Raw genomic sequence first — 72,089 nt, forward strand, 5'->3', positions numbered from 1 at the left:
AACATTCTTTTTGTTGCATCTGTAAGTGGATATTTGTTGTTATTAGAGGCCTTTTTTGAAAAAGGAAATATCTTCATATAAAAACTAGACAGAAGCATTCTGAGAAACTTCTTAGTGATGTGTGTATTCATCTCACAGAGTTAAACCACACTTTTGATTGAGCAGTTTGGAAACAGACTTTTTGTAGTATCTGCATGTAGATATTTAGAGCACTTTGATGCATATGGTGGAAAAGGAAATACCTTAACATAGAAATTAGAAAGAAGGATTCTGAGAAACTTCTTTCTGTTGTTTGCATTCATCTCATAGAGTTGAACCTTTCCTTTGATTGAATATTTTTGAAACACACTTTTTGTAGAATCTGCAAGTGGATATTTGGAGTGCTGTGAGGCCTATGGTGGAAAAGGACATATCTTCACATAAGACCTGTAAAGCAGGTTTCCTAAAAACAGCCTTGTGATGTGTGCATTCATCTCACAGAGGTAAGGGTTTATTTTCTCTGTTCAGTCTGGAAAATCTGCTCTTGTACAATCTGAAAAGGGGTATTTTTGAGCACTTTGAGGCCTATGTTGACAAAGGAAATATTTTCACATACAAAGTAAAAAGAAAGTTTCTCAGATACTTCTTTGAGATATGTGCATTCATCTCACAGAGTTGAACCTCTCTTTTGATTGAGCAGTTTGGAAATGGTATTTTTACAGAATCTGCAAATGGATATTTTTGAGCACTTTGAGGCCTATGCAGAAAAAGAAGTATCTTCAAAGAAAACTATAAAGAAGGTTTCTGAGAAACTATTTTGTGATGTCTTCGTTCATCTCACAGAGGTAAATGATTCTTTTCTTTTATCAGTTGGGAAACTCTGTTTTTTTAGAATCTGCTAAGGGATATTTGTGAGTGCATAGAGCCTTATGGTGAAAAAGGAATTGTCTTCACATAAAAACTAGACAGAAGCCTACTGAGAAACTTCTTAGTGATGTGTGCATTCATTTCACAGAATCAAAACTTTCTTTTGATTGAGCAGTTTGGAAACATCTTTTTGTGGAATCTGCAAAGGGATATTTCTGAGCACTTTGAGGCCTATGGTGAAAGAGAAAATATGTCCACATAAAAACTAGACTAAAGAATTCTGAGAAACTGCCTTGTGATGTATGCATTCATCTCACAGATTTCAACAATTCTTTTGATTGAGCAGTTGGGAAACCGTCTGTTTGTAGAATCTGCAAAGGTATATTTGTGAGCGCTTTGAGGTCTATGGTTAAAAGGAAATATCTTCACATAAAAACTATAAAGAAGGTTTGTGAACAACCTCTTTGTGATGTGTGCATTCATCTCACAGAGTTGAACCATTCCTTTGACTCAGCAATTTGGAAACAGTCTTTTTTTAGGATCTGCAAAGGGATACTTTTGAGCACTTTGAGGCCCGTGGTGAAAAAGGAAACACGTTCACATAAAAACAAGATAGAAGCTTTCTGAGAAACATCTTTTTGATATATGTATTCATCCCAGAGAAGTGAACCTTTCTTTTGATGAGCAGTTTGGAAACACTATTTTGTAGAATTTCCGAATGGTTATTAGTTAGCACTTTGTGTCCTATGTTGAAAAAGGAATTATCTTTACATAAATACTAGACAGAATATTTCAGAGAAACTGCTTTGTGATGTGTGATTTCATCCCACAGAGTTAACCATTTCTCTTCATTGAGCAGATTGGAAATTCTGTTCTTGTAAAATCTGCAAAGGGATATTTGTCAGCGCTTTGAGGCCTATGGTGAAAAAGGAATTATCTTCATGTAAAAACTGGACAGAAGCTTTCCGTGAAACATCTTGGAGATGCGAGAATTCATCTCACAGAATTGAAACATTCTTTTGATTGAGCAGTTTGTAAACAGTATTTTGATAGAATCTGCAAAGGGATATTTGTGATGTTTTGATGCCTATGGTGAAAAAGGAAATATTTTCACATGAAAACTAGAGAGAAGCTTTCTCAGAAAACTCTTTGTGATGTGTGCATTCATCTCACAGATTTGAACCTTTCATTGGATTGAGCAATTTGGATACAGTATTTTTGCAGAATCTGTAAAGGTATATTTTTGAGAGCTTTGAGGCTTATGATGAAATAGGAAATATCTTCACATAAAAACTAGACAGAAGCTTCCCAAGAAACCTCTTTGTGATGTGTGCATTCATCTCATAGAGCTCAACCATTCTTTTGATTGAACAGTTTGGAAACAGTCTTTTTGTAGAATCTACAAAGGGATATTTATGAGTGCTTTGAGGCCTATGGTGAAAAAGGAATTATATTCACATAAAAAGTATAAACAAGGTTTCTCAGAAGCAGCTTTGTGATGTAAGCATTCATCTCACAGAGGTAAAATTTTCTTTTCTCTGGTCAGTCTGGAAACTGTTCTTGTAGAGTCAGCAAAGGGATATTTAAGAGTCCTTTGAGGCCTATGGTGTAAAAAGAAATACCTTCACATAAAAGTTAGAGAGAGACTTTCTGAGAAACCTCCTTGTGATGTGTGCATTCATCTCACAGATTTGAACCTTTAATTGGATTGAGCAATTTGGATACAGTATTTTTGAAGAATCTGTAAAGGCATATTTTTGACAGCTTTGAGGCTTATAAGGAAATAGGAAATATCTTCACATAAAAACTAGACAGAAGCTTCCCAAGAAACCTCTTTGCGATGTGTGCATTCATCTCATAGAGCTCAACCATTCTTTTGATTGAACAGTTTGAAAACAGTCTTTTTGTAGAATCTGCAAAGGGATATTTATGAGTGCATTGAAGCCTATGGTGAAAAAGGAAACATAGTCATATAAAAAGGATAAACAAGATTTCTCAGAAACAGCTTTGTGACGTAAGCATTCATCTCACAGAGGTAAACTTTTCTTTTCTCTGGTCAGTCTGGAAACTGTTCTTGTAGAGTCTGCAAAGGGATATGTATGAGTCCTTTGAAGCCTGTGGTGAAAAAAGAAATATCTTCACATAAAAATTAGAGAGAGGCTTTCTGAGAAACGTCTTTGTGATGTGGGAATTCATCTCACAAAGATGAAACTTACTTTTGATTGAGCAGTATGGAAACTATCTGTTTGTGGAATCTGCAAAAGGATATTTATGAGCATTTTGAGGCCAATGGTAAAAAAGGAAATGTATTCATATAAAAGGTAAAAAGAAGGTTTCTTAGAAACAGCTTTGTGATGTGTGCATTGATCTCACAGAGGTAAATGTTTATTTTCTCTGATTAGTCTGGAAACTCTGTTCTTGTAGAATCTGCAAAGGGATATTTGTGAGTGCTTTGAGGCCTATGGTGAAAAAGAAAATATCTTCACATAAAAACTAGACAGTAGCTTTCTTAGTGGCTTCTTTGTGATGTGTGCAATCATCTCACAGAGTTCAACCATTATTTTGATTGAGCAGTCTGGAAACTGCCTTTTTGTAGAATCTGCAAGGGATATTTTTCAGGACTTTGAGTGCTATGGTGAAAAAGGAAATATCTTCACATAAACAATGGACAGAAGATTTCTGAGAAATCTCTTTGTGATGTGTGCATCCATCTCACAGAGTTCAAACATTTATTTGGTTGAGCAGTTGGGAAGACGCCTTTTTGCAGAATCTGCAAAGGGATATTGCTGAGCACTTTGAGGCTTATGGTGAAAAAGGAAATACCTTCACATAAAAACTATAAAGAAGGTTTCTGATAAAATTCTTTGTGATGTATGCATTCATTTCATGGAGTTGAACTATTTTTTTGATTGAGCAGTTTGGAAACAATCTTTTTGTAGAATCTGCAAAGGGATATTTTTGAGCGCTTTGAGTCCTAGGGAGAAAAAAGATATATCACATAAAAAGTATAAAGAAGGTTTCTGAGAAAGAGTTTTGTGATGTGTGCATTCATCTCACAGAGGAAAACATTTGTTTTCTTTGATCAGTCTGGAAATTCTGTTCTTGTAAAATCTGCTAAGGGATATTTGTGAGCAGATGGAGGCCTATGGTGAAAAAGGAAATGTCTTCATATAAAAATTAGACAGAAGCCTCCTGTGAAACTTCTTACTGATGTGTGCATTCATCTCACAGATTTGAAACTTTCTTTTCTTTGATCCGTTTGGAAACAGTCTTTTTGTAGAACCTGCAAAAGGCTATTTGGAGCACTTTGAGGCCTATGGTGAAAAAGGAATTATATTCACATAAAAACTAGACTGAAGGTTTCTGAGAAATTTCTTTGAGGTGTGTGCATTCATCTCACAAAGTTCAATAATTATTTTTATTGAGCAGCTTGGAAACAGTCTTTTTGCAGAATCTGCAGAGATATTTGTGAGGGCATTGAGGCCTATGGTTAAAAAGGAAACATTCAAATAAAAACTTAATAGAAGCTTTCAGAGAAACTTCTTTTTGACATGTGCATTCATCTCACAGAGTTGAAACTTTCTTTTGAGGAGCAGTGTGGAAACAGACTTTTTGTAGAATCTGCAAAGGAACAATTTTGAGCACTTTGCATCCAGTGGTGAAAAAGGAAATACCTTCACATGAAAACTAGACAGAATGTTTCTGAGAAACTGCTTTGTGATATGTGCACTCATCTCCCAGATGTTTCTGTTTCTTTTCATTGAGAAGATTTGAAACTCTTTTCTTGTAAAATCTCCAAAGTGATATTTACGAGCCCTTTGAAGCGTATGGTGAAAAAGGAAATATCTTCACATAAAAACTACACAGAAGCTTTCTGAGAAACATTCTGGTGATGTGAGCATTCATCTCACAGAGTTGAAACATTCTTTTGATTGAGCAGTGTGTGAAGAGTCTTTTTGTAGAATCTGCAAAGGGATATTTGTGAACCTTTTGAGGCCTATGGTGAAAAAGGAAATATCTTCACATAAAAACTAGAGAGAAGCTTTCTGAGAAACCTCTTTGTGGTGTGCATATATCTCACAGAGTTGAACCTTTCTTTTGATTGAGCAATTTGGTAAAAGTATTTTTGTAGAATCTGTAAAGGGATATTTGTGAGCACTTTGAGGCCAGCGGTGAAAAAAGCAAGTATCTTCACTTAAAATCTAGACAGAAGCATTCTGAGAAACTTCCTTGTGATGTGTGCATTCATCACACAGAGTTAAACCTTTGTTTTGGTTGAGCAGTTTGGAAACAGTCTTTTTGTAGAATCTGCAAATGGATATTTGGAGCACTTTGAGGCCTATGGTGAAAAAGGAAATATATTCACATAAAAACTAGACTGAAGGTTTCTGAGAAACTTCTTTGAGATGTGTGCATTCATCTCACTGTGTTCAATAATTCTTTTTATTGAGTGGTTTGGAAACAGTCTTTTTGTAGAATCTGCAAAGGGACATTTGTAAGAGCTTTGAGGTGAGGCCTATGGTGAAAAAGGAAATATCTTCACAGAAAAACTATAAAGAAAGTTTCAGAGAAACTTCTTCATGATGTGTGCATTCATCTCACAGAATTGAAACATTCTTCAGATTGAGCAGTTTGAAAACAATCCTTTTGGTACAAACTGCAAAGGGATATTTAGGAGCGCATTGAGGCCTATGCTGAAAAAAGAAATATCTTCACATAAAAACTAGAAAGAAGCATTCTGAGAAGCTGCTTTAAGATATGTGTATTCATCTCACAGAGGTAAATATTTCTTTTCATTGGGCAGTTTGTAAACTCTGTTATTCTAGAATCTACAAACGGTTATTTTTGAGTGCTTTGAGGCCCACATTGAAAAAGGGATTATCTTCACATAAAAACTAGTGAGAAGCTTGCTGAGAAACTACTTTCTGATGTGTGCATTCATCTAACAGAGTTGAAACTTTCTTTTGATTGAGCAGTTTGGAAAGTCTTTTTGTAGATTCTGCAAAGGCATATGTGGGAGTGCATTGAGGACTATGTTCAAAAAGGGAATATCTTCACATAAAAACAAGAAGGAGATTTTCTGAGAAACTTCTTTGTGATGTGCACATTCGTCTCACAGTGTTGAACCACTCTGTTTATTGAGCAGTTTGGAAACATTCTTTTCATAGAATTTGCAAAGGGATATCTGGGAGCACGTTGAGGCATACGGTGAAAAAGGAAATATCTTCACATAAAAAGTATAAAGAAATTTTCTGAGTAACTCCTTTCTGACATGTGCATTCATCACACAGAAGTAAAAGTTTCCTCCCATTGAGCAGTCAGTTTTTATGTGAAGATGTTTCCCTTTTCACCATAGACCTCAAACTGCCTATATATATCCCTTTGCAGATTCTACAAAAAGACTGTTTCCAAACGGCTCAAAGAAAGTTTCCACTCTGTGAGATGAATGCACACATCACAGAGAAGTTTCTCAGAAAATTTCTGTCTACTTTTTATTTGTTGATACTCCCTTTTTCACCATAGGCCTCATACCACTCATAAATAACCCTTTGCAGATTCTACAAAAAGACTGTTTCCAAACTATTCAATCAAAAGAAACGTTCAACTCTGTGAGGTGAATGCACCCATCACAAAGAAGTTTCTCAGAAAGCTTCTGTCTAGTTTTTATTTGACAATGTTTCCTTTTTCAATATAGGCCTCAAAGTGCTCACAAGTGTTCCTTTACAGAATTTATAAAAAGACTGTTCCCAAACTGTCCAGCCAAAACGAAGCTTCAACTCTTTGAGATGAATGCACACATCACAAAGAAGTTTCTCAGAAAGCTTCTGTCCAGTTTTTATTTGAAGGTATTTCCTTTTTCACCATAAGTCTCAAAGCATTCAAATTATCACTTTGCAGTTCTAGAAAAACATTTTCCAACCTGCTCTATCTAAAGAAAGGTTCAAAGCTGTGAGAAGAAAGCACACATCAAAAAGAAGTTTCATAGAATGCTTCTGTCTAGTTTTTATGTGTAGACATTTCCTTTTTCACCATAGGCCAAAAAGGGATCCCAATTATCCCTTTGTACATTCTACAAAAGGACTGTTTCAAAACTGCTCAATCCAAAGACAGTTTCAACTCTTCGAGATGAATGCACACATCACAACGAAGTATCTCAGAAAGCTTCTGTCTAGTTTTTGTGTGAAGATATTTCTTTTTTCACCATAGGCTTCAAAGAGCTCACAAATATCACAAAGCAGGTTCTACAAAAAGACTCTACCCAAACTGGTCAATGAAAAGAACACTTCAAATCTGTGAAATGAATGAGCACATCACAAAGAATTTTCTCAGAAAGCTTCTGTGTAGTTTCTTTGTGAAGATATTTCCATTTTCACCATAGACCTGAAATCACCTACATACGTCCCTTTGCAGATTCTACAAAAAGATTGTTTCCAAACTGCTTAATCAAAGAAAGATTTCTACTCTGTGAGATGAATGCACACATCAAAGAGTAGTTTCTCAGAAAGTTTCTGTCTAGTTCTTGTTTCTCGATATTCCTTTTTTCACCATAGACTTCAAACTGCTCATAAATAACCCTTTGTAGATTCTACAAAAGGACTGTTTCCAAACTGCTCAATCAAAAGAAAGGTTCAACTCTGTGTGATGAATGCACACATCACAAAGAATTTTCTCAGAAGGCTTCTGTCTAGATTTTATTTGTGGATATTTCTTTTTCACAACAGGCCTCAAAAAGCTCACAAATATCCCTTTGCATATTCTACAAAAAGACTGCTTCCAAACTACTCAATGAAAGAAAATTCAACTCTGTGAGATGAATGCACACATCACAAAATGGTTTCTCAGAATACTTCTGTCTAGTTTTTATATGAAGATATTTCCTTTTTCACCACATGCCTCAAACCACTCAAAATCATCCCTTTGCAGATTCTCCAAAAACACTGTTTCCAAACTGCTCAATCAAAAGAAAGATTCAACTCTTTGAGATGCATACACCCATCACAAAGAAGTTTCTCAGAAAACATGAGTCTAGTTTTTATGTGAAGATATTTCCTTTTTCACCATAAGCCTCAAAGCCTTCACAAATATCACTTTGCAGGTTCTATGAAAAGACTGTTTCCAAACTGCTCAATCAAAAGAAAGTTTCAACCCTGTGAGACTAATGCACGCATCACAAAGAAGTTTTTCAGAAAGCTGCTGTCTACCTTTCATTTTTCAATATTTCCGTTTTCACCATAGGACTCAAACCACTGAAACATATCACTTTGCAGATTCTACAAAAAGACGGTTTCCAAACTGCCCAAATGAAAAGAGAGGTTCAACTCTCTGAGACGAATGTGCACATCATGAAGAAGTTTCTCAGAATGCTTCTTTCTAGGTTTTATGTGAAAATATTTCCTTTTTCACTGCAGACCTCAAACCACTCATAAATATCCCTCTGCACATTCTACAAAAATACTGTTTCCAACCTGATAAGTCAAAAGAAAGTTTCAACTCTGTGAGATGAATGCACACATCACAAGGAAGTTTCTCAGATAGCTTCTGTCTACTTTTTATGTGAAGGTATTTCCTTTTTCACCATATGCCTCAAGACGCCTTCAAATATCCCTTTACAGATTATACAAAAAGACTCCTCCCAAACTGCTCAATCAAAACAAAGGTTCAACTCTGTGAGATGTATGCACACATCTCAGAGAAGTTTCTTTGAAAACTTCTGTATAGTTTTTATGTAAAGACATTTCCTTTTACACTATAGGCCTCAAAGAGCTCAAAAATATCTCCTTACAGATTCTACAAAAATACTGCTTTTGAACTGGTGAATCAAAACAAATGTTCAACTCTGTGAGATGAATGCACACATCCTAAAGAAGTCTCTCAGAAAGCTTTTTTATAGGTTTAGGTGAAGATATTTCCTTTTCCACCATAAGCCTGAAAGCATTCACAGATATCTCTTTGCAGATTGTACAAAAAGACTATTTGAAAACTTCTCAGTCAAAACAAAAGGCCAACTATGTGAGATGAATGCACACATCACAAAGAAGTTTCTCAGAAAGCTTCTGTTTAGATTTTATTTGTAGATAACTCGTTTTTCACCATGGTTTCAAATTTCTCACAATTATTCCTTGCAGTTTCTAAAAAAGACTGTTTCCAAACTATTCAATCAAAAGAGCGTTTCAACTCTGTGAGATGAACACACACATCACAAAGAAGTTTCTCAAAAAGCTTCTGTCTAGTTTTCATGTGAAGATAATTCCTTTTTCAACAAAGGCCTCAATGGGCTCACAAATATCCCTATGCAGATTCTACAAAAAGACTGTTTCCAAACTACTCAATCAAAAGGAAGATTCAACTCTGTGAGATGAATGCACACATCACAAAGAAGTTTCTTAGAATAGTTTTGTCTAGTTTTTATGTGAAGTCATTTCCTCTTTCACTGTAGGCCAAAAATGGATCGCAAATATCCCTTTGCAGATCCTACAAAAAGATTGATTCAAAACTTCTCAATCAAAAGAAAGGTTCAACTCTGTGAGACAAATGCACACATCACAAAAAAGTTTCTCAGAAAGCTTCTATCTAGTTTTTATGTGAAGATATTTCCTTTTTCACCATAGACCTCAAAGCTCTCTCAAATGTCTCTTTGCAGATTCTACAAGAAGACGGTTTCCAAACTTCTCAATCAACAGGCAGGTTCATATCTGTGAGGTAAATGCACACATCACAAAGAAGTTTCTCAGAAAGCTTCTGTCTAGTTGTTATGGGCTGATATTTCCTTTTTCACCATAAGCTTCAAAGCCTTCAGAAATATCAGTTTTCAGATTCTACAAAAAGTGTGTTTCCAAACTGCTCACTGAAAAGAAAGGTTCAACTCTGAGAGATGAATGCACACATCACGAAGAGGTTTCTCAGAAATCTTCTGTCTGGTTTTTATGTGAAGATATTTCCTTTGTCACCATAGGCCTCCTATCACTCACAAATATCCCTTTGCAGATTCTACAAAAAGACTGTTTCCAAACTGCTCAATCAAGAGAATGGTTCAACTCTGTGACATGAAGGCACACATCATAAAGTAGTTTCTCAGAAATATTCTGTCTAGCTTTTATATGAATATATTTACTTTCTCACCATATGCCTTAAGACACTCACAAATATCCCTTTGGAGATGCTCCAAAAAGATGGTTTCCAAACTGCTCAATCAAAAGAAAAGTTCAACTCTGTGAAATGAATGCACACATGACAAAGAAGTTTCTCAGAAAGTTTCTGTGTAGATTTTATTTGTAGATATTTCCTTTTTCACCATAAGCCTCAAACTGCTCACAAATATCCCTTTGCAGAATCTACAAAAAGACCGTTTCCAAACTGCTCAATCAACAGCAATGTTGAAATCTGTGAGATGAATGCACACATCACAAAAAAGCTTCTCAGAAAGTTTCTGTCTATTTTTTATGTGAAGATATTTCCTTTTTCAACATAAGCCTCAAATCGTTCACAAATATCATTTTGAAGATTGTACAAAAAGACTGTTTCCAAACTGATCAATCAAAAGAAAGGTTCAACTCGATGAGATGAATGCAGACATCACAAAGAAGTTTCTCAGGAAGATTCTTTCCAGTATGTATTTGTAGACATTTCCCTTCTCACCATAGGGCTCAAACCGCTCACAAATATCCATTTATAGATCTACAAAAGACTCTTTCCAAACAGCTCAATTAAAAGAAAGGTTCAACTCTTGAGATGAATGCACACATCAAATAGAGGTTTCTCAGAAAGCTTCTGTCAAGTTTTTATGTGAATGTATTTCCTTTTTCACTATTAGCCTCAAAGCTTTCACAAATGTCTCTTTGCAGATTTTACAAAAAGACTGTAGCCTAACTGCTCAATCAAAAGATCAGTTCCAAACTGTGAGATGCATGCTGACATCACAAAGAAGTTTCTCAGAAAGATTCTGTCTAGTTTTTACCTGAATATATTTACTTTCTCACCTTAGGCCTCAAACTGCTCACAAATATCCCTTTGCAGATTTTCCAAAAAGACACTTTACAAACTGCTCAATCAAAAGAAAGTTTCAACACTGTGATATGAATGTTCACATCAAAAAAAAAGTATCTCAGAAATCTTCTGTCTAGATTTTATTTGTGGATATTTCCTTTTTCACCATAAGCCATAAACTGCTTAAAATTATCCCTTTGCAGATTCTACAGAAAGACAATTTACAAACTCCTCAATCAAAAGAAAGTTTCAACCCTGTGAGATGAATGCTCACATCACAAAAAAAGTCTCAGTAAGCTTCTGTCTAGATTTTATATGTTGATATTCCCTTTTTCACTTTAAGCCATAAATCACTTAAAATATCCCGTTGGAGATTCTACAAAAAGACTGTTTCCAAACTGCTCAATGAAAATAATGGTTCAACTCTGTGAGTTGAATGTGCTCATCACAAAGAAGTGTCACAGAAAGATTCTGTCCAGATTTTATTAGTGGATATTTCCATTTTCACCATAAGCCTGAAAGGGCTCACAAATATCCTTTGGCAGAATCTCTAAAAAGACTGTTTACAAACTGCTCAATCAAAAGAAACATTCAGCTCTGTGTGATGAATGCACACATCATAAACAAGGTTCTCAGAAAGATTCTGTCTAGTTTCTATGTGAAGATATTTCCTTGTTCATCATAGGCCTCAAAGCGCACCAAATATCCAATTGCATATTCTACTAAAAGACTTTTTCCAAACTGCTCAATCAAAAAAAAGGTTCAACTCTATGAGATGAAAGTGCACATCACAAAGAAGTTTCTCAGATGGTTTCTTTCTAGTTTTAATGTGAACACTTTTCCTTTTTCACCGTACGCTTCAGTGGTCTCAAAAATATCTCTTTGCAGATCCTACAAAAGGCCTCTTTCCAAACTGCTCTAACAAAGGAAAGTTTCAACTCTGTGAAGCGAAATCACATATCATAAATAAATTTCTCAGAAAGCTTCTGTCTAGTTTTGATGGGAAGATATTTCCTATTTCACCTTAGGCCATAAAGGGATAACAAGTATCCCTTTACAGAATCTACAAAAAGACTCTTTCCAAACTGCTCCATCAAAAGAAAATTTCAACTGTATGAGATTAATGGATGCATCACAAAGCAGTTTCTCAGAAAGCTTCTGTCTAGTTTTTATGTGAAGATATTTCTGTTTCACCATAGGCCTCAAACGTCTAAGAAATATCCCTTTGCAGATTGGACATAAAGACTGTTTCCAAACTTCTCAACCAAAAGAAATTTTCAACTCTGTGTTATGAATGTGCACATCACAAAGAACTTTCTCAGAATGCTTCTGTCTAGTTTTAATGTGAAGATATTTACTTTTTCACCATAGGCCTTAAACCACTCCCAAATATCCCTCTGCATATAATACAAAAAGACTGCTTCCAAACTGCTCAATGAAAAGAAAGTTCAACTCTGTGGGATAAAAGCACACATCACACAGACGTTCTTCAGAAAGCTTCTCAGTCGATTTTATGTGAAGATATTTAATTTTTCACCACAAGACACAAAGCGCTCCAAATATCCATTTGCAGATTCTTCAAAAAGACTGTTTCCAAACGGATCAATCAAAAGAAAGTTTCAACTCTGTGAGATGAATGCAAACATCACAAAGAAATTTCTCAGAATGCTTCTGTCTAGTTTTTCTCTGAAGATATTTCCTATTTCACCATATCCCTCAATGGACTCACATATATCATTTTGCAGATTCTACAGAAAGACTGTTTCTGAACTTCTCAAAGAAAAGAAATGTTCAACTCTGGGAGATGAATGCACACATGAAAAAGAAGTTTCTCAGAATGCCTCTGTGTAGTTTTTATGCTAAGATATTTCTTTTTCACCATAGACCTCAAACCACTCAGAAACATCCCATTGCAGATTGTACGAAAAGATGGTTTCCAAACTGCTCAATGAAAAGAAAGGTTCAACTCTGTGACATGAATATGCACATCACAAAGAAGTTTTTCAGAAAGCTTCTGTTTAGTTTTTAAGTGAAAATATTTCCTTTTTCACCATAGGCCTCAAAGCCCTCCAAATACCCTTTTGCAGAATCTACAAAAAGAGAGTTTCCACACTGTTCAATGAAAAGAAAGATTCAAATCTGAAAGATGAAAGCACACGTCACAAAGAAGTTTCCCATAATGTTTCTGTCTACTTGTTTTGTGAAGATGTTTTCTATTTCAATATAAGCCTCAAAGGGCTCACAAATATCCCTTTGCAGACTCTACAAAAAGACAGTTTTCGAACTGCTCCATGAAAAGAAAGTTTCAACTCTGTGAGACGAATGCACAAATAATAAATTAATTTCTCATAATGCTTCTGTCTAGTTTTTATGTGAAGATATTTCTTTTTCACCATAGGCATAAAACCGTTCAGAAATATCCCTTTGTAGATTCTACAAAAAGACTGTTTCCAAACTGCTCAATCAAAAGAAAGATTCAACCCTGTGAGATGAATGCACATATAACAAAGGAGGTTCTCAGAAATCTTCTGTCTTGTTTTTATGTGAAGATATTTCCTTTCTCAACGTAGGCCTCAAAGTGATACAAATAACCATTTGCAGATTCTACAAAAAGACTGTTTCCAAACTGATCAATCAAAACAAATTTTTAACTCTCTGAGATGAAAGCACACATGACAAAGAAGTTACTCAGCTTTTCTCTAGTTTGTATGTGTAGATATTTCCATTTCACCTGAGGCCATAAAGGGCTCACAAATATTCCTTTGAAGGTTCTACAAAAAGACTGTTTCCAAAGTGCTCAATCAAAAGAAAGGTTCAACTCTGTGAGATGAATGCACACATCACAAAGAAGTTTCTCAGAATACTTCTGTCTGGTTATTATGTGAAGATATTTCCTTTTTCACCATAGTCTTTAAACCGCTCAAAAATATCCCTCTGCAGATACTACAAAAAGACTATTTCCAAACCGGTCCATCAAAGAAAGTTTCAACTCTGTGAGATGAATGGACTCATCACAAAGAAGTTTCTCAGAATTCTTCTGTCTAGTTTTTATGTGAACATATTTCCTTTTTCACCGTAGGACTCAAATTGCTCCAAATATCCATTTGCAGATCCTACAAAAAGAATGTTTCCAAACTGCTCAATCAAAAGTTAGGTGCAACTCTGTGAGACGAAAGCACACATCACAAAGAAGTTTCTCAGAAAGCTTCTGTCTACTTTTTATATGAAGGTATTTCCTTTGGCACCATAGGACTCAAACTGCTCACAAATATAACTCCGCTTATACTTCCAAGAGACTTTATCCAAATTGCTAAATCAAAAGAAACGTTCAACATTGTGAGATGAATGCACACATCACAAAGCAGTTTCCCAAAATGCTTCTGTCTAGTTATTTTGTGAAGATATTTCCTTTTTCACTATTTAAACCACTCAAAATTATCCCTCTGCAGATACCACAAAAAGACTGTTTCCAAACTGATCCATCAAAGAAAGTTTCAATTCTGTGAGATGAATGGACTCATCACAAAGAAGTTTCTCAGAATTCTTCTGTCTAGTTTTTATGTGAACATATTCCCTTTTTCACCATAGGACTCAAATTGTTCCAAATATCCATTTGCAGATTCTACAAAAAGAATGTTTCCAAACTTTGCAATCAAAAGAAAGGTGAAACTTTGTGAGACGAAAGCACACATCACAAAGAAGTTTCTCAGAAAGCTTCTGATTACTTTTTATATGAAGGTATTTCCTTTTGCACAATAGGCCTTAAACTGCTCACAAATATAACTCCGCTTATACTTCCAAGAGACTTTCTCCAAATTGCTAAATCAAAAGAAACGTTCAAATTTGTGAGATGAATGCACACATCACAAAGAAGTTTCTCAAAATGCTTCTGTCTAGTTTTCATGTGAAGATATTTATTTTTCACCATTGGCCTCAAACCACTCTGAAATATCCCTTTGCAGTTTGTACAAAAAGACTGTTTCCAAACTGCTCAATGAAAAGAAATGGTCAACTATTAGAGATGAATGGAAATGTCACAAATAGTTTTCTCAAAAAGCTACTGTCTAGTTTTTATGTGAAGATATTTCCTTTTCCACTATAGGCCTCAAAACGCTCCAAATATCCATTTGCAGATTCTACAAAAAGACTGTTTCCAAACCACCCCATAAAAAGAAAGGTTCAACTCTGTGAGAGGAAAGTGCACATCACAAAGAAGTTTCTCAGAAAGCTTCTATCTAGTTTTTATGTGAAGATATTTCATATTTCAAAATAGGCCATAAGGGGCTCACAAATATCCATTTGCAGATTCTAAGAAAATACATGTTCCAAACTGCTAAATCAAAAGAAAAGTTTAACTCTGTGACATGAATGGGCACATCACAAAGAAGTTTCTCAGAAAGCTTCTGTCTAGTTTTTACGTGTAGATATTTCTTTTTCACCATAAGCCACAAAAGGCTAAGAAATTTCCCTTTGCAGCTTCTACAAAAGACTGTTTCCAAACTGCTCAATTGAAAGAAAGGTTGAATTCTGTGACATGAATTGACACATCACAAAGAAGTTTCTCAGAAATCTTCTGTCTAGTTTTTATGTGAAGATTCTTCCTTTTTCACCATGGGCCTCAAATAGCTCCAAATACCCATTAGCAGATTCTGCAAAAAGACTTTCCAAACTGCTCAATCAAAAGAAAGGTTCAGTACTGTGAGAAGAAAGCACACATCACAAAGAAGTTTCTCAGAAATCTTCTGTCTAGTTTTTATGTGGAGATATTTCGTATTTCATCACAGGCCATAAAGAGCTCACAAATACCTCTTTGCAGATTCTACAAAACGACTGTTTCCAAACTGCTCAATCAAAAGAAAGGTTCGAATCTGCGACATGAATGGACACATCTCAAAGAAGTTTTTCAGAATGCTTCTGTCTACTTTTTATGTACAGGTATTTCGTTTTCACCATAGACCTCAATTGGCTCAGAAATATCCCTTTGCACATTTTACAAAAAGACTATTTCCAAACTGCTCAAACAAAAGGAAGATTCAACTCTCTGAAATGAAAGCCCACATCACAAAGAAGTTTCTCAAAGTCCTTCTGTCTAGTTTTTATGTGAATATATTTCCTTTTTGACCTTAGGCCTCAAAGCTCCCCAAATATCCATTTGTAGACTCTTCAAAAAGACTGTTTCCAAAGTGATCAATCAAAAGAAAGGTTCAACTGTGTAGGATGAAAGCACACATCACAAAGAAGTTTCTCAGAAAGATTCTGTCTAGTATTTATGTGAAGATATTTCCTATTTCTCCATAGGCCTAAAGGGGATCACAAATATCAATTTGCAGATACTACAAGAAGACTGTTTCCAAACTGCTCAATGAAAAGAAAGGATCAACTCTGTGAGGTGAATGCACAGATGAAAAAGAAGTTTCTCAGAATGCTTCTGTCTAGTTTTTATGTGAAGATATTTCTTTTTCACCACAGGCCTGAAACCACTCAGAAATATTCCTTTGCAGATTGCACAAAAAGAATGTTTCCAAACTCTTCAATGAACAGAAAGGTTCAACTCTTTGATATGAATGCAGACATCACAAAAAGTTATCTCTAAAACCTTCTGTCTGGTTTTTATGTGAATATTTACTTTTTCAGCATAGGCATCAAACCGCTCACAAATATACATTTGCAGATTCTATACAATGACTTGTTCCCAAACTGCTCAACGAAAAGAAATGTTCAATTCTGTGAGATGAAAGCACACATCACAAAGAAGTTTCTCACAAGGTTTCTGTCTACTTTTTAGGTACAAATACTTCCTTTTTCACCTTATGCCTCAAAGTGCTCCAAATATCCATTTACCGATTCTACAAAAAGAGTGTTTCCAAATTGCTCAATCAAAGGAAACGTTCAACTCTGTGAAATGAAAGCACACATCACAAAGAAGTTTCTCAGAATGCTTCTATCTAGTTATTATGTGAAGACATTTTCTATTTCACTATAGGACTCAAAGGGCTCAGAAATATCCCTTTGCAGATTCTACAAAAGGACTGTTTCCAAACTGCTCAATCAAAAAGAAGGTTCGCAAGCATCACAAAGAAGTTTCTCAAAAATCTTCTGTCTAGTTTTTATGTGAAGATATTTCCTATTTCATAATAGGTCTCAAAGGGCTCAGAAATATCCCTTTGCAGATTCTATGAAAAGACTCTTTCCAAACTACTGAATGAAATGAAAGTTTCAAATCTCTGTGATGAATGCACACATCACAGAGAAGTTTCCCGGAATGCTTCTATCTGATTTTTATGTGAAGATATTTCTTTTTCACCATAGGCCTCAAACCACTCAGAAATATCCCTTTACAGATTGTGCAAAAAGACTGTTTCTAAACAGCTCAATGAAAAGGAAGATTCAACTCTGGGAGATGAATGCAAACATCACAAAGACGTTTCTCAAAAAGCTTCTGTCTGGTTTTTATGTGAAGGTATTTCCTTTTTCACCATAGGCCTCAAACTGCTCACAAACATCCCTTTGCAGATTCTACAAAAAGACTGTTTCCAAACTGCACAATGAAAAGAAAGGTTAAACTCTGTGAGATGAAAGCACACATCACAAAGAAGTTTCTCAGAATGCTTTTGTATAGTTTTATGTGAAGAAGTTTCCTTTTTAACCATAGCAATCAAAAGAAGGGTTCAAATGTGTGGGATGAATGCACACATCCCAAAGAAGTTTCTCAGAAAACTTCTGTTTAGTTTTTTGTGAAGATATTTCCTTTTTCACCATGGGCCTCAAAGCACTCCAAATATCCACTTGCAGATTCTACAAAAAGAGTGTTTCCAATCTGCTCAATCAAAAGAAAGTTTCAACTCTGTGAGGTGAAAGCACACGTCACAAAGAAGTTTCTTAGAAACCTTCTGTCTAGTTTATATGTGAAGATATTTCATATTTCAAAATAGGCCTCAAAGGGCTCAGAAGTATACCCTTGCAGATGCTACAAAAAAGCGTGTTTCCAAACAGCTCAATCAAAAGAAAGATTTAACTTGGTGAGATCAATGCACACATTACATTGAAGTCTCTCATAATGCTTCTGTCTAGTATTTTGAGAAGCCATTTCCTTTTTCACTATAGGCCTCAGTCTGCTCATTAATAGCCCTCTGCAGATACTAGAAAAAGAGTCTTTCCAAACTGCTCAATCAAAATAAAGGTTCAAATCTTTGAGATGAAAGCCCACGTCACAAAGAAGTTTCTCAGAAAGTTTCTGTCTAGTTTTTATGTGAAGATATTTCCTATTTCACCTTAGGCCTCAAAGGGATCACAACTATCCCTTTTCAGATTCTACAAAAAACTCTTTCCGAACTGCTTCATCAAAGGAAAGGTTCAATTCTGTGAGAAGAATGCACACATAAAAAATTAGTTTCTCAGAATGCTTCTGTCTTGTTTTTATGTGAAGATATTACTTTTTCACCATAGGTCTCAAACTGCAAACAGATATTCCTTTGCAGATTGCACAAAAAGTATGTTTCCACAATGCTCAATGAACAGAATGTTTCAACTCAGTGACATGAATGCAAACATCACAAAGAGTTTTCTCAAAATACTTCTGTTCATGTATTATGTGAAGGAATTTAGTTTCTCACCATAGGCATCAAACTGCTCACAAATATCCCTTTGCAGATTCTACAAAATGACTTGTTGCCAAACTGCTCAATGAAAAGGAAGGTCCAAATCTGAGATGAAAGCACGCATCACAAAGAAGTTTCTCAGAAGTTTCTGTCTAGTTTTTATGTGCAGATATTTCCTTTTTCACCATAGGCCTCAAAGCACTCCAAATATCCCTTTGCAGATTCTACAAAAGGAGTGTTTCCAAACTGCTCAATCAAAAGAGAGGTTCAACTCTTTGAGATAAAAGCACACAGTACAAAGAAGATTTTCAGAAAGCTTTTGTCTAGTTTTTATGTGAAGACATTTCCTATTTCACCGTAGGCCTCAATGGGCTCACAAATATCCCTTTGCAGATTCTACAAAAGGACTCTTTCCAAACTGCCTAATCCAAGGAAAGTTTCAACCCTGTGACATGAATGCACACATCACAAAGAAGTTTCTCAGAATGCTTCTGTCTAGTTTTTATGTGAAAATATTTCCTGTTCACCATAGGCATAAAATGTTGCAAATATCCATTTGCAGATTCTACAAAAAGACTGTTTCCAACCTACTCAATCATAAGAAAAGTTCAACTCTGTGAGATGAAGGCACACATGACAAATAAGTTTCTCAGAAAGCTTCTGTCCAGTTTTAATTTGAAGATTTTCCCTATTTCACCATAGGCCTGAAAAGGCTCACAAATATCCTTTTGCATATTCTAAAAAAAGACTGTTTCCAAACTTCTCAATCAAAAGAGAGGTTCAAATATGTGTGATGAATGCACACATTCACAAAGAAATTTCTCAGAATGTTTCTGTCTAGTTTTTATGTGAAGATATTTCTCTTTCACCATAGGCCTCAAATGGCTCAGAAATATCCCTTTGCAGCTTGTACAAAAAGACTGTTTCCAAACTGCTCAATCAAAAGAAAGTTTCAACACTGTGAGATGAATGCACACATCACAAAGAAGTTTCTCAGAAAGCTTCTGTTTAGCATTCATGTGAAGATATATCGTTTTTCACCATAGGCCTCAATGGGCTAAGAAATATCCCTTTGCAGATTCTACAAAAGGACAGTTTAGAAAACTGCTTAATCCAAAGAAAGTTTCAACTCTGTGAGTTGAATGCATACATCTCAAAGAAGTTTCTCACAACGGATCTGTCGAGTTTTTTTTGTGAAGATATAACCTTTTTAACCATTGGTCATAAACTGCTCATGAATATCCCTCTGCAGATACTACAAAAAGACTGTTTCCAAACTGCTGCATCCAAAGAAATGTTCAACTCTGTGAGATGAATACACCCATCACAAAGAAGTTTCTCAGAATGCTCCTGTCTGGTTTTTATGTGAAGATATTTCCTTTTTCACCATGGGTCTCAAAGTGCTTCAAATATCCATTTACAGACTCTACAAAAAGAGTGTTTCCAAACTGCTCATTCAAGAGAAAGGTTCAACTCTGTGAGATGAAAGCACGCATCACAAAGTAGTTTCTGAGAAAGCTTCTGTCTAGTTTTTATGTGAAGATATTTCCTATTTCACCGTAGGCCATAAAGAGCTCACAAATATTTTTTGCAGATCCTTCAAAAAGACTGTTTCCAAACTGCTCAATCCAAAGAAAGGTTCAACTCTGTGAGATGAATGGACACATCACAAAGAAGTTTCTCAGAATGCATCTATCCAGTTTTATGTGAAGATATTTCTTTTTCATCCTAGGCCTCAATGGGCTCAGAAATATCCCTTTGCAGATTGTAAAAAAGAACTGTTTCCAAACTGTTCAATCTAAAGAAAGTTTCACCTCTGTGAGTTGAATGCACACATCACAGAGAAGTTTCCAAGAATGCTTCTGTCTACTTTGTATGTGAAGGTATTTCCTTTTTCACCATAGGCCTCAAACCGTTCACAAATATCCCTCTGTAGATACAACAAAAGGACTGTTTCCAGTCTGCTAAATCAAAAGATAGGCTCAACTCTGTGAGATGAAAGCACACATCACAAAGAAGTTTCTCAGAAAGCTTCTGTCTAGTTTTTATGTAACGATATTTCCTATTTCACCACAGGCCTCAATGGACTCAAAAATATCCCTTTCAGATTCTACAAAAAGAGTGTTTCTGAACTTCTCAATGAAATGAAAGTTTCAACCCTGTGAGGTGAATGCACACATAAAAAAGAAGTTTCTCAGAATGCTTCTGTCTAGTTTTTATGTGAAGATATTACTTTTTCACCATAGGCCTCAAACTGCTCAGAAATATCCCTTTGCAGATTGAACCAAAAGACTCTTTCCATGCTGCTCAATGAAAAGAAAGATTCATCTGTGTGAGATGAATGCACACATAAAAAAGAAGTTTCTCAGAATGCTTCTGTCTAGTTTTTTTGTGAAGATATTTCCTTTTTCACCATAGTCCTTAAAGCATTCAAAATTATCCCTCTGCAGATACTACAAAAAGACTGTTTCCAAACTGCTCCATGAAAAGAAAGGTTCAACTCTGTGAGATGAATGCACTCATCAGGAAGAAGTTTCTCGGAATGATTCTGTCTAGTTTTTATGTGAAGATAATTCTTTTTCACTACAGGCATCAAACGGCTCAGAAATATCCATTTGCAGATTGTACAAAAATACTGTTTCCAATCTGCTCAATCAAAAGAAAGGTTCTGCTCTGTGATATGAATCCAGGCATCACAAAGAAGATTCTCAGAAAGCTGCTTTTTAGTGTTTTTGTAAAAATATTTCCGTTTTCACCATAGGCCTAAAAGCGCTGCAAATATCCATTTGTGTATTCTACAAAAAGACTGTTTAGAAACTGCTCAATCAAAACAAAAGTTCAACTCTGTGAGATGAAAGCACACATTGCAAAGCATTTTCTCAGAAAGATTCTGTCTAGTTTTTATGTCAAGGTATTTCCCGTTTCATCATAGGCTGTGAAGGGCTCACAAATATCCATTTGCATATTTTAAAAAAAGACTGTTTCCAAACTGCTCAAACGAAAGAAAGGTTCAACTCTGTGAGATGAATGCACACATCAGGAAGAACTTTCTCAGAATGCTTCTGTCTAGTTTTTATGGGAAGATATCTCTTTTTCACCTTAGGTCTCAAATGGCTAAGAAATATCCCTTTGCAGATTTTACAAAAAGACTGTTTCCAAACTGCTCAATAAAAGAAGTTTCAACACTGTGAGATGAATACACACATCAAAAAGAAGTTTCTCAGAAAGCTTCTGTTTTCTTTTTATTTGAAAATATTTCCCTTTTCACCATAGGCCTCAATGGGCTCAGAAATAGCTCTTTGCAGATTCTACAAAATGAATGTTTAGAAAACGGCTGGATCCAAATTACACCATTATGGCTCACACACTGCAGCCTCAACCTCCCCAGGGTTAGGCTATTCCTCAAGGGATCCTACAGCCTCGGCCTCCCAAAGTGTTGGGGTTACAGGCGTGAGCCACCAGCACCCGGCCTGGGTTAATACATCTGGTCTCACTACATCTTAACTACACACCCATGAAGAACTCAAGTCAAGAGAGAGTTGGCAAGAGACTCTCAGCATTCTCTCCCGAAAGCAGTTAGGTGGATGGCAGACGTGTGTCCCGAGCTCCTGGGGTTTTAGGTGACCATGTGTAGAGGAGAGATTTCCAATGTTTCCAGAGAGGCGTGAGCCACAGTTATTCGGGGCATCCGAACACGAGATGGGGTTTCTGACAGCAATTTAAGGCCAGGAAGGGCCAGAATCTGCCAAGGCCCATGTCCCAGGGTGGGGCCAATGGAACCCAAGGTAGAGGGAGTCAGCCGTCCTCACAGAGAGGACTCCAGCCCTAGGCCCCGCTGTGCAGACCAAATCAGAAGGAAGAGAGTCCTAAGGTCCTACATGCCACATCCCTCCACTGAACATGGGAGTGGATCTGTTTCCCAAACATGAGGTGACTTTCGCTTTGCAATGGATCACAAGGGGCCGGGCTTTCCAGAGTCGGCAGGATAAAGAAGTCATTCTGGCTCAGCCACACCCATCCCCCGATAACTGGTGAATTTAAAGGAGTCGAGGCTGGCCGGGCCGGAGCCGCTACAGGGGGGAGGGTGGTGGGTGGGGTGGGGGTTTCCTGAGGCCCTGCAGAAATTGGGCCTTTGCCTCGAGGATGACAGTGCTGCAGGAACCTTTCCAGGCTGCTATATGGCAAGCACTAAACCACTATGCTTACCGAGATGGGGTTTTCCTCACAGAAGGCCTTTATGCAGAAGTACACTCAGAAGAAGCCTTGTTTTTAATGGCGACCTGTTCTTACCTCCCAGGAAAGGCCTATAAAGCATATAGACTCTTTAAAAGACACAGTTGTCCTACACCACAATGCAAATACCTGCTTGCAAAATGTTGTGTTGATCTCAGTAAGCTTGCAGACTGGGAACAAATCTTATCTGGTGGAGTGTTTAATAAGCAGAAAAGCCATGATGATATTGTTACTGAGTATGGTGATTCAGTTTGCTTTCCCCTTCCATTGTTGGGACGTGTATATTGCAAGACAGATCGGCTTGCCAAAGGATAAGAATGTTACCCAAAGAGACTTAGTTTAAATCCTTTCCTCTGATATCCCTTTGAATCATTATGTGAAATAGGTGAAAAGCCAGATCCTGACCAAACATTTAAATTCACATCTTTACAGAACTTTAGCAACTGTCTGCCCAACTCTTCAACAACACAAGTACCTAATCACAGTTTATGTCACAGACAGCCTGAGACCATTCTTATGGAAACACCCCAGGACACAATTGAATTAAACAGAGTCAATTTAGAATCTTCCAATTCAAAGTACTCCTTGAATACGGATTCCCCAGTGTCTTTTATTGATTCAGCTGTAATTTCACCTGAAACTATCCCACTGGGAACAGGAACTTCCATATTATCTAAACAGGTTCAAAATAAACCAAAAACTGGTCAAAGTTTATTAACAGGACCAGCAGCTCTTAGTCCATTTACCCCAAGTTTTGGGATTTTGCCATTAGAAACCCCAAGTCCTGGAGATAGATCTTATTTACAAAACTACACTAATACACCTTCTGTAATTGATGTGCCATCCACTGGAGCCCCTTCAAAAAAGTCTGTTGCCAGAATTGGCCAAAATGGAGCAAAGTCTGTCTTCTCACAGAGTGGAAATAGCCGAGAGGTAACTCCAATTCTTTCACTAACAGAAAGTTCTGGTCCATAAATAACTACAACACCTCAGGTAATGAGCCCCACTATGACATCTCCCCCAAATGCACGGCATCGAAGAAGTTCATGACTCTTTACTAGTGACAGTTCCACAACCAAGGAGAATAGGAAGAAATTAAAAATGAAGTTTCCACCTAAAATCCCAAACAGAAAAACAAAAAGTAAAGCTAATAAAGGAGGAATAACTCAATCTAATATAAATGACAACCTGGAAATTACAAAATTGGACTCTTCCAACAATTCAGAAGAGGAAATATCCACAATCACACCTCAGATTCAGGCTTTTAATCTACAAAAAGCAGCAGCAGAAGGCTTGATGAGCCTTCTTCGTGAAAGGGGGAAAGGTTATTTAGCTTTATGTTCATACCACTGCAAAGAAGCTATAAATATTTTGAGCCATCTACCTTCTCACCACTTCAATACTGGTTGGGTACTGTGCCAAATTGGAAGGTCCTATTTTGAACTTTCAGAGTACATGCAAGCTGAAAGAATATTCTCAGAGGTTAGAAGGATTGAGAATTATAGAGTCGAAGGCATGGAAATCTACTCTACAACACTTTGGCATCTTCAAAAAGATGTCACTCTTTCATTTCTGTCAAAAGACTTAACAGACACGGATAAAAATTCGCCAGAGGCCTGGTGTGCTGCAGGGAACTGTTTCAGTCTGCAACAGGAACACGATATTGCAATTAAATTCTTCCAGAGAGCTATCCAAGTGGATCCAAATTATGCTTATGCCTATACTTTATTAGGGCGAGAGTTTGTCTTAACTGAAGAATTGGACAAAGCATTAGCTTGTATTCGAAATGCTATCAGAGTCAGTCCTAGACATTACAATACATGGTAAGTGGTAATGAATTGTAAAGACAAAGTCTTGTTGATGGTGCTGGTAGTCACTAATTTTTCATGTTACATAGCTCTTTACTGTCATGAATTTGGTTACTAATACTTAGGAATGGTACATACTGGTCAATAACTTCAAACTAACTTTTTTTATGAAATGTATGTCTTTAACAAACTCTTCAGTTAATTAATGATAATAGAATACGAGATGCTTATACTCAACAGTTTCAGTCTTCTACAAAACTTTTGCAGATACTGTAGTTGTGTTTTGTTTGTTTGCTTGTTTAGTTTTGTTACTTGATTTGTTACTTTTTCTTCGAATACAAAAATGGTGATTGGGACAAAAAGTGCTTGGGAAATTGGAAAGGAATAGCATAATTCACTTATTGGATAATAGAAAAAAACACTGAAAAAGTTCACTAGCTGCTTTTTGACAATGTTCCGGTTTATTGAGTTACTATTAAGAACTTAATGTATCCTTTATTTAGCAGTATCTCTGTTTTACTTTTTTGTATTTGTGTATAAGTAGACACATAGGAAATTACTACCTAGGTCATATTGTTATCAACTGAATAACATATGAAAAAGTTTGGTCCTACTTCTGCCTCAATACCATACTTACTGTTGACATTTATTGTATTTCTCTGGACTGACTTAAAAGTTTAAATATCAAGAGAAGGCAAGGCATGGTGGTTCATGCCTGTCATCCCAGCACTTTGGGAGGCCAAGGCAGGCAGATCACAACGTCAAGATATCGAGACCATATTGTGAAACCCCGCCTATATTAAAAGTATAAAAATTAGTTGGGCTTGGTGGCAGGCGCCTGTAGTCCCAGCTACTCAGGAGGCTGAGGAAGGATAATCGCTTGAACCTGGGAAGTGGAGGTTGCAGTGAGCCAAGATTATGCCACTGCACTCCAGCCTGGGTGACAGAGTGAGATGCCGTCTCAAGAAAAAATAAAATAAAAATAAAATAAAATAAAATAAAAGTATCAAGAGAAAGTATAATTCTGAAGTAGTAACTCTGAGGAAGCTTTTTTGTCAGATACGGTTATCTTTGGGGTTAGTTACTATAGCAGTTGAGTTTTAACACTTGATTTGCTTCTAAATCTGAAGCATTATATTACTAAAATATTTTTTGATTTGTAATTATGTTGTTTAAAGGATTATATATCATTTTGCAGTAGTAGTTGCAGTGCCTGAAAGATTGCCAAAAAAATAGTGCTAGCTATTGCTGACCAACGTAACAATCAACTTGCCAATATTGCCATCTCTTCCAATAGCTGTGTTCTCCATAATATTTTAAGAACTCAGTTCTTCATAAGGCTTGTGTTGTTTTTGATTTTTTCCCAAGTCTGGTGGATCCTTGTGCTGTTCTTTTTTAAATGTGTATTGTCGGTCCAGCTATTCCGCAGGAGACACATTCTTAAAAACCTTAACCATATCAAAAATTGTGTTTAAAGGAGGATTATTCAGACTGGCAAGCTTTTAGTAGGAGGAGTTTAAATGCTGACTTATTTAGGTAACTGTAAATACTGAGCAACTTTATTCTATCTACAAAATAGATAGCCTTGCTTTTCTTTTCACTTTCACTATAATTAGCACCATGTTTAATACCTTTTCTTCATCTATAACACAATTATAATGATATACAAACCACTCAAATAAAGCAGATATATTGTGCTTTAAAAAAAGTCATTATATGGCACACAATGAGGTGTGACTCAAATCTAGAATCTCCAGTGAAAACCAATGAAACAGGGTCAAATCCCGTGACTACTAAAAATAAAAAAATGAGCCAGGCGTGGTGGCGCTGAGGCATGAGAATCACTCTAACCCCGGAGACAGAGGTTGCAGTGAGCTGAGATCACGCCACTGTACTCCAGCCATGGGGGGACAGAGCAAGACTCCATCTCAGAAGCAAACAAACCCAGAAAGCCAATAAAGGTGTTTAACTCAACATGTCAGGCTCAGGTCTCTTGACAGGGTACATCCAGCACCCGGGGAAATGTTGATGGGTGGGGTGGAATCTATTTTGTGGCCTCAAGGAAGGGTTTGAGAGACAGTCCCGCAAACGTGATGGCCTAATGAAGCCCCTCTGCCCAAGAAGCGATATTCATTTGTATCCTGTAGCCACCCATGAGGGAGAATTGGGCTATCTAAAGACACCCAAACCCCACCCCACCCCACCCCAACCCACCCCCCTGCTTCGTGAAATGAGCTCTCGCTCCGTTAGGCTCTATTCAGGCCATGTGGTTTTGTAACTTCCAGCGTGTGTGCCTGGGTTGCAGGGTGGTGTTGGGGCGGCTGTGGATAGAGGAGGGGATAAAGCGGTGGTGTCCCGTGGGTGCCCAGTACGTGGGATGTGAGTGGGGTGGCCAGAGCCTAGGAAACTCATTGACTCTCAGTACGTCTCCCTTCCTGGTCCCCTCTCTGACCTACGCTCCACATCTTTGCAGTTCAGTGGGGACCTTGTGGGTGGAAGTCACCATCCCTTTGGACTTTAGCAGAGGAAGGCTGGGCTCCCAAGAGTCTCCCTGGAGTTGGGGCCTTGGGCAGGCTCACAAGGATGCTGAAGGTAATGGTTGGTGACAGTGATGTAAGTTGGAGGCCTCGGGCCAATGCAGAGGTATCCATTTGACCTCGGTGGGACAGGTCAGCTTTGTGGAGTCCCGTGCATCCTTCCAGAGACTCATCCAGTGCTAGCAAACATGGTCCCGAGGATCCCAGCTCCCAGCAGAAGCACTTTTGTTCACACAGAATCCTGGGCAGGAAAGTTCTCAGCAGGTTTAGACCTCCTAGCCAAAAAGCCAAAGCCACTTCTGGGATTTTTTTTCAAAGAGCCAGTGGTTCCACAATGGGCCGTGGGTAGTTGTGGAAATGGAGAGAAGTGTTTGCAGATACATATTTTAGACAGAACGGACAGGGCTGGGTCATAGGTCATGAAGGACATGAGCAGATGCACATTGAGAAAACCCTCCCAGCATCCTAGGTGAACAGAGGTATGATTTTTTGAGACAGTCGAGCTAGATGCAACCCCAGATTTTAGGGTTGGATCTTTATTAATATGTAGTATCTATGAGGTATCCAAGTCCAGAAATCAACTCTCCAGTTCTGTACAGCATTTTGTAGGGAGATCAAATCCGGGATGTCTAAAGTTAATAATTCAGGCCGTGGTAATGGATTAGATTAGATGTACTTGAACTTATTTTGCCAAGAAAGAGAGGGCGGGAGATAGAGAGAGCCAGAGAGTGAGCAAGCAAGAGAGAGAGAGAGACACAGAGACAGAGACAGAGACACAGACAGAGAGACACAAAGATACACAAAGAGAGAAAGACAGAGAGAGACATAGAGAGAAAGACACAGAGAAAGACAAAGATGGAAAGAGACAGAGAGAAACTGAAAGAGAGACAGAGACAGAAAGAGAGAGAGATAGACAGAGAGAGAGACAGACCGACAGGCAGACAGACAGGCAGAGAAAGAGAGTAAGACAGAAAGCAGACACACACACATACAGAGACAAAGACAGTTGGAGAGACAGAGAGAAAGAAAGAGAGGGACAGACAGAGGGAAAGAGACAGAGAGAGAAAGAGACAGACAGAGGGAGAGACAGAAACAGACGGAAAGAGAGACAGACAGAGACAGAGACAGAGAGAAACAGACAAGGAGAGAGAGACAGACAGACAGGAAGAGAAGCACAGTAAGACAGAAGACAGACACAGAGAGAGAGAGACAGAGAGACAGAGACAGAGAGACAGACAGGCAAGGAGAGAGAAAGAAACAGACAGACAGGGAGAGAGAGACAGACAGACAGGGAGAGAGAGAGAGACTGACAGACAGGCAGAGAAAGAGAATAAGACAGAAGACAGACACAGTGAGAGAGACAGAGAGAGAGACAGAGACAGCGAGACAAAGAAAGAAAGAGAGATACAGACAGACAAAGAGACAGACAGAGAAAGACGAGACAGACAGAGAGAGACAGAGAGAGAGAAAGAGAGAGAGAGGCAGGCAGAGAAAGAAAGAAAGAAGACAGACACCGTGAGAGAGACAGGCAGAGAGAGAGACACACAGAGACAGAGAGACAGAGAGAAAGAAAGAGACAGACAGAGATAAAGACAGAGACGGACAGAGAGAAACAGACAGACAGGGAGAGAGAGAGACAGACAGACAGGCAGAGAGAGAGAGACAGAAAGGCAAAGAAAGGGAGTAAGACAGAACACAGACACAGTGAGAGAGACAGGCAAAGAGAGAGAGAGAAAAATAGACAAACAGGCAGAGAGAGAGAGACAGAGAAAGAGAGACAGAGAGACAGAGAGGAGGAGGAATGGCGTGGTCAGGAAATAATTACACATATTTTATAACGCTTTTGATTCTATAAAGGGTGGCCGGGGTGTGCTTTGAAAACAAAAACAACAGCAACAGGAACAGCAGCAGCAGCAGCAGCAAGAGCAGCAGCAGCATTCACTTATGGATTTCTAGAAAATAAGACGTTCTGAAGTAAACATCAACCGGCTCTCACTACACGTTGAGAGATTCACAAAAGCGCTAGTTAACAACAGGAGAAAACAGCAGTTAACATGTCTTGGGGAAAAGATACGTCTTCCTGAAAATTGGGGATTTCTACTTCACCTGAAAAGAAATACATATGAAAAAGGAAAAACAAGAACAAAACAAAACAAAACAACAAATAGAGGCCAAGGCACCGTCCCTGGAAATCTTAAGTGAGCAAAGTATTAGTTCTCAGAAAACGTTTCTATTATGGGCAAATACTAAGAACACCCAGACTAGAGCTGTGACACCATTCCCATTGTGAAGCTATACTGGCTGGAGGGCGGAGAAACTAAAACATCATGATAAAAGGTGATGGAGACCCAGCCATGGTGAAGCTTTCCTAGGAAGGGAGGCCTGAGGAGGGAAGAGGGGGGAAAAACCCCACAACAGCAGACCCGCCCACTTGCCCACGGGAGTCAAGGGCCATGCCATCGGCCCAAGCTGCCTCCAGGGAAGTGGGACCGTGCCACCTCCATCTTCAAAAACGGTGGCCACTGAGTGAGGCCTGATGCCCACCGTTGCAAATGTCAGCCTGACGAGAATGAGATCGCCGGTGAGGGGTGGGGGAAGGGGTGAGAAGTCGGAGGCACACCAGGGTGGCTCCGGAAGGTTTCCAAGCAGGGTGTTGGGAGGCGGGAGGTGGGGGGTTTGGGGGAAACCCGCCTAACTGACACACTAAATGAAGGTAAAGGGACGTGGGTAGTGGGGGGAGCCGGGGGGCGACTTGAAAATTAAAGTGACCCCTCCTAAAACCCAAGTAGAAGAGTCTATGCGCATGAAAGAAACCAACACACAAAGAAAACTAAAGCGCTGATCAAAGACCAATATGGCCCCCGCCAGGGCAGAGGCTCCCTAGGCAACCAGGGAGAGAGGGAGGGACCTCCAGAAGGGAGAGAGAGAAACCCGTTGCCCAGGCTCAGTGAAGTAAGCAAGACCTCCCTCCATGTCACCTAGACTTTCAATAACAGTGGCCGCTAGATGATGCCTGAAGACAACCGATGCCTGCAAGTGTCAGTCAGCATGGAAAAGAATGCATTTATTTATTTATTTATTTATTTATTTATTTATTTATTTGTTTGTTTAGAGACAGAGTCCTACTCACTCTACAGCCCGGGCTGTAGTGCAGTGGCACGATCTCGGCTCACTGCAGTCTCCGCCTCCCAGGTTCAAGTGATTCTCCCACCTCAGCCTCCCGAGTAGCTGGCATTACAGGCGCATACCCCACCGTGCCCGACTCAGTTTAGTATTTCTTGTAGAGACGGGGTTTTACCATGGTGGCAAGGCTAGTCTCGAACTCCCAACCTCACGTGATCCCCCGCCTCAGCCTCCGGAAGTTCTGGGATGACAGACGTGAGCCACCACGCCCGGCCTTAACCATGTATTTTTGAGTTGAGGAGCTTATCAGGGAAATACGAGAAGTAGGGACGCCACACGTGACAGAGAGAAAAGTCTGAAAATGCCCCTTCCATCCAACTGGGTACCCGGCCTCGACCTCCCAAAGTCATACACCGAGTGGTGAAGCGTAGCAAGGCCCGTCTGTCTGGATTCCTCTCGGCCTCCCTAAGCAGGCCCTTCTCACTTTCGTGGAAAGGGCAGGGCCCTCTTCCTCATGGGGGTTCTGACAGACTGACAGAGAAAGAGACAGACATAGAAAAACAGAGACGGACAGAGAGAGACAGAGAGAAACAGACAGAAAGAGAGAGAGACAGAGACAGAGACAGAGAGAAACAGACAGACAGGGAGGGAGAGAGACAGAGAGAGAGACAGACAGACAGACAGAAACAGACGGAGAGGAAACAGAGAGAGAGACTGAGAAAGAGAGAAACAGACAGACACACAGAGACAGACAAAGAGAAACAGAAAGAGAGAGACAGAGAGAGAGAGAAAGGGAGGGAGAGAGAGACAGACAGACAGGCAGAGAAAGAGAGTAAGACAGAAGACAGACACAGTAAGAGAGACAGGCAGAGAGAGAGAGAAAGAGACAGAGAGAAAGAGAGAGACAGACAGAGAAAGACAGAGATGGACAGAGAGAAACAGAAAGAGAGAGACAGAGATAGAGACAGAGACAGAAACAGACAGACAGGGAGGGAGACAGAGACAGAGAGAAACAGACGGAGAGAGACGGAGAGAGTGAGAGATATATAGAGAGAAACAGAAAGGGGGGGAGAGAGAGACAGGCAGGCAGAGAAAGAGAGTAAGACAGAAGAGAGACATAGTGAGAGAGACAGGCAGAGGGAGAGAGAGACAGAGACAGAGAGAAAGAAAGAGAGAGACAGACAGAGAAAGAGACAGACAGAGACGGACAGAGAGAAACAGCAAGAGAGAGAGACAGAGAGAGTGAGAGTGAGAGAGACAGAGAGAGAGAAACAGACAGGGAGGGAGAGAGACAGACAGAGAGAGAGAGACTGACAGGCAGAGAAGAGAGTAAGACAGAAGATAGGCACACAGAGAGAGAGAGAGGAAAGAAAGAAAGAGAGAGACAGGCCGGGCGCGGTGGCTCATTCCTGTCATCCCAGCACTTTGGGAGGCTGAGGCGGGTGGATCACGAGGTCAGGAGATCGAGACCATACTGGCTAACTCGGTGAAATCCCGTCTTTACTAAAAATACAAAAAATTAGTCGGGCTTGGTGGCGGGCGCCTCTAGTCCCAGTTATTCGGGAGGCTGAGGCAGGAGAATGGCGTGAACCTGGGAGGTGGAGTTTGCAGTGAGCCAAGATGGTGCCACTGCACTCTAGCCTTGGCGACACAGTGAGACTCCATATGAAAAAAAAAGAGAGAGAGACAGACAGACAGAGAAAGAGACAGAGACAGACAGAGATCAACAGACAGAAAGACAGATCGAGAGAGAACAGAAAGGCAGGCAGAAAGAGAGACAGGCAGAGAAAGAGAGCAAGACAGAAGACAGACACCGTGAGAGAGACAGGGAGAGAGAGACAGACAGAGACAGACAGAAAGAGAGACTGACAGAGATGAGACAGAGAGACAGAAACAGACAGAAAGAGAGACAGACAGACAGAGAGTGAGAGAGAGAGGGAGAGAGACAGACAGGGAGGAAGAGGGACAGACAGAGAGAGAGACAGATGGGTAGAGAAAGACAGTAAGACAAGATAGGCACAGAGAGAGAGAGAGTGAGAGAGACAGACAGAGAGACTCAGAAAAAGAAAGAGACAGACAGAGAAAAACAGAGACAGACAGAGAGAGACAGAGAGAAACAGAGACAGACAGAGACAGAGAGAAACAGACAGAAAGAGAGAGACAGAGAGAGAGAGAAACAGACAGGGAGGGAGACAGAGAGAGATAGACAGGCAGAGAAAGAGAGTTAGGCAGAAGACAGACACAGTGAGACAGGCAGAGAGAGAGAGACAGAGATAGAGAGAAAGAGACAGACAGACAGAGAAAGAGACAGATAGAGAAAGACAAAGACAGACAGAGAGAGACAGAGAGAAACACAGAAAGAGAGAAGGTCCTAGCCGAGTAGCGATATAGTGCCTTTTCTTTCATTTTCTCTTTCTTTTCTGGTTTTCTTTTCTTTTCTTTTTTTCTTTTCTTCTCTTCTCTTTTCTTTTCTTTTCTTTCTTTCTTTCTATTTATTTATTTAGAGACCGAATCTCACTCTGTCGTCCAGGCTGTAGTGCAATGGCGCCATCCCGGGTCACTGCAACCTCTGCCTGCCAGGTTCAGGTAATTATCCTGCCTCAACCTCCCGAGTAGTTGGGATTACAGGTGCCTGCCCCACCGCGCCCAACTCAGTTTCGTATTTTCAGTAGAGACGGGGTTTCACCATGTTGACTAGGCTGGTCTTGAACTCCTGACCTCGTGACCCTCCAAACTCGGCCTCCCAAAGTGCTGGGATGACAGACGTGTGCCACTGCTTTCAGTGTACAGTGCCATTTATTAGAAATCACTCATGGGAACACGCACTTACAGGTCATGTGTGGATATTTTATTTATTTATTTATTTACTTATTTATTTATTTTTTGCACAGAAAGGTGGGGGGATGGAGTTTCGCTCTTGCTGCCCAGGCTAGAGTGCAATGGCATAGGGGACTCAAAGAGTCAACCTATGGCAGAGAGGACACGTCATTCTGAGTGTAAGGGCCACAGTGAAAGGTGGCAGGGCTGGCACTTTAAAACGCTGAAATTCCTCCAGCTCAGGCCTGTCGTCCCAGCACATTGGGAGGCCCAGTAGGGCAAATCACTTCAGGTCAGGAGTTCAATACCAACGCGGCCAACATGGAGAAACCCCATCTCCACTAAAAATAGAAAAATTAGCCGTCTGTTGTGGTGCGCATCTGTAATCCCAGCTACCGAAGAAGAATCACTGGAACCCGGAAAGCAGAGGTTTCAGTGAGCCAAGAGAGCGCCACTGCACCACAGCCTGGGTGACAGAGCGAGAGAGAGTCAGTCCAAAAAAAAGAAACGAAGAAAAAAAGAAAGAACAGGCCCAAATACTACATTGTCGCTGAATGTTCCCCCAAATGGCCAGAAACCCCCTGACTCAGGTCAAGGAGGTGGTGTTTTGTTTCACTTCTCTCTATCTCTCTTTCCTTCTCTCCCTCTCTCTCTCTTTTTCCTCTAACTTCATTTCTTGTTCAAGCATATATGTGCAAGATTGTTACATAGGTAAGCTTCTGATGGGAGGTTCAGTGTGCAGATGATTTCATCACCCAGACACTGAGCGCAGTACTCGACAGTTTTCATGTTTCGATCTGTTTTGGTTTCTCCTGAAGCTGTCTCTCTTTCTAACCCTCCTCCCTCAAGTAGGCTCCCGTGTCTCTCGTGTCCCTTGTTCTGCCCACGCAGAACTCTCATCTATAAGTTCCCACTTATGGATGAGAACACGCGGTATTTAACTGATTGTTGCTTTCATCTTCGGTGGTGGCGGTGAAAGAGGCATGACACTAAATCGACCCTTAGGACGTTCACCTCTGTCCCCACCCCACACCCCCTCCCCCTACACTCCCTCATTCCTGCACACACTCCTCAAACGCAGGAAAGGAAGAAAGACAGAAATTAAAGTAAGAGGTCAGCCTCCAAGGTGGTGGAGGGAGGGGATCTCAAAGGGTGAGCAAGCGATGGGGGTCGGGGGTATCTTGGCTGAGCTTGCAACAATGGGTGAAAGAGTTTCCAGCCCCACATCATCCCATAATCCTCAGCCGTAGCCAGCCTCTGGGTGGGGTTGTGCCTGTAAAAGCTTCTGAATGGAGAGAAACCCAAGGCAATGGAAGGCATCAGCTCCAAGTCCAGGAAGCGAATAGGGCTTTGTGCATTTGAAAGGGGCTTTAGAAGGCGGTGCTGCGGCTTCCAAAGCATTGCACCTCACCTCGCCTCACCGCGCCCAGAGCGAGACTCCATCTCAAAATCAATCAATCAATCAATCAATAATAAAAAATAATCAATGAAAGAAAGAAAGAAAGAAAGAAGAAAGAAAGAATCAGTACAGTGGTCGTGGTCGTGAATCATTCCCCAGAGTCCAGGCACAGTGGCTCATGCCTGTCACGCCAGCACTTTGAGGCACCGGGTCAGGAGGGTTGCAACAAAATGATGAGACCCTATCTGTGGAAAAACATTGAAAAATGAAGGCCAGGCTCGGTGGCTCATGCCTGCCATCCCAGCACTTCGGGAGGCCGGGGAGGGTGGATCACCTGAGGTCGTGAGTTCAAGACCAGCCTGACCAACATGGGGAAGCCCCGTCTGCACTAAAAATACAAAATCAGCCAGACGTGGTGGCACATGCCTGCAGTCCCAGCTGCTGGGGAGGCTGACGCAGGGGAATCGCTTGAACCCAGGAGGCAGAGGTTGTGGTGGGCCAAGATCGTGCCATTGAACTCCAGTCTGGGCAACCAGAGAGAAACTCTGTCTGGGGAAAAAATAAATAAATAAATAAATAAAAATTATCTGGGCACAGTGGCGTGTGCCTGTGGTCCCAGGTACTCTACTCTGGAGGCTGAGGTGGAAGGATCGCTTGAGTCCAGGAGCATCCACGCTGCAGTGAGTGAGTTATGATGGCACCACTGCCAGGGTGACAGAGTGAGACGCTGCCTCTAAATCAGTTAATCAATCAATCAGATCACTAGAAGGCGCTGTCTGTGTCTTACTTTCAAAGGGTGTCTCTTTAGGCCAAGCAGGCATGGTGCCTCACGCCAGTAATCTCGGCACTTTGGGAGGCTGAGGCAGGAGGAAAGGAGGAAGGGAGAAAGGGAGGAAAGAAGAAAGGCAGGAAGGCAGTCAGCTAGGAAAGGAAGGAAGGAAGAAAGAAATAAAAGAAAGAAAGAAAGAAAGAGAGGGAGGGAGGGAGGGAGAAGAAGAGAGAAGAAAAGAGAAGAAAAAGAAAAGAAAAGAAAACGGGGAGGGGCATATCTCCTTGACTGGTGACTGCCCAGGATACAGCTGACTGAAGCCTCGACCTGTGGAGCCTCAAGTGTTCTTCTCCTTATCTCAGTCTCCCGAGTAGTTGCGGCTACAGGCAGGTATTACCACGCAAAACTAATCTTATAATAATATTATAATTATTATTGAGACAGAGTCTCGCTCTGTCTCAATAATTGCCATGGCATGATCTCAGCTCACTGCAACCTCGGCCTCCCTAATTCAAGCAACTCGCCTGCGTCAGTCTCCTGAGTAGTTGTGATTACAAGCCTATACCACCAGAACTGGTAATTGTTCTATTTTTCCTAGAGATGGGGTTTCACTATGTTGGCCAGCCTGGTCTTGAATTCCTGGCCTCAAGTGATCAACCCACCTTGGCCTCCCAAAGTGCTGGAATGACAGGCGTGAGCCACTGTGCCCAGCCCAGATGATCTTTTTTATAAATTGTAGAGAAGGAGTTTTGTCAACCGCCGGGTGGAGGGTGGGGTGGGTTTTACTCAGATTGCATACTGTGAAAACGGTAAATTATTGTGGTTTGTGAACTAGATATGGAAATTGTGTGTGTGTGTGAGAGAGAGAGAGACCAATCCCACCATGAGGAAGCGGAAATGGTGTTTGATTTGGGTACCTCTCTATTCACCTGTCTGTGTGTAGATGACTGAAGGTTCCACAAATGAAGGTCAGCAGTATCTATTGAGCTGTTTCTCCCTCTCATGCGTCTCATGTGTGTGGTGGAGAGAGGAAAGAAAAGAGGTTCTGATGGGAAGTTGTCTTCATGCCTGAGGAGGCTGAAGGCAGGCTGACGGGACGGAGGACATCCTATGTGACATTTCCATACCTGGACACCCTTTAGAATGCTGGGGCTGCCAGTCCACCCTGTATGTCAACATACCCCCAAGAACAGCATGGTCCGGGGTTGTCCAGTCTCATCCCATCCAGCCCACCTGGGGTATCTGGTGGAAGTCTTCACTGGAGGATTTGACACCATGGAATACTATGCAGCCATAAAAAATGATGAGTTCATGTCCTTTGTAGGGACATGGATGAAACTGGAAACCATCATTCTCAGCAAACTATTGCAAGGACAAAAAACCAAACACCGCATATTCTCACTCATAGGTGGGAATTTAACTATGAGAACATATGGACACAGGAAGGGGAACATCACACACCGGGGACAGTTGTGAGGTGGGGGAAGGGGGGAAGGATAGCATTAGGAGATATACCTAATTCTAAATGACGAGTTAATGGGTGCAGCACAACAACATGGCACACGTATACATATGTAACACACCTGTACGTTGTGCACATGTACCCTAAAACTTAAAGTATAATAATAATAAAATTTTAAAAAAAGAAAAAAGAAAGCATCATCGCAGTTCCCTTGGGGTCACTAGGCAACAGCCAGCCGGGGGAGGGTGGTGGGACCTGAAGGGGGCGGGGCATCAGCCTCAGAGCTCGCTGGAAGGTGGCAGAGAGCCGGTGGGGGACGCTGAGCCAGAGACGTCTGGCAGGATATAGATCTGGAAGGTGCATCAGTCCTCTCCCATACCTCTCCCACGGAAAAATCCCACAGCGGCAGTGGGAGCCTTGGCTGGGGGAGAAGCAGGGAGAAGGGGGAGAGGGAAGGAAGCCCCCGGGAGGATTTAGCACAGAAAACCCACCCAGGCAAGCTCCCTCCCTCCTATCGGGTCCAAGGTACACCCTGGGAGGCGGCAACAGAAACGTTCACCCCATACTTTTTGTCTTTCTCTTTATTTTTTTTGTCTTTTCCATTTTACAAGAGATGATCATTTCAGCAACCAGGCGGTGGATGTGATGGGAGAAGTGTCAAGGCCAGGAGACCAACCTGATCAAATGAGCAACACAAGTAGGAAAGCCCAGCTGAAAAAATGAAAAAAAAGGGGGAGGAGGAGGAAAGAAAAGAAAAGAAAAAAGAAAAACAATCACCAAGAAAGTTAAAATTCTCTAACGGTGTAGGCACAAAAAAGAGTGATTTCACGTCTTTTCCCACAACATGGATACAGCTGGAAGCAAGTATATACCCAGTGAACTGCCTTCTGCTTAAAAGTGGGACGTAAACAGTGGGTACGCACACGGTCATCAAGATGGAAATAACAGACACTCCAAAAGGGAGGAGGAGGACAACAGGGGGACGAGGGATGAATAAATCACCCGTCAGAGACAACGTTCGCCACGTGTATATCAGATACATTGGAGGTCCACTTCTACATCCGGAGGCAGTAGTATGCTGATCTAACAAACAAGCAGTTACACCCCCTAAGTCTGTAAAATACCAAAACAACGACGACAGCACCAGCAGCAACAGCAGCAACAACAACAACAACAGAACAGAAGCTGGAACACAAAACCACCACCACCACCACAATCACCAGTTGGGGGTTGGCGGAGGGTGGCCGCGCTCTGGGCCCTCAGGCTCAGTCCCCTCGGGTTTAAAAAAGAAAACAGCAGACTCATTCCTGCCTGTAGGCAGGAAAAATCCAATCAAAGTTCTCCATTGCTAGAAAGGGAAGTAGAATAAGGAGAAGGGCTTATTGATCTTGTGATCGATTGCAGCCATACATGTAGGAAAAAATTAAATACAGACAGCAACACTTTCTACACTGTTCAAAAACATCGTAGATCAGACGCACCACACTCCATGGGGCTTGTGCCACTAGAAAGAAAAGACAGGCCGGGCGCGGTGGCTCATTCCTGTCATCCCAGCACTTTGGGAGGCTGAGGCGGGTGGATCACGAGGTCAGGAGATCGAGACCATCCTGGCTAACACGGTGAAACCCCATCTCTACTAAAAATACAGAAAATTAGCTGGGCCTGGTGTGGGCACCTGTAGTCCCTGCTACTCGGGAGGCTGAGGCAGGAGGATGGTATGAACCCGGGAAGCAAAGCTTGCAGTGAGCCGAGATAGAGCCACTACATTCTGGCCTGGGCTAAAGAGCGACACTGCGTCTCAAAAAAAAAAAATATATCCAAGCATATTGCTGCATGCTTGTAGTCCCAGCTACTCAGGAGGCTGTGGTAGAACAATCACTTCACCCAGCAGTTTGAGGCTGCAGTGAGCTATGATCATGCCACTGCACTCTGGCCTGGGTGACAGAGCGAAACCCCTTCTCAAAACAAAGAACAACCAAAAACTTTCAAGAATACTCAGAGATAGTGTAGGTTTGGTTCCAGACAACCACAATAAGGCAAATGTTACAATCAAATTAGTCACATAAACATTTTGTTTCCCAGTACTTATAAAAGTTATGCTTAAACTGTGTTGTAGTCTAATGAGTATTTAATAATTATTAATTAATTAATTAGTAATCACATTATGTCTAAAAATCCATGTACATACCTTAACTTAAAATACCTCATTGCTGAAAAATACTAATGAATATCTGAACCTTACCAAGTCATAATCTTTTTGCTGGTGAGTGAAGGGGTGGCCTGCTCCTCCACACTTGTGGATATTTCTAGTCAAGTGGGATGAGAGACTGAGAAAATAAGTAAGACACAGAGACAAAGTATAGAGAAGAAATAGTAGGCCCAGGGGACCGGCATTCAGCATACCAAGGACCTGCACAGACACCGGTCTCTGAGTTCCCTCAGTTTTTATTGCTTATTATTTTCATTATTTGAGCAAAAAGGAATGTAGTAGGAGAGCAGGGTGATAATAAGGAGAAGTTTTTATTGCTTATTATTTTCATTATTTCAGCAAAAAGGAATGTAGTAGGAGAGCAGGGTGATAATAAGGAGAAGTTCAGCAAAAAACATGTGAGCAAAATAATCTATGTCAATTAAGTTCAATGGAAGGTACTATGACTGGACATGCACGTAAGCCAGATTTATGTTTCTCTCCACCCAAATATCTCAGTGGAGTAAAGAATAACAAAGCAGCATTACTGCAAACATGTCTGCCCTCCCATCATAGGGCGGATTTTCTCCTATCTCAGAATTGAACAAATGTACAATCGGGTTTTATACTGAGACATTCAGTTCCCAGGGGCAGGCAGGAGAGTGGCCTTCCTCTATCTCAACTGCAAGAGGCTTTCTTCTTTTACTAATCCACCTCAGCACAGACCCTTAACGGGTGTCGGTCTGGGAGACAGTCACATCTTTCTCATCCCATGAGGCCATATTTCAGACTTTCACATGGGGAGAAACCTTGGACAATATCCCGCTTTCAAGTGCAGAGGTCCCTGCGGCTTTCTGCAGTGCATTTTGCCCCTCGTTTATTAAGATTAGAGAATGGCGATGACTTTTACCAAGTATACTGCTTGTAAACATTTTGTCAACGAGGCACATCCTGCACTGCCCTAGATCCCTTAAACCTTGATTTCATACAACACATGTTTTTGTGAGCTCCAGGTTGGGTCTGAGTGGCTGGGGCAAAGTGGCTGGGGCAAAGCTACAAATTAACAACATCTCACCAAAGCAATTGTTTAAAGTACAAGACTTTTTCAAAATGGAGTCTCTTATGTCTTTTCTTACTATATAGACACAGTAACAGTCTGATCTCTCTTTCTTTTCTCTACAGTGAGGGTCTTGCCTCTATGTTGATGGCTGCTGACTGATCAGTATGGGGGCTGCTGACGTTTTGGTACCTGTGTCAATTTCTTAAAACAATGAAGTTTGTTCCTTTCACAAAAGATTTCCCTGTAGCATGTGATGCTGTTTGATAACATTTTATCCACAGTAGAACTTCCTTCAAAATTGGAGTAAACCCTCTCAAACCATGCTGCTGCTTTATCCACTAGGTTTATGGAATATTCTAAATCCTTTGTTGTTATTTCAACAATGTTCATAGCATCTCCACCTGGAGTAGATTCCATCTCAAGAAAATATTTTCTTTGCTCATCCATAAGAAGCAACTCCCCACTTGTTCAAGTTTCATCATGAGTTTACAGCAATTTAATCTCATCTTAAGGCCCTAATTCCAATTCTGATTATCGTGCGATTTCTACTACATCTGTAGGGACTTCCTCCACTGACATCCTGAGCCCTCAAAGTCATCCATGAGGGCTGGAATCAACTTCTTCCAAACTCCTGTTAATGTTGATATTTCAACCTCCTCCCATCAAACACAAATGTTCTTAATGGCGTTTGCTATTAAGGACATTTGTGATTCATGGGAGGAGTTTGAAATATCATGAAGGGATTAATGGTGAAAGCTTTCCAAAAGGTTTTCAATTCAGTTTATCCAGACTCATCAAAGAAATTACTATCTATGACAGCTATACCTTTACAAAATGCATTTATTATTTAATAAAAACACTTGAAAGTCAAAACCACTCTTTGATCCACAGGCTGAAGGATAGATATTGTATTAGCAGCCATGAACATAACATTAATTTCCAAGTACATCTCCAACTAAGCTTCTGGGTAGCTAGGAGAATTATTAATAAGCAGCAATCTTTTTTCCTTTTTTCTTTTCTTTCCTTTTTTTTTTTTTTTTCCTCTCCTTTATATAGTTTCCCTCTTGTTGCCCAGGATGGAGGGCAGTGGCGTGGTCTTTGCTCACTGCAAATTCCGCCTCCAGGGTCCAAGCCATTCTTCTGTGTCAGCCTCCCAAGTAGCTGAAATTACAAGTACCACCTCCATGCCCGGCTAATTTTTTTGTATTTTTATTAGACATGGGGTTTCATAATTTTCGCCAAGCTGGTCTCCAACTTCTGACCTCAGGCGATCCAACCACCTCGGCCTCCCAAAGTGCAGGGATTATAGGTGTGAGCCACTGCACCAGGCCAGGCAGCAATCCCTTTAAAGGACTCTTTTTTTTTTTTTTTTTTTTTTTTTTCTGAGCAGTAGGTCTCAACAATGGGATTAAAATATTCAGTAAACCATACTGTTAACAGTTGTGTTGTCACTTAGACAGTGATATTCCATTTCTAGAGCACAGAAAGAATAGATTTTGAATAATTCTTAAGAGCTTTGAGATTTTCAGAGTGGTCAATGAGCATTGGCTGTAACTTAAAGTCACCAACTGCAGTGGTCCTCAAAGACAGTCAGCCCATCCTTTGAAGTTTTGAAGCCAAGTGTTGACGTCTCTCTATCGATGAAAATTTTACATCTTCAGTAAGCTTAATCATTTCTAGCTCTTTACTTAAAGTGAGAGACGTGCAATTCTTCCTTCCATTTGAGCTCTTTGAGGCCACTGTGGTTACTAATTAACACCCCCAGTGGGTGTCATCCTCCTCCCTCCTCAATCGAGTTCACCCATATCTCTGCATGGGGAACGGGGCTTTCTGCACCACACACGCCCTGCATGCCTGGGGCTCTCCCACAGGGGGCTTTCGTGAGCCAGGGAGCAAGGGCCGTCCCCCCGCTCCAGCCCAGCAAGGCTGTGCAGGCAGAAGGAATCTCTCAACCTGCCATTGCACGTGGGAATTTTTGTGTTCACTGCCATGGCTCCTCTGGAAGTAGGACTGTCCCACCCTCAGACACCTCGGTGGCCTCCACACCCCAAAAAATGCCAGAAGGACAAGGATCTGCAGCATGGCAGCCTGCTGGGCACATGCTCAGTGGGACAGCTTGGGCCCCCTCAAGCTGAGTCACGGGGTAAGGTGTGTTTGCACCACCCTTGTCCCACCAGAGTCCGCGGTGGGTCTGGAGCCCCAGGTCCCCAGGGCGGTGTGGGAAACCAAAGATGGGGCACCTCCACTTCCGAAGCTATCTACCCCGGAGGCCTCCGCATCAAGCACAGATGCAAGCCATCCAGGCACCTCTCAACCGCTCCAGGAGCCGGGGCACTTTTCTACATTCACCTCCAGCCTGTTAGATGAGCTCCTGTCAACCCCAGAGTTTCAGCAAAAGGCACAACCTTTCCTAGATCCGGCGCCACTGGGGAAGCTGAAGGAAGTGGAAGAGCCCGCTCCACTGGAACCACTCCTCAGTCAGGAAGAACACCGGGCTCTGCTGGAGAAGCTTTAGGAAGCGGGGTTGGGGCGGGGAGGGGGCAGGGCGGCGGCCTCTCTTTCGCGGTGAACCTCTGACTCGGTATGGAGAGGCGTGTCTTCCCTTCCAGCTGACCTGCCTAGGATCTCTGAGTTCCAGGTCCCATGAGAGACTCCACTCAGAGGAGGGCTGTCATTCTTTCCTGAGCATCCCGGGGATCCCAGGGCCCGTCCAGGTACTGGGAGGTGGAGTGTCTACTGCTCATGCGCGGGTTAGCAGGCAGCAGCCTAGGTTTTCTAACCAGCTCAGGCGGAGCTCTCATCCCTTCCCTCTTGCGCCCCCGCCGCTTTCTTCAGTGGGGTGGGCGGAGACCTCCATCCCGGGAAACACTGGCCTGGGCAGGTGCCAAACCTACTATTTTTTTCGCATCTCGCCACCTCTGTCTCCCCGCCCCACCGTCACTAGCCTACCCTTGCCCAGCCAGCTTCCTCGGCATCACCGTGGAGTGCCTGACAGCTAAATGCAGACCCGAGACCCCGCGCAAACCGGGGTGCTGCCCTTTATACGCGGGAGGGAACTCAGGCAGAGATGGGGAGAGGAACGGAGACAGAGAGGGAGGGAGCGATGGAGGGAGAAAAGAACGGATGGACCCAGGGACCTTGGAAGGTTTGGAGGGATAGGAGGGAGAGAGGGAAGGAGGGAGGGAGGGAGGAAGGGAGGAACTGAGGGAGGGACGGAGGGAAAGAGGGACTGAGGGTGGGAGCAAGAAACAAAGAGAGGAAGGCAGAGAGAAAAGCTGTCTTCTTCCTCCAGGTCCAGCAGGACCTTGCACTCCGGGAAAATGTTGGGTGCCCAAGGCAGGCTGAGTGCTCGGCCCACAGCCGCGTCGGCCTGCGGGGCTCTCACCGGCCCTCTGGATCGCCAGCCTGGGTTAATTCATCTGGGAGCGATTCAGACGAATTTCGTCTCCAAAGGAATAAGCGAATTACACAGAGAGCAATGAGCCGAGACTCGGGTGATTGTCCATTTTTCATCCACATGGTTCACATATGAGATAGCCCCACGTTGAGCCTGTAACGGAGCGTGAGGTGGATAGTCCCGCCCACACAGGAGTCACACTCAGGCCAACTGAAGCGTGGTTTCGGGTTCCACGTTCCTTTGTCTTCTGCAAGGGGGCCTGTTGCTCATGTGTCTCTAGCCCCCGAAAGCGTGACCATTTTGACTGTTTCCCGAGCTCTGTGGGGGACACAGAAACCTCCAGAGAATAGTGGAAAAGCAGCATTGTGTTTTCGCTCTCCTTTCAAGTTTCCTCTTTGGAAACAGGTCATAGTGGAGACTCCCCATGTCTTAGGAAACAGGAAACCATCGTCAGGCTGTGATGCACCAGGCGTTTCTTTTCTCTGTAGTTTCGCTCTCATTTTCTACATGAAAATGAACGAGATTCGTAAGGAATCAGAAAAGAATTTATGGTACACAAGTCTTGACTACTGTTGCATTCCACTTTAAAATCACTTTGAGCTAAAACAACAGTTTTCCAAGATTTAAAGAAAAATAGATTTTATAAAAGGGATTCTTTTATTCCCTCAATACATAATTTAAGTTACTGAGAGCAACAAGTGATATTTTTTCCACTATAATTTGCTCTGATGAAAGAAATAATTCTTTTAACTCCTCACAAATGCTACATTTTCAGGACTAAAGGAATTATCAGTAGGCATTCTTTCTTCTTGATCTAAGTTATTTGTCTCTAAAATATGTCAAGTAATCTTTTAAAGATTCAGGGAGGGGCAGTTTCATGATTTTTTCTCTCAGTAAATTTTGAGGTTACTCCTCTGGCTTCATCGCTTCACTGTGATCTTTTTCTTCCTCTTCTTTGCTATCTTCTTCCATTTTTTCATCCTTACTGTCTAGAGGCTGAGGAATAAGCTGATTACCCACAAATACGTAAGTGGTAATTCTCTGTTTAACTCTCTTTCCTTTCCTTTTGGGTGGAGCCCTTTGAGGAATCCCCTTGGCCTGCATCTCATCATTTATGAAATTTCTAAGTGTGGGTCGAATGTAAATACGAGCCAAGTCTGTAGATTCCTGACAGTGATTCCTTACAGATTTGCAGTTGTGACGGTTAGATTTAATTTTATATAAGGTTTAAATGATAGTTAAACTTATGTAACCTGATATGAATTTGCATTGCCTCTATGAAAACTTCATTTATCTAATAAGGAAATCAAATGATTGTAGACCTATTTACCTTAATTTTGTTGCAATCACTGTTGCTGGGTTGCTGTATATATATTCCGGGCAATATATGACTGTAATAACAATACAAAATACTGAATAATTTAGCTTGTAAAAATCCCACAAGTTTTATGAAATTTCACAGCACAGCTACTTTTGCTTTTGAATCTCTTTCCAAAAGACATGAGTAAAATATCAACTTCTCTCATAGAGATTTTAAGAGCAAAGCAAGTGAATTATTAAAATAGGAAGTATGTACTTAGCACAACTTTTTATATGCACCCTTTACATTTTCAGTATTTTAAAAAATGAGGTTATCTTAACTCTCTAGAATTTTTTTATTATTATTATACTTTAAGTTTTAGGGTACATGTGCAAAATGTTCAGGTTAGTTACATATGTATACATGTGTCATGCTGGTGTGCTGCACCCATTTAGCACTCGACATTTAGCATTAGGTATATCTTCTAAAGTTAGCCCTCCACCCTCTGCCCACCCGATGACATTCCCCAGAGTGTGATGTTCACCTTCCTGTGTCCCTGTGTTCACATTGTTCAATTCCCACCTATGAGTGAGAACATGCAGTGTTTGGTTTTTTGTCCTTGGGATAGTTTACTGAGAATGATGATTTCCAATCTCATCCATGTCCCTACAAAGGACATGAACTCATTATTTTTTATGGCTGCATAGTATTCCATGGTGTATATGTGCCACGTTTTCTTAATCCAATGTTGGACATTTGGGTTGGTTCCAAGTCTTTGCTATTGTGAATAGTGTCTCAATAAACATACTTGTGCATGTGTCTTTATAGCAGCATGATTTATAGTCCTTTGGGTATATACCCAGTAATGGGATGGCTGGGTCAAATGGTATTTCTAGTTCTACATCCTTGAGGAATCACCACACCGACTTCCAAAATGGTTGAACTAGTTTACAATCCCACCAACAGTGTAAAAGTGTTCCTATTTCTCCGCATCCTCTCCAGCACCTGTTGTTTCCTGACTTTTTAATGATCACCATTCTAACTGGTGTGAGATGGTATCTCATTGTGTTTTTGATTTGCATTTCTCTGATGGCCAGTGATGGTGAGCATTTTTTCATGTGATTTTTGGCTGCATAAATGTTTTCTTTTGAGAAGTGTCTGCTCATGTCCTTCGCCCACTTTTTGATGAGGTTGTTTTTTTTTTCTTGTAAATTTGTTTGAGTTCATCGTAGATGCTGGATATTAGCCCTTTGTCAGATGAGTAGGTTGCGAAAATTTTCTCCCATTTTGTAGGTTGCCTGTTCACTCTGATGGTAGTTTATTTTGCTGTACAGAAGCTCTTTAGTTTAATTAGGTCCCATTTGTCAATTTTGCCTTTTGTTGCCATTGCTTTTGGTGTTTTAGACATGAAGTCCTTGCCCATGCCTGTGTCCTGAATGGTAATGCCTAAGTTTTCTTCTGGGGTTTTTATGGTTTTAGGTCTAATGTTTAAGTTTTTAATCCATATTGAATTATTTTTTGTATAAGGTGAAAGGAAGGGATCCAGTTTCAGCTTTCTACATATGGCTGGCCAGTTTTCCCAGAACCATTTATTAAATACGGAATCCTTTCCCCATTACTTGTTTTTCTCAGGTTTGTCAAAGATCAGATAGCAGTATATATGCGGCATTATTTCTGAGGGCTCTGTTATGTTCCACTGATCTATGACTCTGTTTTGATAGCACTACCATGCTGTTTTGGTTACTGTAGCCTTGTAGTATAGTTTTAAGTCAGGTAGCGTGATGCCTCCAGGGTTGCTCTTTTGGCTTAGGATTGACTTGGCGATGAGGGCTCTTTTTTGGTTCCATATGAACTTTAAAGTAGTTTTTTCCAATTCTGTGAAGAAAGTCATTGGTAGCTTAATGGGGATGGCATTGAATCTATAAATTACGTTGGGCAGAATAGCCATTGTCATGATATGTTTCTTCCTACCCATGAGCTTGGAATGTTCTTCCATTTGTTTCTATCCTCTTTTAATTCAATGAGCAGTGGTTTGTAGTTCTCCTTGAAGAGGACTTTCATGTCCCTTGTAAGTTGGATTCCTAGATATTTTATTCCCTTTGAAGCAATTGTGAATGGGAGTTCACTCATGATTTGGCTCTGTTAGTCTGTTATTTGTGTATAAGAATGCTTGTGATTTTTGTACATTGATTTTTTTATCCTGAGACTTTGCGGAAGTTTCTTATCAGCTTAAGGAGATTTTGGGCTGAGATGATGGGGTTTTCTAGATATACAATCGTGTCATCTGCAAACAGGGACAATTTGACTTCCTTTTTTCCTAATTGAATACGCTTTATTTCCTTCTCCTGCCTAATTGCCCTGGCCAGATCTTCCATCTCTATGTTGAATAGGAGTGGTGAGAGAGAGCTTCCCTTTCTTGTGCCAGTTTTCAAAGGGAATGCTTCCAGTTTTTGCCCATTCAGTATGATATTGGCTGTGGTTTTGTCATAGATAGCTCTTATTATTTTGAGATACGTCCCATCAATACCTAATTTATTGAGAGTTTTTAGCATGGAGGGTTGTTGAATTTTGTCAAAGGACTCTTCTGTGTCTATTGAGATAATCATGTGGTTTTTGTCTTTCATTGTGTTTATATGCTGGATTATATTTATTGATTTTTGTATACTGAACCAGGCTTGCATCCCAAAGATGAAGCCCACTTGATCATGGTGGATAAGCTTTTTGATGTGCTGCTTTATTTGGTTTGCCAGTATTTTATTGAGGATTTTTGCATCAATGTTCATCAAAGATATTGGTCTAAAATTCTCTTTTTTGGTTGTGTCTCTGCCCAGCTTTGGTATCACGATGATGCAGGCCTCATAAAATGAGTTAGGGAGGATTCCCTCTTTTTCTATTGATCGGAATACTTTCAGAAGGAATGGTGCCAGTTCCTCCTTGTACCTCTGTTAGAATTCAGCTGTGAATCCATCTGGTCCTGGACTTTTTTTGGTTGGTAAGCTATTGATTATTGCCTTAATTTCAGAGCCTGTTATTTGTCTATTCAGAGATTCAACTTCTTCCTAGTTTAGTCTTGGGAGGGTGTATGTGTCGAGGAATTTATCCATTTCTTCTACAGTTTCTAGATTATTTGCATAGAGGTGTTTGTAGTATTCCCTGATGGTAGTTTGTATTTCTGTGGGATTGGAGATTGTATCCCCTTTATCATTTTTTATTGCATCTATTTGATTCTTCTCTCTTTTTTTCTTTATTAGTCTTGCTAGTGGTCTATCAATTTTGTTGGTCCTTTCAAAAAACCAGCTCCTGGATTCATTAATTTTTTGAAGGGTTTTTTGTGTCTCTATTTCCTTCAGTTCGGCTCTGATTTTAGTTATTTCTTGCCTTCTGCTAACTTTTGAATGTGTTTGCTCTTGCTTTACTAGCTCTTTTAATTCTGATGTTAGGGTGTCAATTTTGGATCTTTTCTGCTTCCTCCAGTGGGCATTTAGTGCTATAAATTTCCCTCTACACTGCTTTAAATGTGTTCCAGAGATTCTGGTATGTTGTGCCTTTGTTGTCATTGGTTTCATAGAACATCTTTATTTCTGCCTTCATTTCGTTATGAACCCAGTAGTCATTCAGGAGCAGGTTGTTCAGTTTCCATGTAGTTGAGCAGTTTTGAGTGAGTTTCTTCATCCTGAGTTCTAGTTTGATTGCACTGTGTTCTGAGAGACAGTTTGTTACGATTTCTGTTCTTTTACATTTGCTGAGGAGAGCTTTACTTCCAACTATGTGGTCAATTTTCGAGTATGTTTGGTGTTGAAAAAAATGTATATTCTGTTGATTTGGAGTGGAGACTTCTGTACATGTCTATTAGGTCCACTTGGTGCAGAGCTGAGTTCAATTCCTGGGTATCCTTGTTAACTTTCTGTCTCGTTGATCTGTCTAATGTTGACAGTGGGGTGTTAAATTCTCCCATTATTATTGTGTGGGAGTCTAAGTCTCTTTGTAGGTCACTCAGGACTCGCTTTATGAATCTGGATGCTCCTGTATTGGGTGCATATATATTTAGGATAGTTAGCTCTTCTTGTTGAATTGATCCCTTTACCATTAGGTAATGGCCTTCTTTGTTTCTTTTGATCTTTGTTGGTTTAAAGTCTGTTTTATCAGAGACTAGGATTGCAACCCCTGCCTTTTCTTGTTTTCCATTTGCTTGGTAGATCTTCCTCCATCCTTTTATTTTGAGCTTATGTGTGTCTCTGCACGTGAGATGGGTTTCCTGAATACAGCATACTGATGGGTCTTCACTCTTTATCCAGTTTGCCAGTCTGTGTCTTTTAATTGGAGCATTTAGTCCGTTTACATTAAAAGTTAATATTGTTATGTGTGAATTTGATCCTGTCATTATGATGTTAGCTGGTTATTTTGCTCGTTAGTTGATGCAGTGTCTTCCTAGCCTCGATGGTCTTTACAATTTGGCATGATTTTGCAGTTGCTGGTACCAGTTGTTCCTTTCCATGTTTAGTGCTTCCTTCAAGATCTCTTTTAGGGAAGGTCTGGTGGTGACAAAATCTCTCAGCATTTACTTGTCTGTAAAGTATTTTGTTTCTCCTTCACTTATGAATCTTAGTTTGGCTGGATATGACATTCTGGGTCCAAATTCTTTTCCTTAAGAATGTTGAATATTGGCCCCCATTCTCTTCTGGCTTGTAGAGTTTCTGCTGAGAGATCCACTGTTAGTCTGATGGACTACCCTTTGTGCATAACCCGACCTTTCTCTCTGGCTGCCCTTAACATTTTTTCCTTCATTTCAACTTTGGTGAATCTGACAATTATGTGTCTTGGACTTGCTCTTCTCGAGGAGTATCTTTGTGGTGTTCTCTGTATTTCCTGAATCTGAATGTTGGCCTGCCTTGCTAGATTGGGGAAGTTCTCTTGGATAATATCCTGCAGAGTGTTTTCCAACTTGGTTCCATTCTCCCCGTCACTTTCAGGTACACCAATCAGACGTAGATTTGGTCTTTCCACATAGTCCCATATTTCTTGGAGGGTTTGTTCGTTTCTTTTTATTCTTTTTTCTCTAAACTTCCCTTCTCGCTTCATTTCATTAATTTCATCTTCCATCACTGATACCCTTTCTTCCAGTTGATTGCATTGGCTCCTGGGACTTCTGCACTCTTCACGTAGTTCTCAAGCCTTGGATTTCAGCTCCAACAGCTCCTTTAAGCACTTCTCTTTATTGTTTATTCTAGTTATACATTCGTCTAATTTTTTTTCAAAGTTTTTTAACTTCTTTGCCTTTGGTTTGAATTTCTTCCTGTAGCTCGTACTAGTTTGATCATCTGAAGACTTCTCTCAACTCGTCAAAATCATTCTCCCTCCAGCTTTGCTCCATTGTTGATGAGGAACTGCATTCCTTTGGAGGAGGAGAGGCACTCTGCTTTTTAGAGTTTCCAGTTTTTCTGCTCTGTTTTTTCCCCATCTTTGTGGTTTTATCTCCTTTTGGTCTTTGATGATGGTGATGTACAGATGGGTTTTTGGTGTGGATGTCCTCTCTGTTTGTTAGTTTCCTTCTAACAGACAGTATCATCAGCTGCAGGTGTGTTGGAGTTTGCTAGAGGTCCAGTCCAGACGCTGTTTGCCTTTGTAACAGCAGCGGTGGCTGCAGAACAGCAGATTTCCATGAACCACAAATGCTGCTGTCTGATCATTCCTCTGGAAGTTTTGACTGAGAGGAGTACTTGGCCGTGTGAGGTATCAGTCTGCCCCTCCTGGGAAGTGCCTCCCACTTAGGCTGCTTGGAGTTCATGGATCAGGAACCCACTTAAGGAGGCAGTCTGCCCGTTCTCAGATCTCCAGCTGCGGGCTGGGAGAACCATTGCTCTCTTCAAAGCTGTCAGACAGGGACATTTAACTCTGCAGAGGTTACTGCTGTCTTTTTGTTTGTCTGTGCCCTGCCCCCATAGGTGGAGCTTATAGAGGCAGCAGGCCTCCTTGAGTTGTGGTGGGCTCCACCCAGTTCGAAGATCCCGGCTGCTTTGTTTACCTACGCAAGCCTGGACAAAGGCAGCGCCCCTCCACCAGCCTCGCTGCCACCTTGCAGTTTGATCTCAGACTGCGATGCTAGCAATCAGTGAGACTCCGTGGGTGTAGGACACTCCGAGCCAGGTGCGGGATATAATCTCCTGGTGTGCCGTTTTTTAAGCCCGTCAGAAAAGTGCAGTATTAGGGTGGGAGTGACCCGATTTTCCAGGTCCATCTGTCACTCCTTTCTTTGACTAGGAAAGGGAACCCCCTGACCCCTTGCACTTTCTGAGTGAGGCAATGCCTAGCCCTGCTTCGGCTTGCACATGGTGCGCTGCACTCACTCTCCTGCACCGACTGTCTGGCACTCCCTAGTGAGATGAACCCAGTACCTCAGCTGGAAATTCAGAAATCACCCATCTTCTGCCTCAGTCACGCTGGGAGCTGTAGACTTCAGCTGTTCCTATTCGGCTATCTTGGGTGCGCCCACTCTCTAGAATTTTTAAATTATATTTAGAATTGTTTTTTCTATAGTTCACTGTATAAAGTATTTGCTTTTTTTTAAAAAAGCAAAATCATCGTTATGTGTGACCCTTGATAGGCCACAGAACAAGTGAATGTGCATGAGTGAGGCCACTTTCTTAGATGTCTGTAAGTAGCAGGGCCATGGTAGACCTGGTCAGTGGATGCACTTTACTGGATGGAACTTCTAGTTTACCTGAATATTTATCCTTGACAAGGTAGGGCTGAGCCTACACTTGCTTTGGATCTTTCTAGTACAGGAAATATTCACAGAAATTGTATCTAGATACCTTTTGTTTGGAAAATCCTGTTCAGAATCATAGTGTAATCTTTGGGACTCATGCCATGTTCATTTGACTTCTTCTGATATTTTTTATGTTTCTTTTGGTAAAACTATAATGGTTTTCATTTTTTACTTAATATCACACAATTAAACTGTCCATATTTGATCTTTATTGTAGCTTATCAGTGATAAAAAACAGGTAGTAATTGCCATTGTTTGCTTGTTTGTTTTCCTAATAAGGCCTGGAAACAGCCATTCTTTATTAAGAAAGTGTGCAATGTAACATATTTGCTAGAGTTACATGGATTATATATTTCTTAAAGGGAAAAATTTGAGAGTATCATGGATTACCACCAGGATTATTATTACAGTAGTTGCTCAGATTTGGTTAAGGAAGCCCAATCAAAGTATAGTGAAAGGATTATTATCTCTCTGCTAAGATTAAGATATTGTTTCAAAAATCTCAGCCCCAATAATTCCACAACATCTGAAAACAAGTGTTTGTGATCATGTGTAAGCATGAAATTGTTCCAAGTAAGTGAGGATATTTTAGTTATGTGAAAGGCAGTATCAATTGAAGGTTATTTTTTTTATATCAGTGGCTAGGATGGTGGAATTGGGGTTATTTCTACAGTTATTCTTAGATGATTACTAAACTGCTAAGAAATGCCCCATATGATTTGTATCTAGGAAAGAAAAAAATCAGTATCATACTGTTGTCATCTGTCAGAAATGTTCATTTTATTCTGAATTAAATGTGGCTTTTGAAGTTACCTTGAATTCCTGGTGACCACATGTTTTTAACAGGAAAACCTGGGGAAAGTTGTCTGTCCCATCTACGCTGCAGTTTTTTTTTTTTTTCTATGTTGGAACTGCTGTTTAGATGATGCTTTTACTATGCAGGAGAGAGTTTTTGTTAAGGATATATTTGAAGATTGGGTTTTCCGTAATGTCTTTCATTCTTTGACTTTGGCAAAGTGTACAGTAGATTTTCATGATCATTGCATACTTCTTGTCACTGAAATGTATTTTTATGTTTTTAAATGCATTCATTTTACACTTGTGACTTTATTATTGACTTTAAGGGGCAGAAATAAAAAAATAAAATTAAAAAAAAGAAAATGAATGCGATCCACACACCTGCGTGTGTGAGACTATCACGGCAACAGCGACACCCACAGGCATTGCCGCCTTCACGGAGAGGGCATGGAAAACTCAAGACTATCATGGATGTTCAGTTCTACACTCCACCCTTCGAAGGTGGTTTCTCCCTGAAATCGTGTGTGAGCCCAGAGAGAAACTTCCAGTTTCCGTAGAATTCTGGAGAACTCAGAGAGACAGCCCCGGAAGCCCCCCCTTCCTGGCCGATCTGGCCCCACCTTCACCTACCACACATGGCCCTGTGTTTGTGGTCTCTGGCTTCAGAGGGCGGGTTATCCAGGGCCCTTGGGTACTCATGCATACTCGTGAAGGGGTGAAGCTGGTGGGTCTTTATACGTGCCACTGGCGGGGTCGGACTCCTGACTGGACCTGCATGAAGCACAAAGGCCAACAGAGGTGCACGGGAGCTGCCAGCCACTCTCTGCCCTTGTCTCTCTGTGAAATTCTTGCCAGGTGCCCCCGTGATGTCTCTCCCGACACCTTCTGACAGCCCCTTCCCCGCGGAAGCCTGAGGATGAGGACGGCAAAGGGACTCGTTTGTAACCTGAACGAAAAAGATGCCCTGCCAGCGTGCTTTGAGTGGAACACTTACCTGAACTGGCCAGAGAGACCTGCCTTTTAGAGTCCAGGATTCAGGTTTCATGTCAGAATCGAAGGTTCAGGCATCCAGGCCAGGGTGGCAGGGAACCCACGCACACAGACGGCCTGTGCAATGCGGCCCACAAGGGTGCCACCCTCCCTCCTTGGTCGCCTTCACCCCCACCAGGGCGTGGGGTACAGGGGGCTTTCGTTAGCCAGGCAGCAATTGTCACCCCTCTGCTATAGCTCAGAGAGGCTTCTCAGGCAGAAAGAATCTCCCAACCTGCCGTGGAACACGGGGATTTTGGGTTTGCTGTCCTGGCTCCTTCGGAAGTGGCGCTGACCAACCCTCAGACACCTGGGTGACCTCAGCACCCAAAGAGATGGCAGGGGTCCATGATCCACACTATGGTGGCCTTCTGGGTGTGTGCTCAATGGGACAGCTTGGGCCGCTCATGCTGAGTCAAACAGATGGCAGGGGGACCAGGACCCACAGCAAGGCGGCCTTCTGGGTACCTGCTTAGTGGGACAACTTGAGCCTCTCAGGCTGAGTCACAGGAGCAAGGTGTGCTTGCACCGCACATGTCCCACATGAGTCCGTATTGGGGCTGGGGCCAGGGTCTCCAAGTCACCAGGGCACGTGGGGACGCTAAGCTGAGGCACATCTACCTCCGCAGCTCACGCCCATGGAGGCCTCTGCGTGTCAGAAGCAGATGTAAGCCATCCAGACACCCTCCCAACCGCTCCAGGAGCTGGAGCGTTCATCTGCACTCGTATCCACCCGGCTATATGAACTCCTGTCGACCCCAGAATTTCAACAAAAGCCACATCCTTTCCTAGCAATGGAGCCACTGGGGGAGTTTAAGGACGTGGAAGAGCCCACTTTTCTGGAACCACTCCTCAGCCAGGAAGAACACTGGGCTCAGTTGGAGGAGCTTTAGGACGCAGGGTTGGGAAAGGATAGGGACAAGGGGGTGGCCCTTCATTCGCAGTGAACCTCTGGCTCGGTATGGAGACCTGTGTCTTCCCTTCCAGCTGACCTGTCTAGGATTCCTGAGTCCAGGTCCGGCAAGTGACTCCACAGAAAGGAGGGCTGTCATTCTTTTCTGAGCATCTCAGGGATTTCAGAGCCAGCACAGGTACTCAGAGATGGGCCGTCTACTGCCCATGCGCAGGTCCGTGGGCAGCCAGCTAGGGTTTGGGACCAGCCCAGGCAGGGCTCTCATCCCTTCCCCAGCCCCCCTACGCCTTGTACCCCCCCGCCCCCGCATTCTTCAGTGGTGTAGGCGGAGACCTCCACCCCGGGAAACACCGGCCGGGGCAGTGGCCAGGCCTGCTCTCTTTTCTGTGGCTCAACTCCACTGCCCCCCCGCTCCACCATCACTCAGGCACCCGTGCCCTGCCATACTCCCTGGCATCACGTGGAGTGCCTGGCTACTAAATTTAGACCCCGAGATCTCTCACAAACTGTGGTTCTGCTCTTTCTAGGCGGGAGGGAAGCCAGGCAGAGATGGGGAAAGGAACGGAGACAAAGTGAGAAGGAGTGAAAGAGGGAGGAAAGGACGGATGAACGGAGGGAACTTGGAAGGGATGGAGGGAGGGAGGGAAAGAAAAAGAGACGAATGGAGGGAGGGAAGGAGGGAGAAATGGAGGTATGGATGGAGGGAGAGTGGGAAGGAGAGAAGAACAGAGGGAGGGAGACAGGGAGAGAAGGAAGAATAGAGGGAAGGATGTACAGAGGGAGAAAAGGAGCAAGAAACAGAGAAGGGAAGGCAAAGAGAAAAGCTGTCTTCTGCCTCCAGGACCAGCAGGACCTCGAACTCTAGGAAAATGTTGGGTGCCCAGTGCAGGCTGAGTGCTCGGCCAAAGGCCGTGTAGGCCGACAGTGCCCTCACCGGCCCTCGGGATTGTCAGCCTGGGTTACTTCATCTGGGAGCGATTCAGACGAATTCTACCTCCCAAGGAATGAGCGAATTCCCCAAAGAGCAGAGCTGAGACTCGAATGGTTGTCTGTTTTTCATCCACATGGTTCACAGATGGCCTATCCCCACGCTAAGCCTGCAACAGAGCACGAGGCAGATACTCCCATCCACAAAGGAGTCACACTCAAGCCGAGTGAACCATGATTCTGGATTCCACGTTCCTTTGCCCTCTGCAAGGTGGCCTGTTGATCACTGGTCTCTGGCCCCTGAAAGCGTGACCATGTGGACTGTTTGTTTCCCGAGCTCTGTGGGGACACAGAAACCTTCAGCGAAGCGTGGAAAAGCGGCATTTTGTCTTCACTCTCATTTGCAGTTTCCAAACAGGCCATTTTGGAGACTCCCCATGTTGCAGGAAACAGGAATGCATCATCAGGCTGTGATGCCTCAGTCCCCTGCCCTGGCTCCAGGCCCACCAGGAGGCCTCCCTTTCGCTGACACTCCAGGCCTTCGCCCAGCTCATGAGTTCCCGAGCTTCCAACACATTGCGCCGGCTCAGGACAGGGTGTGCTTGGAGACGTCAGGGCCCGTGGCCCACAGTTCTGGGATCCCCTCCAGTCCTCTGCCTTACGGCAGAAAAATTGTTTTGGATCCCTCGCTGCCCCTCCTGCAAGGCCCCCTCTTGCCCCACACACCCAGAGACGCCAGGGCTGCCCAGGGGCAAACAGCCTGCCCAGCCCTTTTTCTCACAATGCCCACACAATCGTCGCTTGTCCCGACGAGTAACCGCCCATGGCCAACGGGAAAGGAAGGCCCTGATTTGACCCACGCTGGCACTAGAGCCCCGGCAGCCTGATCCCGGGAAAGAGGGGCTGACGGACATCCAGACACACCACACCAACACCACGAGCAAACCCACCCCGACACACACACAGATACGCACGGGTGCAGGCACACAGGCACACAAGCACACACACGGACACACACACAAGGACATACAGGCAAAGACACAGACACAGCTTGAAAGAGAGCTGGGGAGACTGGGATGGAGAGATAGAAATGTAGGGAGAGAGAGAAAGGTGGAGGAGGAGAGAGACAGAAGGTGACAGAAGAGCGAGAGGTGGAGGGGGAAATAGAGAAAGGGAGAAGGCGAGGGAGTTGTAGAGCAAGAGAGACAGAACCTTGGAGAAGGAGGCTCTGCTCAGGTAGACAGGGCAACTTTGAGCAGGCCAGGGTGAGGTGGAGGGTGCTTGGGCCAGGCTAGAACAGGTGGTCACGACCGCCCAAGTGGGAAAACCAACGGAGCCCTGAGACGTGTTTTGTTTTGTTTTTTTTTCTTGGATTGGTTGGTTGCTTTGGGGGTGCGTTTCATAGGGTCTTTCTGTCTCCTAGGTGTGGACGTCCCTGAGATTTGTAGAGTGCACCAGTCCATCAGGTGGAAGCCATGGCACCAGGCGTGTCCACGGGGCCAGGCCTGGGTCTCTCTTGTGTACTCAGGACTTGAGTTTACACGAAGTCAGTGGCAATGGGAAACAGGGTGCACAGAGATGGATTTATTCGTGGCTGGCAAAAACAACGTCCTTCCCCTGGGGAAAGCAGCCCACGTGTTCTGGAGCGGAGGTCTTGGCTGGCAACTATGGGACCTGCTGCCCCAGCTTGGACATTTCCAGTGGCACTTGATAAATGAATTGAATTGCCTGGGGTCCGGGGAGTGGGAAGACACCCTGGAGGGCAGGAAACCCTACCCTGCGCCTTTGGCATCTAGTACCTGCCACAGCGCCCCAGCTGGAGCTAGGCTTCTGGTGGGGCTGCAACCAGGCAGAAGAGGTGGGATGCTGCCGCCTGGCGGTATTGCAGCTGCAGACCCCCACGAGAAGGTTTCATCTCGACATAAATGTTTTTCTTTCTTCAGCTGATATGTATCCTTAATTTTAGATTAGTGGTAACTCCACAAACTTAGACGTACAATATATGATTGCCCACACCTTATAATCGCATTACCACCTCCCATTACCATCAACTTTCCCCCTCCTCACCACCCTCAACCCGTAGACTAGGTCTCGCCATGTTGCCCAGGCTTGTCTCAAACTCCCGGGCTTAAGTGATATGCCTGCCTTGGCCTCTCAAATTGCTGGGATCAGCGGTGTGAGTCACCATGCCCAGCCAACCACCACCAAGTTTTGATTCAGCAGCAATGGGTCGTGAAGCTAAGGACCCACAAATTTAGAAAAGTTTTTAAATATCATAACGTTTCTGTGAGGAAATAGTATTTGTTATTACATTTTTAGACTCTTTTATAATGTTCTTTTTTTTTTTCCACTGAACACAGTACTAAGTAGTAATTGGAAAATCACAGCATAAGTCATGCTACTTTTTCTAATACAGACTCCTTGGCTATTCTCTAAGCTAAACCTGATCACCTACATTGAGAAAAAGAAAAAGCCCCAGAGTGTGAGGAGACAGGAGATAGTAGCCGAACATCCAAAGAGGTGGGAGTGAATAAGGCAGATGACACAGATGAGATTTCCAAAGGTCAAAGAGAAAGCCAGATCTTAAAGTGTGGTTTGCGAAGCTATACTCCAATGGAAATCTTTTCTGAGAAGCCCTGGTTTCTTTCTTTTGCTTTTATTAGAGACCAACATCTTCTGCCCCATGCTCTTCAGTTTTCTAGGACTGGACTTCCCCTTCAACGATCATTCATCTAAGTTACAAAGAAAATCAAACCCTTTGCATGGCTTGCAAGGGACTGGAGGAACTGGCTGCTTGCTCTTTTATTGCTTTTGAGGACATGGGACTGTCTGTGATTTTTAAGGAACTCTAGTTAAACATTTTCTAATTTCCATTTTGAGTCTTGTCTAAAATGTGTGAGTAGTGGAGATATTGGGATTTGGTTTAGAAATCGCAGAAACACCACATCCAGATGTCGTATGTTTTCTGCTTTATAATTTCATATCCTGTGAAGTTTTCAAATGTGATTCTACAGAAATTCCTACTCAATAATTTTATCAGAACACTAAGCCTCTGCCCCATATAATAAAACCTAATGTTATTTTACTTCAAAATTTTAAGTTTTTGGTATGTTTTGACGCTAAAGCTGTAAACATTCTGTGCCATAATTCCTAAACTGTAGTATGGTTTAATGTATCTACTTTCTACATTTAAAACATGTACTTTGCCATTGAGTAACTTAGAATATTGCTGAGCATGTATTAAATACCCATTTGTTTCCTGATTTTTTAATATTTATCATTTTATAATTTTCTCTTGTTTAGTTTGAAGCTTACTAGGATTTTGTCATTGATATGTATGTGTGTATATATATATATACACACACAAGTATATATATAACAACATATGTAATTGATATATATCTATATGTTTTATATATGTGTATATACACAATTATGTGAATATATGCATGTGTACATAACATTAATTTTTTGACCAATAAAAATTGGATAATTATGCATGTCTACATTATAATAATTTCATAGATATATATTGTAAAACGTTTAATACAATTAAGTTGATGAACATTTATATCACCTCACAGGGTTATGATTTTGTAGTGAGAGCATTTGAGGTCTCCTATTGTTGTAGCAAATTTTAAGCATACAAAACACTGTTATTAACTACATTTTAAAGCTATACATTAGACCCCCAAAACTTATTTATCTTATAACTGAAAGTTTGTACTCTTTGAACACCTTATCATTTTTTCTACCTCCAGGCTTGGTCATTACCATTGTACTCTCTGCTTCTGTGTGTTTAGGCTTTTTAAATTCTCAATTTAAGTGGAAAATACAGTGTTTGTTTTTCTGTGCCCAGCTTATTTTGCATAGCATAATGTACCCAGGTCTATTCATGTTGTTGAAATAGCAGAATTTCATTCTTTTTTATGGGTGAATAATATTCAGTTGTCTATTTTACCACATTTTCCTTATCCATTCAGCATCTACATATAAGTCATGTTTTTAAAAAAGTACTCTTGACAGTTGTGGATAATGCTGCATTGAATACAAGGGTGCAGATTATTTTTGAGATGATGATTTTATTTTGTTTATAGACAGAAGTGGAATTTCGGGACTGTACGACAGTTCAATTTTTTTAAAATAACCTGCATACTAATTTTCATAGTGACTCTTCCAGTTTACAACTCATTAAGACTGTACAGAAATATTTTGTCACATCTTTGTTAACAGTTGTCATATCTCTTTTTTTTATATTAGTCATTCCAACTGCTGTAAAGTGGTATCTTTTCATTTGCAATTTTCTCATGAATGGTAATGTTTAGCATCTTTCTACACACCTGTTGGATATTTGAATATGTTTGTAAAAAATATTTAGTGTTGGTCGTTGGAGCCAAGATGGCCGAATAGGAATAGCTCCAGTCTACAAATCTCAGCTTGAGTGACGAAGATGGGTGATTTATGCAGTTCCAACTAAGGTACCAGGCTCATCTCACTGGGGAGTGCCTGTCAGTGGGTACCAGACAGTAGGTTCAGCGCATCACACATAAGCCAAAGCAGGGTGAGGCATCGCCTCACTGGTGAACGGCAAGGGGTCAGGGAATTCCCTTTCCTAGTCAAAGAAAGGGGTGACAGATGGCACCTGGAAAATCGGGTCACTCCCAGCCTAATACTGCACTTTTCCAATGGCCTTCACAAACAGCACACCAGGAGATTATATCCTGCACCTGGCTCAGAGGTACTTATGCCCATGGAACCTCACTCATTGCTAGCACAGCAGTCTGAGATCAAACTGCAAGGTGGCAGTGAGGCTGGGGGAGGTGCGCCTGCCATTGCTCAGGCTTCAGTATGTAAACAAAGTGGCTGGGAAGCTCGAACTCGGTGGAGCCCATCACAGCTCAAGGAAGTCTGCCTGCCTCTGTAGGCTCCCCCTCTGGAGACAGGGCACAGACAAACAAAAGACAGCAATAACCTCTACAGATATAAATGTCCCTGTCCCACAGCTTTGAAGAGAGAAGTGGTTCTCCCAGCATGCAGCTGGAGATCTGAGAATGGGAAGACTGCCTCCTCAAGTGGGTCCCTGAACCCCAAGTAGCCTAACTAGGAGGCACCCCACAGTAGGGTTGGACTGACACCTCACAAGGCTGGGTACTCCTCTGAGACAAAACTTCCAGAGGAATGATCAGGCAGCAGCATTTTTGGTTCAACAATATCCACTGTTCTGCAAACACCGCTGCTGATACCCAGGCAAACAGGATCTGGAGTGGACGTCTAGCAAACTCCAACAGACCTGCAGCTGAGGGTCCTGACTGTTAGAAGGAAAACTAACAAACAGAAAGGACATCCACCCCAAAAACCCATCTGTACATCACCATCATCAAAGACCAAAGGTAGATAAAACCACAAAGATGGGGAGAAACGGAGCAGAAAAACCGGAAACTCTAAACATCATAGCACCTCTCCTCCTCCAAAGGAACGCAGCTCTTCACCAGCAATGGAACAAAGCTAGACAGAGAATGACTTTGATGAGTTGAGAGAGGAAGACTTCAGAAGATCAAACTACTCCAAGCTAAAGGAGGAAGTTCAAACCAATGGCAAAGAAGTTAAAAATCTTGAAAATAATTAGACAAATGGATAACTAGAATAATCAATGCAGAGAAGTCCTTAAAGGACCTGATGGAGCTGAAAACCATGACACCAGAACTACGTGATGAATAAACAAGCCTCAGTAACCAACGCGATCAACTGGAAGAAATGGTATCAGCGATGGAAGATGAAATGAATGGAATGAAGTGTGAAGAGAAGTTTAGAGAAAAAAGAATAAAAAGAAACGAATAAAGCCTCCAAGAAATACGGGACTATGTGTAAAGACCAAATCTACGTCTAATTGGTGGACCTGAAAGTGACGGGGAGAATTGAACCAAGTTGCAAAACAATCAGCACGATATTATCAAGGAGAAATTCCCAAATCAAGCAAGGCAGGCCAACATTCAAATTCAGGAATTACAGAGAACACCACAAAGATACTCCTCGAGAAGAGCAACTCAAAGACACAACATTGTCACATTTACCAAAGTTGAAATGAAGGAAAAAATGTTAAGGGCAGCCAGGGATAAAGGTCAGGTTACCCACAAAGGGAAGCCCATCAGACTAACAGCAGATCTCTTAGCAGAAACTCTACAAGGAAGAAGAGAGTGGAGGCCAATATTCAACATTCTTAAAGAAAAGAATTTGGACCCAGAATGTCATCCAGCCAAACTAAGCTTCATAAGTGAAGGAGAAATAAAATCCTTTACAGATAAACAAATGCTGAGAGATATTGTCACCACCAGAAATGCCCTAAAGGAGTTCCTGAAGGAAGCACTAAACATGGAAAGGAACAACCAGTAACAGTCACTGCAAAAACTTGCCAAATTGTAAAGACCATCAAGGCTAGGAAGAAACTGCATCAAATAACGAGCAAAATAACCAGCTAACATCATAATGATAGGGTCAAATTCACACTTAAAAATACTAACCTTAAATGTAAATGGGCTAAATGCTCGAATTAAATGGCACAGACTGGCAAATTGGAAAAGAGTGAAGACCCATCAGTGTGCTTTATTCAGGAAACCCATCTCACGTGCAGAGACACACATAGGCTCAAAATAAAGGGATGGAGGAAGATCTACCAAACAAATGGAAAAAAAAAGGCAGGGGTTGCAATCCTAGTCTCTGATAAAACAGACTTTAAACCAACAAAGATCAAAAGAGACAAAGAAGGCCATTACATAATGGTAAAGGGATGAATTCAACAAGAAGAGATAACTGTACTAAATGTATATGAACCCAACACAGGAGAATCCAGATTCATAAAGCAAGTCCTTAGTGACCTACAAAGAGACTTACACTCTCACACAGAAATAATGGGAGAGTTTAACACCTCATTGTCAACATTAGACAGATCAACGAGACAGAAAGTTAACAATGATACCCAGGAATTAAACCCAGCTCTGCACCAAGCGGACCTAATAGGCAACTACAGAACTCGCCACCCCAAATCAATAGAATATACATTATTTCCAGCACCACACCACACATATTCCAAAATTGACCACATACTTGGAAGTAAAGCACTCCTCAGCAAATGTAAAAGAACAGAAATCATAACAAACTGTCTCTCAGACCACAGTGCAATCAAACTAGAACTCAGGATTAAGAATCTCACTCAAAACCGCTCAACTACATGGAAGCTGAACAACCTGCTCCTGAATGACTACTGGGTACATAACGAAATGAAGGCAGAAATAAAGATGTTCTTTGAAACCAACGAGAACAAAGACACAACATACCGGAATCTCTGGGACACATTCAAAGCAGTGTGTAGAGGGAAATTTATAGCATTAAATGCCCACAAGAGAAAGCAGGAAAGATCCAAAATTGACACCCTAACATCCCAATTAAAAGAACAAGAGAAGCAAGAGCAAGCACATTCAGAAGCCGTTAGAAGGCAAGAAATAACTAAAATCAGAGCAGAACTGAAGGAAATAGAGACACAAAAAAACCCTTCAAAAAATCAATGAATCCAGGAGCTGGTTTTGTGAAAAGATCAACAAAATTGATAGACCACTAACAAGACTAATAAAGAAGAAAAGACAGAAGAATCAAATAGACGCAAAAAAAAAAATGACAAAGGGGATATCACCACGGATCCCACAGAAATACAAAGTACCATCAGAGAATACTATAAACACCTCTATATAGATAAACTAGAAAATGTAGAAGAAATGGATAAATTCATTGACACATACACCGTCCCAAGACTAAACCAGGAAGAAGTTGAATCTCTGAACAGACCAATAACAGGTTCTGAAGTTGAGGCAATAATTAATAGCTTACCAACCAAAAAAAGTTCAGCACCAGATGGATTCACAGCCGAATTCTACCAGAGGTACAAGGAGGAGCTGGTACCATTCCTTCTGAAACTATTCCAATCAATAGAAAAAGAGGAAATCCTCCCTAACTCATTTTATGAGGCCAGCATCATCCTGATACCAAAGCCGGACAGAGACACAACCAAAAAAGAGAATTTTAGACCAATATCCTTGATTAACATTGATGCAAAAATTCTCAATAAAATACTGGCAAACCGAATCCAGCAGCACATCAAAAAGCTTACCCACCATGGTCAAGTGGGCTTCATCCTTGGGGATACAAGGCTGGTTCAACATACGAAAATCAATAAACGTAATCTAGCATGTAAACAGAATGAAAGACAAAAACCACATGATTAACTCAATAGATGCAGAAAAGACCTTTGACAAAATTCAACATTTCATGCTAAAAACTCTTAATAAATTAGGTATTGATGGGACGTATCTCAAAATAATAAGAGCTATCTATGACAAACCTACAGCCAATGTCATACTGAGTGGACAAAAACTGGAAGCATTCCCTTTGAAAACTGACACAAGACAGGGATGCCCTCTCTCACCACTCCTATTCAACATAGTGTTGGAAGTTCTGGCCAGGGCAATTAGGCAGAAGAAGGGAATAAAGAGCATTCAATTAGGAAAAGAGGAAGTCACACTGTCCCTGTTTGTGATGACACGACTGTATATCCAGAAAACCCCATCATCTCAGCCCAAAACCTCCTTAAGCTGATAAGAAACTTCAGCAAAGTCTCAGGATAAAAAATCGATGTGCAAAAATCACAAGCATTCTTATACACCAATAATAGACAGAGAACCAAATCATGAGTGAACTCCCATTCACAATTGCTTCAAAGAGAATAAAATACCTAGGAATCCAACTTACAAGAGATGGGAAGGACCTCTTCAAGGAGAACTAAAAACCAATGCTCAATGAAATAAAATAGTATCCAAACAAATGGAAGAACATTCCATGCTCATAGGTAGGAAGAATAAATATTGTGAAAATTGCCATACTGCCCAAGGTAATTTGTAGATTCAATGCCATCCCCATCAAGCTAACAATGACTTTCTTCACAGAATTGAAAAAAACTACTTTAAAGTTCATATGTAACCAAAAATGAGCCCACATCACCAAGTCAATCCTACGCCAAAAGAACAAAGCTACAGGCATCACGCTACCTGACTTCAAACTATACTACAAGGCTACAGCCACCAAAACAGCATGGTACTGGCACCAAAACAGAGATATAGACCAATGGAACAGAATATAGCCCTCAGAAATTGTGCCGCAGTTCTACAACTATCTGATCTTTGATAAACCTGAGAAAAACAAGCAATGGGGAAAGGATTCCCTATTTAATAAATGGTGCTGGGAAAACTAGCTAGACATATGTAGAAAGCTGAAACTGGATCACATCTTTACACCTTATGAAAAAATTAGTTCAAGATGGATTAAAGACTTACATGTTATACATAAAACCATAATAACACTAGAAGAAAACCTAGCCAATACCATTCAGGACATAGGCATGGGCAAGGTACTCATGTATAAAACACCAAAAGCAATGGCAACAGAGGCCAAAATTGGCAAATGGGATGTAATTAAACCAAAGAGCTTCTGCACAGCAAAAGAAACCACCATCAGAGTGAACAGGCAACCTACAGAATGGGAGAAAATTTTTGCAATCTACTCATCTGACAAAGGGTTAATATCCACAATCTACAATGAACCCAAACAAGTTTACAAGAAAAAAGCGAACAACCCCATCAAAAAGTGGGCAAAGGATATGAACAGACACTTCTCAAAAGAAGACATTTATGCAGCCAAAAAACAGATAAAAAAATGGTCATCATCACTGGCCATCAGAGAAATGCAAATCAAAACCACAATGAGATACCATCTCACACCAGTTAAAATGGCAATCATTAAAAAGTCAGGAAACCACAGGTGCTGGAGAGGGTGTGGAGAAATAGGAACACTTTTACACTGTTGGTAGGACAGTAAACTAGTTCAACTATTGTGGAAGTCGGTGTGGCATTTCCGCAGGGATCTAGAACTAGAAATACCATTTGACCCAGCCATCCCATTACTGGGTATATACTCAAAGGATTGTAAATCATGCTGCTATAAAGACAGATGCACACATATGTTTATTGTGGCACTATTCACAATAGCAAAGACTTGGAACCAACCCAAATGTCCAACAACGATACACTGGATTAAGAAAATGTGGCACATATACCCCATGGAGTACTATGCAGCCATGAAAAATGATGAGTTCATGTCCTTTGTAGGGACATGGATGAAGCTGGAAACCATCATTCTCAGCAAACTATCTCAAGGACAAAAAACCAAACACCACATGTTCTCTCTCATAGATGGGAATTGAACAATGAGAACACATAGACACAGGAAGGGGAACATCACACACCAGGGACTGTTGTGGGGTGGGGGCAGGGGGGAGGGATAGCATTAGGAGATATACCTAATGCTAAATGACGAGTTAATGGGTGCAGCACAACAACATGGCACATGTATACATATGTAACAAACTTGCACATTGTGCACATGTACCCTAAAAGTTAAAGTATAATAATATTAAAAAATAATGTTTAGTCTTTTGCCTATTTTTTAGTTGGGTATTATAATTATTATTGTTTAGCTTCTGATTTGTATGAGTTTCTGCTATATTTTGAATACTATCCTTTTATCATATATGATTTGCAAATATTTTATCCCATCTTAAATGTTTTCTTATTTTTTGCTGTCCACAATAGTTTAATACACCACAACTTTATGTCTGGTATTATTGCTATACTTTTGATGTTATATTTAAAAAAAATTGCAAAGGCCAGTATCATGGAGGCTTTTCCTACGCTTTTTAAAATATTTTCTTTTAAGAATTTATGTATTAAATTTGTCTTAAGTCAATTTTTGTGTCTGGCGTAAGAAATATGACCAAGTTTTATTATTGTGCTTGTGAGTATCCAGTTTTCCCAGCACGAAGTATTGAAAAGGCTACACTTTTTGTATTGTGTATTCATAGTGCCCTTGTCAAAGATTAACTTTAGATGCATAGTTTTACTTCTGGGCTCTGTATTCTGTTCCATTGGTTTTTGTGTGGGTTCCTATAAACGTACCATTCTTTTATGTTTACTGTAGTCTTGAAATGTAGTTTTAAATAATAAAGTATAATGTCCCCAGATTTCGTTTTATTCCTCATGATTGCTTTTGCCTTTCAATATTTCTTATAGTTTTATATACATTGCAGAATTTATTTTCTATTACTGTAAATAGTGGCACAGGAATTTTGATAGGAAGTTGAATTAATATACAGATTGCTTTGGATAATATGGCTTTTAGACAATATTCTTCTAATCCATAAACATATAATATGTTTACATTTATTTGTATTTTTTTAAAATTTTTTAAAATTTTATTTTTTATTGTAAAGATCTTTCACCACACTGGTTAAATTTATTGCTAAGAAATCTATTGGTTTGTTGCTATTGTAAATGAGATTCTTTTTTCTTTTTTATTGGTTTGTTGCTAGCATATAGAAACAAAACTGATATTTGTATGTTAATTGTATATTCTGCTTCTTTACTGAGTGCATTTATTAGATGCACTATTTATATATAGATGAATTAAATGCACTATTTAAATGTATTATTTATGTTTTTATATATAATATGTCATCTACAAACAGTGACGTTATTTCTTCTTTTCAATTTGGATCTTTTAGCTTCTCTTGCTTAATTTTTTGACGTAGGACTTAATTATTCTATGTAGGACTTCCAGTTCTATGTTAAAATAGAACCGTTAGAATGGGCATAATATAGACTAGCATTGGTGTTTGTGCATTTGAAGGAGCAAACACCTCTTTTCTTTTTTTTTTTTTTTTTGTTGTTGTTGTTTTGTTTTTGAGATGGAGTCTCGCTTTGTCACCCAGGCTGGAGTGCTGTGGCACGATCTTGGCTCACTGCAACCTTCACCTCCTGGGTTCAAGCAATTCTCGGCCTCAGCATCCCGAGTAGCTGGGATTACAGGCGCCAACAACCATGCCCGGCTAATTTTTGTATTTTTATTAGGGACAGTGTTTCACTATATTGTCCAGGCTGGTCTTGAACGCCTGACCTCGGCCTCCCAAAATGCTGGGATTACAGGTTTGGGCCACCATGCCCAGCCATCTCTTTTCATTTTTATAAACTGGTTTTAGTAGGTAAAGATCTTCACCTTTCGGGTCTCAAGACTGATGAGATCTTTACTGGGTTTGCAGTAAAAAGGCTTGTAGCTGCATCACAAGGTCGCTGCCGAATCTGGAGTGAGTTTTACCTTTAGTGGGCTTGTTGCCAGGAGCACGTGTGGTTGTGAGTTCTGTCATGTTTTTCGGCAGGCTGGATTGTCTTCATGGCTTTGTTCTGTGGAGCAGGCACTAGGGCAGGTTCTGCTATATGCTGGGCCTAATAGCAGATGTGTGGGCGAGTGTGGCTTCCACTGAGTACCTAGCAGGGTGTCCCCATTTTATCTACAAACAGTGACTTTTGAAATGTTTTGTGTGAGTCACGATTATGTTGTCCCCAGCTTTTTTCTTATTAATCATGATTGGTTTGGCCATTCAGCCTACATTGTAGGCTTACATTTTCTATTACTATAAAATTTGGGACAGGGATTTTGATAGGGATTTGGGTTAACTTACAGATTGCTTTGGATAATATGACCCCTTATTAACCAAAGGGCCTGCCTTCTCAAAATGACCCTTTTCGATCTTGGGTTTTAGCGAGGTTTCATAAGGCCCTGTATCTCAAAGCTCACTATATTGCCCAGGCTGTTCTTGAACTCCTGGCCTGGCAGTCCTCCTGCCTCAGGCTCTTAAATGGAGGAGATTACTGTTATGAGCCACTGTGCCTGGATCTCTCATAAAGTTATTTTTGTTGACGGATGGCTGACTAGTTTTTATTGCTGCAGGTCAATACAAACGTAGGGACCCCCTATTCCACCACTTTGATAATGTCACTGTCTCCATACATTTCTTCCTTATTTTGTTCTCTTGTATGTTTGTGTGTTATTTTAGGTTCAAATATTAAGACCATTAGGCTAGGATTTATACATTGTGTGAAAAGTAAATTAGATAGCCAGCAGGAAACCTATATATATTATAATGTTCTCCTATAAGATTAAGTTTAGTGCAGGCAAAAAGGGCTCATTAAAATTTTCATCCACTTTTTTCAACCTCTGTCCAAACTATAATTTGTGCCCCAATTTTTATTTTATCAATTACTTTTAACCATATTTCATAAAATTTATCTTTTTTCTTTATTTAGAAATGTAAGGCTATTATTTGCTTTTAAAGGCTGTAATACAGCTTTTTTATTTTGTGAAATAATAGCACCAATATTACAAATATTTATAGTGTAGATACTTATTCACTTAAATCTTCCCATTAGAGAATTTCATTAATTAATTTATTGTATTTCTGTAAAATTGTACTGCCACACACTACAAGGCAATGATTTAAAATGCCTGGTTTTCACAGATGCACAGTCACAGTTGAACATAGTAGTTATTTAGAAAAATTATTTTCTAGTGTTATATCAATGTTCCAAACAAGATTTTAAGGGTAAATATTTCTCCCATTCTGGTTTTGCAATTCCATGTTAATTGTATTTTTATTTTAGGGTAGGTTCCTTGACATTGGCTTATAGTATTTTTGGTTTTACCTAAGTATTATTTTGGATGACAATCGGCAGCAACTTTTAATGTACAGTTTATGTCAATGTGCAGTTTAATTACAATATGAATCAGCCATAAATTTATTCACAATTCAAGTTTAACAAACTTAATGAAAACTAAGCAAACTAACATTACATGATAAAGCCCCAATCAGCTATCTTATACTTAAGCAAATACACCAAAAAATAGTTTGTAGCTTTATTGCTGCTTTTGTTCAAACTATGGTTTATATTCCCTATGACCAAAGAAATTTCTGATATTTTCCTACCACGCTAAAGAAACAGACAAAAAGACAGTGATTATACTTTCAAGAAGCAGTTTGTTTAGAGCCCCAGATATTCCATCTGTAGACCACTATGCTCATATTTCTTTGTTGTAATAAGGCTGTAGCCCAAAACCTTACATTTTTGTGGAAATTAAAGCTTTTCATTTCCATACTAAAGACAGGACAGTCCCATGATCTAAATCCAAGGGTGATGGCTTAGAGTGAGGACCATTTCTTGTTGACATGGAGATGGTTGAGTTGGTCTACAATAAATCTATGGGAGAGGCAGGTTGTGGTAAGTTGGAAGTGTTGGCTTCCTTCATGGTCTCAAAGTTCTCTGTCAAGTTCACCTCAGCACTGCTGTACTCCTGTTCGGCTCTCAGGTTTGGAATGCTTGGCCAGTAGTGGTTCTCCACATGGTTCTCAACTGCCAGTGCTTTCCTGATCCACTGCCTGCCAGAAATGCAATTGTAGCAGAGGAGACTGGTAAGGGGACAGAAGCCAGAGATGGTAACAGGCTGCTGCCTGGTGGGGGAAGAGAGCAGTGGGCTCTCAATCCTAGCTCAAATGCCAAGTGCCATTCTCATCCCAGCACCCAGTGGTGTCCCCCATAATGTGCACTGCTGGGCCTGAGGTAAATGGAGAGCCCAGCTAAGGCCTAAAGTTGAAAAGGGGCTTTCCAGAGTCCCAAGTGTGCTAGACATCTCAACAGCCATGGAAAGAGTGTTTGTCCTTGTGGCCACTGATAGACAATGACGGGAGCCTGCCCACATTTCAGGGCCTTCTGGAGTCTTCACTTGAGAGTTCAGCTCTGGTAACAGAGGACACTTCTGGTGTCCAGAGATTCTCAGTGACTGGCGGATGTAAAACCAATTGATGGCATCTGCTGGTTTTCTGGGAGCACTGCTTGGCCATCCTTATCTGTGGGCCCCAGCCAAGGCACTGCAGAATGCTTGGTCTCTGGCTAGCATTCTGGACTGTGAGACAGCGTGGCTGCAGCCAGCACTGGATGGAGAGAGTACAGTGTGGTGAAGTGGGGTAGTGCACATTCTGCCACATGGCCTAGAGTTTCTCGTGACTCTGGGCTGCCAAGGTGTGGTGAACAGAAAGGAATCAGGGAGTGGAGACCATTTCTAGGCCACAGCTCAGGGATGGAGAACACAGGCTGAGCCTGGTGATTGTCCCGTGTTGAGTAGATGAAGCTGGAGTCCGGGGAGACCAAAGAAGCTCAGATAAACTCTGCAGGGCAGAGTATTCAGGTCATGAAAAGGACAAAGTCACAAAACAAAAACTCTCCAGTCTTCAGTTAAATACTGATCAGCACATGTATATGTGTAAACTACAAGTCTGGGGGAAAAAATACCTGAAGGAAACAGAAAGAACAATGCTTGAACCTCCCACAGAACCAGGCATATTTGGTGTTCCCACCAGCAACAGTGGACAAATCTTATACTTTCCAGACGATTGGATGGAACACTCAGAAAAGAATTGCCTCAGCAGTGCGGAAGATTAGATCTAGGCCGAGGCTGCTAAGGTCCTAATTAACAAGACCTCAAAGAAAACCCTCAAAGAACAAAAATCTTTCCAGATAATTTAACTGCATCCTAGAACATAGCTCAATAATATTATAGGAACCCAACAATATCCAACACACAATAAGATATATTTCATGTTGTCTGCCATCCAGCTGAAAATTACCAGGCATGTGAAGAAAAAGGAAATGTCTCAATAATGAGAAGAAAACTTGATCAATAGATGCAGAAATGGCAAATAAGATGGAATTAGTAAGCAATGATATTAAAACAGTTATTGTAATGATAACATTCCACAAGAAGAAAGTAAAGGGAAGCTAGAACATGGAAGTAGAGACATGGAAGACCCAGCTTGAAATTTTAGAGATGAAAAATACAATGTCTGAGATGAAAAATATACTAAATGGCACTTAAAATAGAGTAAATATTATACAAAAGAGGATTAGTCAACCTGAAGATGTAGCAGTAGAAACTATCAAAAATGGAACATGGAGAAAATAATGGAAAAAATTGAACAGAAAATCAGCACCAACAGGACTAATATATGTTTAATTGGAGTTCCTGAAGAAGGTGGGGAGGAGTAGAAGAAAAAATATTTCAAAAAACTGTGGCTGAAAAAATTTAAATTTGAGAAAAACTGTAATCCCAGAGATCTAAGAACCAAGGAACCCTTAGCACAAGAGACATAAGGATGAAACACTGAAGCACATCATAATCCAATTGCCCCAAACCAGTGACAAGGAGAAAATCTGAAAAGTTACCAAAGGGAAAAGGACAGTATACAGAGAGGAACAAAGATGAAAATGGGCTTAGCATGGTGGCTCACACCTGTAATCCCAGCATTTTGGGAGGCTGAGGCAGGATGATCACTTGAGCCCAGGAGTTCAAGACCAGCATGGGCAACATGGCAAAACCCCGTCTCTACTAAAAACACAAAAATTAGCAGGGCATGGTGACACGCATCTGTAACCCCAGCTACTCAGGAGGCTGAGGCAGGGAGAATCGCTTGACCCCGGGAGGCGGAGGTTGCAGTGAGCTGAGATGGTGCCATTGCACTCCAGCCTGGGCAACAGAGTGAGACTCTGTCTCAAAAAAAAAAGATGGCAGACATCTGGTTAGAAACAACGCAAGGCCAGATGTAATGGCACATGCCTGTTATCCCAGCACTTTGGGAGGCTAAGGCAGGATGATCACTTGAGCCCAGGAGTTCTAGACCAGCCTGGACAATATGGCAAAACCTGGCCTCTACATAAAATACGAAAATTAGCTGGGTGTGGTGGCGCATGCCTGTAGTCCCAGCTACTTGGGAGGCTGGGGTGAGAGGATTTCTTGAACCAAAGAAGTAAAGGTTTCAGTGAGCTGAAATCATGCCACTGCACTGCAGCCTGGGTGACAGAGCAAGACCCTGTCTCAAAAAAAAAAAAAAAAAAAACAAAAAACAGAAACAATGCATACCAGAGGATAGTAAGAGTGACTTCTATAAAATACTTAAGGATGAAACGATTGTCAGTCTAGAATTCTACATCCAGCAAAAATATCTTTCAAAGATGATAGTGCAATAAAGACTTTCAGACATTGAAAACTTGAGGAATACATTACCAGCAAGTCCTCACTACAAGGAATATTAAAGGAAATCCTTCAGGCAGAGGGAAAGTGAAACCAGATGGAAGTCCAGATGTAAACAAAAGAAT

The 72,089-nt window shown here is 41.2% G+C and overlaps 1 protein-coding gene across 1 annotated transcript; it reads left to right on the forward strand.

Annotated features, from left to right (window-relative positions):
- The first annotated feature begins 22,878 nt into the window (after nt 1-22,878).
- LOC134759818 (cell division cycle protein 27 homolog) lies at nt 22,879-52,999 on the forward strand. The gene is given in 4 exon segments (XM_063714611.1): nt 22,879-22,938; nt 23,034-24,484; nt 26,775-26,848; nt 52,941-52,999. Coding segments are annotated over 4 exon segments (1,644 nt in total).
- The last annotated feature ends 19,090 nt before the right edge of the window (nt 53,000-72,089 follow it).

The sequence above is a fragment of the Pongo abelii genome, chromosome 13 (genome assembly GCF_028885655.2).
Source record: "Pongo abelii isolate AG06213 chromosome 13, NHGRI_mPonAbe1-v2.0_pri, whole genome shotgun sequence".
In the NCBI taxonomy this organism is placed as follows: domain Eukaryota; kingdom Metazoa; phylum Chordata; class Mammalia; order Primates; family Hominidae; genus Pongo; species Pongo abelii.